Source organism: Sminthopsis crassicaudata, chromosome 1, assembly GCF_048593235.1.
Source record: "Sminthopsis crassicaudata isolate SCR6 chromosome 1, ASM4859323v1, whole genome shotgun sequence".
Classification (NCBI taxonomy): Eukaryota; Metazoa; Chordata; class Mammalia; order Dasyuromorphia; family Dasyuridae; genus Sminthopsis; species Sminthopsis crassicaudata.
In genome coordinates this window covers 10,093,662-10,165,750 of record NC_133617.1, presented here as the reverse complement: position 1 = coordinate 10,165,750, position 72,089 = coordinate 10,093,662, and the positions used below count along the sequence as shown (strand labels likewise).

Sequence of the window (72,089 nt, the reverse complement as noted above, 5' to 3'; positions counted from 1 at the left end):
ATTTGAAATATCTAGTAGCTACCTATAAGGACCTATAATTCTGGACAGCGCCTGGTGCTGAACATGTAAATCTGGCAGTTATCTATGAAAGTGACAGTTAAATCTATAGTAGTTAGGCTACTGAAAGAGAATAGAGATTAGTGGTCCTCAAACTTTTTAAATAGGGGGCCAGTTCACTGTTCCTCAGATTGTTGGAGGGCAGGACTATAGTAAAAACAAAAACTTATACTCTTTCTCCGCCCCTCAGCCCATTTGCCATAACCCGGTGGGCCGCATCTGGCCCAAGGGCCATAGTTTGAGGACCCCTGATATAGATGGCAGGTGGGGAGGATGTGAAAGTAGAGGAAGAGGTCTCTGTGAATTGTATGGTGAAGGTGGAAATAAGGCTGGATAATATGTAGGGCAATATTGTCATGACACACAAGTGTTCTTTCCTTATTAGAAATTGGCATTTTCCAATCTAATCACAATTTCTTATCTTAGAGCTTCTTATCCCTGTAATTCATCCCTCCTATACCTGTTCTTTGGAACTCATCAGAGCTTGTTCTCTCCACCTCTCATTACTTCCTCAGGTTCTGACTTAGGGGCCTTCTGCTCCATCCTAACCCTGTAGCCATTTATTTTGTCTTGTCTGATTTCTGCTCTTGAATCTCTTACCTGCTTAGCTCATCACTGCTGTTGTTCTGCCATACTTCAGTTCTAGATTATTCCATCATCCAATTCCTTTACTCTAGTGAATGAAAGTAGAAGAAATTTTACCATCATGTTGATTGGGTGCATTACAAAGTCATATTATTCAATCTTTACTATGAAGTCTTCATCTTCAGCAAGACAAACCCTTTTATTCCTTTCTAACTGGTTTCCTGTCTCCCTACAGTAGCTATTCCAAATTTCTCTCTTAAAGTTTTTGCCTGCCCCCACTCCCTCCTTTGCCTCTCTCAGCTGAGATCTCTGTCTCTTACTTTACTTAAAAAAAAAATTACACACATACTCATACACCTAATACAAGCTATGAAAGCCATTCATTTTGCTTCCTCTTTCATTCTTTGTCTCAAAATCCCCTGGCATCAGGTCCCAACTCTCCACTTTTCCCCCAGTCTCTGACAGTGAGAGAACCAGCAAACTCTAGTGGCTACATGTTATCTCTGAGGTTAATTATTAGGTCACCCCCTTTTTTTGGCTTTTTTTTTTAAGAATTTAATTTTTTTCTAAATACATATAAAAACAATTTTAGCATTTAAAAATTCTTTTGAATTCCAAATTGTTTCTTTCTTTCCCTCCCCCTTTCCTGGAGAAGGCAAGCAATTTGCTATAAGTATGGTATATATGCAGTCATGCAGAACATTTCTATATTGGTTAACATTGTAAAAGAAAACAGACAAAACAACCAGGAAACATAAAGTTTAAATAATATGCTTTGATTTGTATTCGGAATCCATTAATTTTTTCTGGGAATTGGATGATATTTTTCATCAGTCCTAAGGGATTGTCTTTGTTGTTGAGAATAGCGAAGTCATTGACAATTGATCAACTTACAGTATTGCTGTGATTGTGTATGATGTTCCCTTGGTTCTGCTCACTTCACTTTGCATCCTGTTATAATTTGTGTAAGTCTTCCTAGGTTTTTCTGAAAGCATCTCCCTCATTTCTTACAGCACCTCATGTTATAAAAATATATATATATATATATTTATATATTTATATTATCCCCTTACAATCATACGACAGCTTGTTCAACCATTCTGTAATTAATGGACATCCCCTCTTTTTCTGTTTTTTGCCATCACTTTTTTTCTTTCATCTTTTTGGGATATAGACTTAGTGCTCAAAGGATATGCAGTTTTTTAGACTTTTGGGTATAGTACCAAATTGCTCTGCAGAAAGTTTGGATCAGTTTATAACTCCACCAACACTGTAATACTGTCCCAGTTTTTCCACATCCCCTTGACTACTTGTCATTATCATTTTCAGGCATATTAGTCACCCTAAGATGTGTGAACCTCAGAGCTGTTTTTATTTGCATTTCTCTAATCAGATTTAGAACAATTTCATATGACTGTAGGTAGCTTTGATTCCTTCTGAAAATCCCATCTTCATATCCTTTCAACATTTGATTTCTGATCTTATAAATTTAATGCAGGTTTCTATATATTTGAAAAATGAGGCCTCTATCAGAGAAACTAGCTATAAAGTTATTCCTGAGTTTCCTGCTTTCTTTCAACTCTTGATTATATGGATTTTGTTTGTGTAGAAGCTTTAATATAATCAAAATTATCCATTTTGCATCTGGTAATGTTCTGCTTTATTTGGTTATAATTTCTACCTTTATTCATGGATTTGACAGGAAAAGTATTCCATATTTCCTTAATTTTCTTTTATCACCCTTTATGTTTAAATCATGTACCCATTTTGACCTTGTCTTGGTATGTGATGTGAAATGTTGGTGAAATTGATGCTTCTTTCTTTTTCTAAAATAGGATTATTTGAGTATTCTATTTTCTCTTCGGTTAATCTGGGCAATTTATATTCATTTTGCTAGATTGTCAGACTTATTGGTGCGTAATTGAGCAAATAACACCTAATAATTGCTTTAATTTCCTCTTTATTGGTGGTAAATTCACCCTTTTCATTTTTGATACTGGCAATTTGATTCTCTTTTTAAAAGTCAAATTAGCCAGTGATTTATTGTATGTTCCCATAAAATCAGTTTCTAGTGTTATTAGTTCATTGATTTTCTTACTTTCAGTTTTACAATTTTTTTTATTTTTTATTTTTTTATTTTCGCGATTTAGTTTGGTGTCAAATTGGAGATTTTTAAATTTTGTTCTTTTTCTAGGATTTTAGTTACATGCTCTACTTACTGTTTCATTTTTTTCTCTGTTTTGTTGTTACAAGCATTTAGAATTTAATGAAATTATTCATTGTTTTTATGATTTGTTCGTTGATCCACTCATTCTTTAGGAGTAGATTATTTAGTTTCTAATTAATTTTAGTTTATGTTTTGATGTTCCTGTATTGAATGTAATTTTTATTGCATTATGTTTTGAAAAGGATGCATTTAATATTGTGCTTTTCTTCAGTTGTGTCATGAAAATTTTTTTTAAATTGGGAATTTGTGTTAGGCTAGGCTCTGTACTTCTTGAGGAATTTTCTGTCTTGCGTCATTCTGGTCCCTGTAATTTGGGATGCTATCACCTGCTTTTTCTAAAGTATTAAGTATTATGTTCTTCAAGGATTTCAGACTTAGTTCACAGCAGGGAGCTAAAAAACTAAGTAGGCCCTAATGACTGTGATTTGGGGAATAATCTGATAATTTTCTTTCTTTTTTTGAGTTTTGTAGGTTTCTGATATTGGTTGGGCTCTGGGTGATATGTCCCCATTTCCTATCAACTAGCTGAGAGACTCTGCATTTTTTTGACAAAACTGTAGGATACTCATGGTCCTCATTTCATGCCCTTTGCTATTCATCAAGAGGCCCTTACCAAATCCATGAGTTAAAAATGGGATTTTGCTTCAAAGTGAAACTGACATGGGACAGGCCACCCTTTTTTGAAAACCCTGACTTGACTACTTGCTGTGATCTGGATCCATGAAAAATGTTCCTTCACTTGCCTGATTATTACTTGGTCTAGTGTTCTTCCTTTGTCATTGTTGGAGTAGATATAGTAGAGAATTACGCTGTATTGGTCCTCCCAATCAGACAAGTTTTCCTGTCTCCCCTGAAGTGCTTTTCTTCTATAGCCCTGTGTCTTAGAGCTTCCTTCAGAACTTGGCTCAGATCTAAGCTTCTTCGAAATTCCTTTCCTATTCATTTCCGACCCAATTTCCCCGATCTCTTTCCCAGCTGCTTAGTGCCTTCCATTCTAAGATCAAAATCCATCTATACGTTTTCTGTACATAGTTTTTTCAGTGTTGTCTTCTTCACTAAAACATTTGCTTCTTTTTCTTCATAAATTTATATGCAACTGTTGCTTTGGGGGATCACTTACTAGATAGTAAATTTGTGTGACCTTTTCTTTCTGAATATTTTTAGATGTTTCTTTTTTACACTAAATTCTTGGTTGTGTTTTTAAATCTATTCTGCCACCCCCTTTATTGTTTATTTAAGTTTTAGGTTATGTTTATTTTCATTTTCCTTTAATTTATTCCTTTTATATTGATTTTTACCCCTTTCCTCTTAAGATAGTTTCTCTCCCCCTATGATTAGTTTTATACATGCTGTTTTCATTCCCATACTTTTGTAGGCTCTGATGTCCTGGTGGACTGATATTCTTTGTTTTTATGGGATTGCTTGTCAGAGTTGAAAAATTCTAATTATTAGAATATTTATTTTTTGTATTGACTTGAATGTGGCTATCTACCTTTTAACTTTTGTCTCTAATAATTCCCTTTAAATTTCAGAGAATAAGTGATTTCCTTTGTATAGGGAAGCTTCAAGGTATAATGAAAAACACTTGAATTGAGCTCAAATGACCTTGGTTTGAGTTCTAATTTTAGTAACAGTGTGACACTGGTATAATCCATGAATTTCTCTGATCATTAGTTTCCTTATTTGGAAAATGTAATAGTTGATCTAATACTATCATAACTCACAGTGTTTTGAAGATCATGTAAAAATTTACTAAACAGGTACAATATGATGTTATATGTTCTATATTTTAATGTTTCTTTTTTATTGGTGGAGGACTTAGAATACATATTTTAAGTGTAATGTGGGATGAAAAAAGCTATTTACATATTTTTAATTTCTTTTAGGTTGGGAGAATTGGCCTGAAATCAAACAATCATTTCCAAAGCTGGGCATTTCTCTGGAAGAATACCAAGGAAGACTCACAAGTTATGGTCCCCATGGCTCCAATCTGGAAGAAACCTTAGAAGGTGGGTCCAGGGTAGAGAGGCAACAGAGTAATGAGGACAAACCTTTTGAATGTAATGACTGTGGGAAGACCTTCCGCCTGAGCACAGCTCTTGCTATGCATCAGAGAGTTCATACTGGAGAAAAACCTTATGAATGTAATGAGTGTGGGAAGGCTTTCAGGCAGAGAGCACATCTTACTCAACATCAGAAAATTCATTCTGGAGAGAAACCGCATGAATGTCAAGAATGCGGGAAGGCGTTTCGCCTGAGTGCAGCTCTTGCTATGCACCAGAGAGTTCATACTGGAGAGAAACCGTATGAATGTACAGAATGTGGGAAGGCCTTTAGGCAGAGAGCACATCTTACTCAACATCAGAAAATTCACACGGGAGAGAAACCTCATCAGTGTAAAGAATGTGGGAAGGCCTTTCGCCTTAGCACTGCTCTTACTATGCACCAGAGAGTTCATACTGGAGAGAAACCTTATCAGTGTAAGGAGTGTGGCAAGGCTTTTCCCTTCAGCACAGCTCTCATTATGCACCAGAGAGTTCATACTGGGGAGAAACCCTATCATTGTAATGAATGTGGGAAGGACTTCCGCATGAGCACAGCTCTTACCATGCATTTGAGAATTCATACTGGAGAGAAGCCATATGAATGTGATGAGTGTGGGAAGGCCTTTTCCAGAAGTACAGACCTCACTCACCATCGGAGAGTTCACACAGGAGAGAAACCTTACCAGTGTGACGAATGTGGGAAGTCCTTCAGATGGTGGACACATCTTACTCGACATCAGAGACTTCATACTGGAGAAAAGCCTTATCAATGTGAAGCATGTGGGAAGGCTTTTAGTCGTAGGACGCACCTTACTCGGCATCAGAAAGTTCATAGTGGGTAGAAATCTTAGGGTTATGAGGCTTTCTGTCAGAGTACACACCTAAACAGAGTTTATTCTAGGGAGAAACCTTATATAATTATTGTGGGAGACCATTAACAGAATCACATACCTCACTCAATGATAGAAAATTCATACTGGAGATAAGATACATTTCTCATGTGGGAAGATCTGCTAGAACACAACTCTTAGTATCAGAATTCATATTGGAGAGATGCCTTACTAATGTAATTTTTGGGAAAGCCTTCTACCAGACCTCACTTCATATTGTACATTAAAAATTGTATTGGATAGAAATTTTATCACTATAATAAATTTGCATAGGCTTTCTATCAGAGCTTAATTTTTAACTAATCATCAGAGTTCATATTCTTCTGAATGTAGGAATTCCATCTGTCAGATTAAGACATTTATATGACTTCAGATGATTCATACTGTATAGAGACTTTACGCAGAAAGGGCCTGCCAGAACACTGTTCTGAATATAATATTCATTTAATAACTGAAATCATCAAAAAAGTCTGGCTTTTTAAAGAAGAGTCCTTTAAAGATTAATTAGGCTTTTTTTGGGACAGGTTTACTACAGTCATCCTTTCAAATGATGCAGGATACAATTTATTGAGATTTCAATTAAGTCTTTTGACAGTTTCTCATGTTCTTGCACAAAAAAATGCAGAGTTCTGGACTAGATGATGGTGCTGTTAGATGATTTCAGAACTAGTTGGGTCACCAGACCCCCAAATACAGTTGTTAGGTCAGTAGCAGTCTGGAGGGAACTCTAGGGGTGTGCTGTAGGGATTTATCTTTGGCTTTATGTTGTTTAACTATTTTTTTTTGGTGGTTGATTTAGCATACAATGGCATGCTTATTACATCTGCAGGTAATGAAAGACCAGGAGGGACAATTGATACAGTATGTGGTAGGGTCATATTTAAAGTTCTTGGCAGGCTATAATGAAAGACCAAATGTCTTCCATTAAAAATCACTATTTGCCTCAGTAGAACTGGAGTACTGTAGGCACTTGCTTTACTGAGGTGCCTTCTTTATTCTGGATTCAAGTATTCATTTATACAGGATTCAGGCTTGGGAGAGTTTGCCTTATAATTGAGAGGAATGTATATTTCTTTTTCTTAAGCTTTTAAGTCCTGATCCTGATATCCCAAAGGGAATATTACTTAAAAGTAAAATTTATGCTTATGTGTAAGTCTTCCAGGAATAACAAGGGAATAGTCCCAATTTACTTTGAAGTGGAGTATTACTGGAGGAAAGTTATTGAGTTGATGAAAGTCTTTTTGCCCATGTCATGGGAGGATTAGTTGAAGGAATTGGGTATGTTTAGCTTGGAGAAAACTGAAGGTACAGACATTGTAACTCTCTTAAGCTATGCAAGTTGAAAAGAAGTCAATTTAGGCTCGATGTCAGGAAGACTCTTCTGGCAAGTAGAACTCTCTGAATAATGCCCTCTGAATTATGCTGGCATTTCTCCCCTCCTTGAAGGTTAAATGGATGGTAGAGGTTGGACAACTACTTGTTAGAGATCATTAAAATGGGAATTCCTTCTATGCCTGCTGAGATTTTTTCGATTATTCAAAAAATTCTATGAAAGAAACACTGAACAATGAATGAAGTCTCTCAAAGCACAGCTTTTACTCTACGTCAGAGAATTCATGCTGGAGAGAAATCATAACAGAATGAATGTGGAACGACCACTTGAAAGTGACAAAACATTTAACCTCATAGTTATGTTATTGAGAAACCTTGTGAATGAAATAAGAGTGGAATTTCCATTAAGTAAAACTTATCAAATATCAGAAAATGCATTCAAGAGAGACTTCATAATGTCGGAATGCTTTTTAATGAAATACTCATAAAATTCATCCTGAAGATAAGCTTGGAAATGTAATCAGTGTGAGAATGTCTCCTGCCAGAAGACAGGACTTTTCTCAAATTAGACAACGCTGGAGAATCTTCGTGAATGCAGTCTTGAAAAGATTGTGTACATCAGAAAAATTTTTATTAGTAAGCAATTAACTAAACCATTTAGATTTCAAACTAAAATCATATTTTTTAATTGATTTTAAAAATCAAAAACAAAATCCCTAGTTTCTCATAGTGTTGTTCCAAACCTTTCCCTGTTCAAGTTCCCTTAGAATTTTCCTCAACCAGTTTCCATGATTATGTTAGAAGACTCAGTGTTCTCTGAGGAAAATTGTGGCAATCTCAAAAGTACTTTCCCCCTTCCCCCAACCCCAATTTTAGTCTTATAAACTACTCAAAATCATCATCACCTGCTCTCTTGCATTTTAGTCAGAGGGAGAGATGATGAAATTTTACATTTGGTGCTAGAAAGAACCTCAGGAGATCCTCTAGCACAACCCTCATTTTACAAATGAAATCAGTTTAGAGATGTATAAGTCACTTGCCAGAGGTCACACAGTAAGTGCCTGAGACATGCTTCAGCTCCATATCCTCTGATTCAAGAGCCTTTCCATGGCAACACTAATAATCTTGGCTAAGGTCAAAGTCATAGTCTATTTCTGTCCTTGATTCTATCCCTTTACTGCAGAACTTTTTCCAACAATAATTTTCCTTCTTCAGTCTTTGATGGCTCCTTATCAGCTTCTTACAGGCACATCTCTAATTCAGCTTTTCTTATTAATGTAGTTAAACCCTGATAAGTTAACAGTTGTTTGGATGGGAGGAAGCAGCAATTTATTTAAGTTTTGCCAATACAGGAGTGTTTGGAGTATAGGGGGAATTTCTATTGCCAACTGGAATATAGCACTATTTTATGTGAAATCTTGTAGAATGACATAGAGAAGATAATCTCATTTAATGGGGTCAGCTCCCTCACTCCTAATTTTCTGTTATCCAGAACTATCAATAGAAGGTTTTATCATGCTTGGGGTTACACCTGGGTTATAGCTTTGGGAGAGCAGGTAACCAGAAGTTTGACAGGGAGCTTCTAAAGTTTTTCTTTTTGATTGATTTTGATTTTTTTCTTCTTGCTGCCTATTGAGGATATAAAAGCCTGCCATCTCTGCCCCTACTTTCTCAGCTAGTGAATAAGGTTAGTGCCACTGGACACCCCACTGTTCTCCAAAGTCTATCCTTTTTCTGAATCGAATAGAGAAATAGAAGCATTTCTCAATTTTTCTTCTTTCTCTCCAGACATTTCTCTTGTTTTTCAGCAAAGACCAGAGGCTTAACTTTGTTTTCATGTCTTAAGCATTGTGTTTACTATGTGCCAGGCACAGTTCACGTTTGTTCTTTTTCACATGGGAATTGAATTAATATCCCTCTCTCTAGACCAATAGTTTGTCTGTCTTTATTTTATGGGGTTCAGTCTTGCTGGTGTGATGAATGTAGCTTAATGATCCCAATAATCCTTGTACTCCAACTGATTGTGGGGTATAGCAGTTAACAGCTGGTGGGAATTGGGAGTTTCTTTTCTAGCAGGCTTGGTAATGCTTTCCAGTACTTTATTTTTTATTCTAGTATATTTATTTTTAATACATATTGCTCTATGAATCATTTTGGGATATACAAATCAGAGCAAAAGGGAAAAAACAATGGCTTCTCAGTACTTTAAAGAAAAACAGCTGACTTCTCATGACTACTCTTTGTGCTACCATCCCTTTTTTTTTTCTATCCATTACCTTTCAAACTTTCTAAACTGAATGTCTTCAGATATTACATTCTCTATTCCTTAGATCCTGATTTTTGTCTCAACCATTCTACTAAAATTGCTCTAGTGATCTAATCACTAAATATAATAGCATTTTTTTCCTTCTTACCTCTGAAGTATTTTGCTGAACCATGATTTCAAAGGTGCTGTGCTTGCTTCTACATCTTTCACAGTTTCTACCTTCTTGGCTTTTTCCTGACTGTTTAAGGTAGATGAGGTAGTTGGTGAAGTGGATAGAGAGCTAGGCCTGGACTAAAGAAGTCCAGAAGTAAAAGCCAGCTTTGGACACGTAGCTGTGTGACCGTGGTCAAGTCATTTAACTTCTCAGCTTCAAGTTTTCTCATCTATAAAATGAGGAGAATAATAGCACCTACCTCCCAGGGTTGTGAGGATCAACTGAGATACTTTTTGTGAAACAAAACCTTAAAGTGCTATATAAATACTAGCTGCTATTGTTATTTTTATTAACGTTTGTAATTTTGCCGCCTTATTTTATATTTGCCCATTGAGAATCTCATCCATTTATAGTAACTTAAGGTGTTACTTGCAACAGTAATGGCAATACTTGGATAAGATGTCAGGTTATTTTTAAAGTATTGATTGGTTTTTCTGTTGTTTTTCTCTTCTTGGATCTTAGAAGGGAATTGGATGAGAAATCTAACGACTTTTATAGTTATAATAAGCTTGCTGCCTTCAGCCAAACATATATATGCATTTGTGTATACAAATTTGTATATACATCTATGTTAAATGTGTGCATTTATACTTTATTGATGCCTTTTTAAAAATATTATTTTCCCCATATACCCTCTAGTATATTAAACCTTTCCTTATAACAAATAGAAGTTACATAAAACTGATTTTTTTCTGATGGCAAAGTCAGTATTCAAAACCAACTTCCCTCCTACTTTCCTTCAGTAGGAAGGAAAGTGTTTTGTTCCAGGCCAAAGATTTGTCACTCTCTAGCTTAATTTTTAGGGACATTCAGCTTAATTATTCCTCAGATGTACTTTATCTCAGGGAATATAGCAGATGATAGAATGATAAAATTCAAATTGGTGCCTCAGAATAGACTCTTTGGATGTTAGCAGGTGGGTTCATTAGGAGGCCAAAAAGCCATAAGGGCATGAACTGAGAAAGGGATACATTAGTGAAGCTTTGCTGACCAGGATACAGAAGGACTAGATACTGTGAAACCTGGACCTGGTATATGCTTGATTATATGGATGTGTATGCTAGAGATGCACTCATAATTGGAATACACCAAGGTGGGACATCCTGGACCACTGATGTTTTGGAGAGGGTGAGGGAAAACTCATGTCCGTGAATGTTGTGGGAATGGAAGAAGAGTGATGTGCTTTATTGAATATGAAGTCTTTTTCTAGGAGAAAGGGAATTTTATGTGTATTTTAATGTTAGAAGCTTGTTCCCCAGAGCACCTAGTTCCAGCTAAATGGGCTAATAAAAATATATTTAAATTTTGGTTTCCTTCCCCAATAAAGAGATGAATAAATTTCTCAAAAGGAATTATAAATTATTAATGGCCATATGGAAGGCTAATCCAAATCAAATCACTAATAACAAGCTGTACATCAAAACAATTCTGAAGTTTCACTTCACACTCAGCAAATTGGTAAAGCTGACAAGAAAGGAATAGCCATTGTTGAAGGAGTTGGGGAAAGAGGAGATACTAATGTATTTTTTTTTTTTTTTTGTGGATATCAATCGGTACAATGAATCTATAAAGCAATGTAGAATTATTGATTTGTTAGGTCAGGAAGGCCCTGTCTATATCAAAATAAAGTAGCAATTTTTGTGATAGCTGAAAGCAAAGTGGCTGCTCCTTGTTTATGGAATGGCTGAATTGTGATATATGAATGGAATGGAATATTTCTGTGCTGTTAGAAATGAATATGGAGAAATATTGGAAAGTTTAAGTGAACTGATGCAAAGTGAAATAAACAAGAGCCAGAAATACACCCTCCACAATGATTACAATATAAATGTTAAGATCAGAAAATACTCGAGAAGAACATTGCAAAGTAAGAACAAGCTTGGCCCAAAGAAGAATGAGAAAGCACCTCATATACTCCTTCAGCAGAGATGGGAGTCATGTGGATATCCTAGAGATATATTTTTTTGATGTGTCAATTGGTTTTGCTGAGACATTTTCCTATTTTTAAAAAGAGATTTTTTGTTATAAGGGATGGTCTTGAGAAGGGTTATGGGGAGGGATAAGGGGGGAAATCTTAATGCAAAAACTATATCAATAAAAGTATTTAAAATAAAAGGATGTGTGTTGGATAAATGCTTAAAACAAAATCTTGGTACTTAAACCCAAGACTATCTTGAGGAATAAGTCCTAAGGTCTCACCTATCATTTTGAGGCAGATAGCTTGATATCTACCTTGCTTTGAAGCTGCTGGCCAGCAAAGCTAATTGCCTGTAAGATATAATTCCATTTCTGTCAATGGTCTAACATGTATATATTTTAGCTCTTATTGATATTTTAAACCTTGTTCTTTCTTGGTCTTGAATAGTTCACTTTCTGATTTCATGACTGGCATCAGACCCTTCCAATCTGTCAACAACCTCATTTTGTCACTAGATTTGGGAAAATTTTGCATACCAAAGTTTGAAAATTACTCTAGCCAATAGTGAACCACTGGAGATTTGTGAAAAATAGAGCAATGATTTGATCTCTGAATCTTCCTTATTAGTTCCAGATCAACATCACCAATTCTCTATAACACATTTTATATCATTGTTTCCATATAACTGGTATATCTATATGATTCAATCACTGTATACATTTTATCTCCCCTTCTCCCAAATCCCAATTCAATCTATCATGTTACTTTCAGTCTAATCTTATACAATCCAACCAAGAATTGCTAGCTGCCGACTCTGTCTCAAGATTGTTTAAGTCCTAAGAATATAAGAGAAGTAACAGGTGTCTTTTCCAGAATCTTTGTATACTGGGGGAAGAGCAGGGGAGGGAGATACAATATATACAAAGTAAATTGGAAAGGGAGAAATTACTGAACACTGGGAGAAGGAAGAGTGGAGATATTTAGTAAATTGGGTATTGGTACCTAAGCTGATTCTTTAAGTGGGGGGAAAAAAAAGCTAGGGATACTCTATAAACTGGAGGTGAAAATTGAATGCATTTCAGAGGTAGAGAATGCCCTTTGAAAGGGCATGGTGATGTTGGAATTTCAAGTTTGGTTGAAGGCCAGTTTGCATGCAAAATGGAACATGAAGCAAAGTAATATGAAGTGAGGTGAGTCTGCAAAGTTTTCCTGATTTCTTCCCCTGTCTCCTGTTTTCAGTCCTCTCATTATGTGGGACTTTCTTATGTTTATATTACATAAATCAGTACAACACAGAAGGAACATAATAGAATATAAACTTGAGAGAAGGTGCTTAAAATTTCTTTTTGTCTTCTCTGGGTTTACTAGTGCTTGGCATAGAGCAAAAAGTTAATATGTTGATTGACATTATTAGTGGGAATGACAAGTGGGTTACAAATATGTTGTCAGCATGCCTATTATATATATGTATATATATATTTTTTTTCTCAAAGAGAAATCACATTAAGCTTCCACATTCCTTTCTCTTATCTTAAAACAAAAATTGGTTTTAGTTTCTAAAAAAAAAAATACAACTAAAAAAATCCACTTATTAATATAGGAAGAACATTGAAGATTGGACAAAGGATAATGAAGAATATCTCAAAAAAAAAAAAAAATCCAAGAGGAATGGAAATTAGTCTTTCAGCCTGGCTCCATCACAAAATTGCCCTTAGCAATATTTCCAAACCAAATTATTCTATGCTTTCTTACCTCTTGGAATTAAAAGTTATAAATCAGTTATAATATTTTTAAAAAATTCAAAAGAAACAAAAATACTTTTGGTACAATGCTCTTGCCCTTCATTTCCCCCAATAATTTCTAATGTTTACATATTATTTGGGATTTCAGCTGGTTCAGAATGGACCAAAAGCCAACAAGGGAAGGAGTGATGATGCTGTTCTTAGTGTGTGACTGGTCAGCCTCCTCAGATGGTAATAAGCATTCCTCACCAGGTATTTCTTGTGACCCACAGTATTGAAGTTATTCCCTTGTTTTTTTCCCCTAGTCTGATGACAATTATTGTTGCCAAAAGAATGGTCACTATCACTGCCAGCAGCACAGCTAAAACCAAGGCTTTGGTGGAAAGTGACATGACATGATAAGATGACTTATGGCTATGATTGCCAAAACATTTCAGCAATTTTCATGGATTGAATAATAATTTTAAATTTCCTTGACACCTTCAGGAGATGAAATGAGCAGAGGTATTCTCACTATTAGATAACATGGGTGTTACCCGCATGGGAAAGTGGCATGGCAGAGTCAATGACTGCTTTGATTATCCAATATTCTTTATAAATTGTTGCTAGAAATTTCTTCAGAATCTTTTTTTTGGGGAGAGTTTATCATCCTCCTATTGGGGATGGAGGAAGGAATGTGATATGCCTTCATGAAGGCATGATCTGCCATTTCCTCCAATTCATTATACTCTTTCAAAGGTTTTCCCGGAGGCTTAAAAGACATTAATTTTTTCCACCATCTCTTAAAATCCCTGCCTATTTTTAGGCATGATTTTAAAAAAAGAAATATACACATATATGATTACATGCATTTGTAATCTCCCTGTTGAATAGTGTCATCCACAATCAGAAAGTAATATTTTCATCACCACTATTCATAGTTCAACAAAACTAATTTCTTCATAGATCATACCTGAAAATATAGGTATTGAATGTGTCTGCATTATGAGTTCATTGCATCTCTAATAAGAGGTGAGTTGTGTCCTTTATCTTTGAACTTTTTGGTTGTATGACCTGTAATTCCATTGATTAGAATTTTCAGGTTTTTCAAAGTTGTTTTCCCTATACTGTTATGCAAATTGTATTCCTATTTCTACTCACATTGCTTTGCATCATTTCATTGAAATCTTCACAATTTTCTGCAAAACAATCCATTTTTGGGTTCATTTCTTATGACACAATATTCCATTATATTCAAAAATTATAATTTGTCTAGACATTCCCCAACAGGAAGGTAGCCCTTCGTTTCCAATTTGGGGCTAGAATGAAAAGATCTGTTATAAATATTTTAGTACATGCCTTCTATTCTTCCTTGATTTTTTGGGGGGAAACCTAGGCTTAATAGTGCCATTACTGGGTCAAAGGTTATGCACAGTTTAGTAACTTTGGGGGTGTCAGTCCATTTGATTTCTAGAAGGGATGGACCAGTTCTTCCAATAGTATGTTCTCTGGTCTCTTCTCCCTTCCTCTATTGTGAAGCCTGGGCTAGCTTGGTTCGAAGTGAACTTGCTCAGAATTACTTTAATTTACACTTCTCTTGTAATTAATGATTTAGATGAATTTTTCTGTATGGTTATTGATAGTCTCTTTGAAAATTACCTATCCTTTGATCATTTATCTTTTGGTGAATGAATGTCTTGTAGTTTTATAAATTTAATATTTAAGTTTCTTATCTGAGATATGAGAATTTTATCAGAGACAGATTTCCCCCACTTATTTCTCTCCTAATTTCAATCACATATTTGTTTTGAAATTTTAAAAAATTTCATATAATAAAAATTGTGTTTTCTATATTGTGTGATTCTTTGTTTAGTTTGTAAACTCATCCGTACGATAAGTAATTTCTTTCTTCTCCAATTTGCTTTTAGTGTCACGTTTTATGTCTCATGTATCCATTTGGAGCCTGTAGTGAGAAGTAGTGATCCAAATCTAATTTCTGCTAGTCGGTTCAGCTTTTTCAGCAGGTCGTTTTTTCCCTTTCAAACAGCGAGTCCTTCTTCTCCACACCCATCCCCTGAACTGAAGTCTTTGGTTTATCAAACACTTCTCTATTTGATTTTGTATTGAAGAGCTCCTACTAGCTGCTTTAAGCAGGGGCCCCACCTGGTTATTCACTACGACTTCATTATTTACTCTCCAGAAGTTCTTTTTGCAAGAACATTTAATCAAGTCAGACTCACACATCATCCGAGTTTTCTGCTCCTTGGGTTCCTCCCTTCCACGGACTGGAGGAGAGTGGGAAAGTTTCTCCCAGATCTTCTATTTAAGGAGAAGGACCAGGTGAGGACTTCATCATTCATCTCACCCCAGGGCAGTTCCTGCCCTCCAAGGGGTTTGCAGTCAGTTACTGGAGGAAGATGACAAACAGAAGCTGGCGAAAAGGTGAAAGATACCTGATGTAGAGACATCAGAGAGCTCTCCAGCAGTGTACCCCGTGGGGAATGGAGACATCTGTGCTAAGCCCCCTCCTCACATGTAGCTTTTAGAGTTCATGGCTCTGATCTCGTCAGAAGGGCAGAGGGTAGTGATGACGTATGAGGACCAAGCCGGAAGTGGCTCTGCAGTGGGGAGGACTAAGAACCCGAGCCAAAGAGAAGAGGGGCCGGAAACCCCGCATCCCAGCAGCCTCCTCCGTCCTGCCGCCCCGGGGCCAGCCTCGTTCTCCCGACAGCTCCCGAAGAGGTCTTCAGACCTCTGTCTTCATCATCACCCCACCTCCATTGTTCCTTTCTGCTTTAGTTGTTTTCGTCTCCGTTAGAATACAAGCTCCTCGAGAGTAGGAGGTCTCGTATTTGTATTCCTGCCTTTAGCACAGTTCCTAGCACACGAGAAGTGCTTAATCAGTGCTACAGCCTTGGCTCCACTCTAATCTAGGGCATCTAACGACTGAAAGCCCCGCAAGGGAGACTAGGGAAAAAGCCTGGGAGGAACCGCCTCCTCGTTTCTGATTGGATCACAGTTCTGGCCCCGCCCCATTATATCGGCCAATGTAGTAAGACAGTCTTGAAAACGTGGAGGGCGGGAGAAGAGTAATTGTGCGCATGCTCCACAGAACCCAGTCTGTCCAACTAGCCTAGAGGAGTCACAGAAACCTCTTTCGGACGATCCGAACTCTTTTTCCCGAGGCTGGGAGGGAGTCGGGAAATCAAGGTCTCCCAAAGTTCCCATGTTGCTGACGCCACTTTCTGGGGGCAACAAATGGGTGGAGTGGGGCCACAGCAGAGCATGCGCATCAATCACCGCGGCCTGCGAACTACCTTTCCCAGACTTTGCTGGCAAAGAGAAAAGCGGGAACGCCGGGCACCTCCAGGAAGCGGAAGTACGTCACCCGGGAGCTCGTCCGTTCCGCGCTTGGGGCCCTGGTCTCGCAGGAAGTCCCTCCTGCTTAGAACGGAAGCACCTGAGGAGGGGCGGGGCCAGGCCCAGCCGCCATGCTTCCTTCGGGCTTTTGAAGGCTGGTGGCGGGGCTGAGCCCTCGGTCATCCTCTCTTCATACTAAAGAGATAACTTTTAAACTCTTTGTAAATCTATGTAAATGCTAATAGTTTGAAGAATGTTTATCATTGGGCGAGGTCATTTTGCGACATTCTATCTGCATCTGCCGATTTCTGGCGTTCTAGAACAGTGGTGCATCTGAAGGTATCACGACATTTATCAGTCATTATTTTCTCCCTGGTACAAAGCCTTCAGGTCCACTGAAAGTTAAAAACAAAACAAAACAAAACAAAAAACAAACCCAAATCCCCAAATTTTGGGGTGGATGTTTTACAATCTGATGAAGATGCCCAGCTCTTACAGCCTCCTTCAGACAATGGTTTTACAGAACCTTGAGCAAGTTTCATCATAAAAAAATTACTTTTTTCCCTAGTTACTCGGGCCTTAGTTTTTGTTTTGTGTTCAGCAAGTAATTTTAAAAATTATAAGTTAGCAGCTGCTTTAATCATTTATTTATTTATTTTTTATAACTAGTTTTCTTGATGTTCTTTCAACATCAAGAAGCTTTTTCACCACTTTATGTAAAGGAATAAAGCTTCCAGGTCTCCGAAGCCCTTCTTTTCTTTAAATGTATTAGGCCAAGGACAACAATGCAACAATCATTTGTCAGTAGTTGGTATTGTTTTGCGTTTTCAGATGCCCTTTCCTTTAAACTCTGTACCCTGGATTCTAGTGTAGTGACATTGACTTCCTAGTTCTAAGAACAAGAACTTCCATCTTTCAACTCTGGGCATTTTTTCTGGCTCTCCTTTATGCTTACAGCGCTCTCCCTCAATTTTCCCTGCTGATTTCTCTGGCTTTCTCTAAGTTTCCACCAAAATCCCATCTTTTACAGGAAATCTTTCCCAAGCCCTCTTAGTTCTAACGCTTTGCTTTTGTTAATTATTTTCTATTTATTCTGCAGGTAGCTGCTTTGTATATTTTTGTTTGCATTTTATCACAGGGACTTTTGTCTCCCATATTCAGCAGAGTGACTGGCACTTATTAGGTGCTTAATAAATGCTTATTGACTGACTTAATTCCATTAAACATGTCGAATAGTCTTTGACAAATTTGATTTTCCCACACCAACAAACTTATCCTGCAATATCCTTAACAGTCAATGCAGTGTGCTCTTTAAGAGCTACAACTTTTGTTTAGTTCCTTGAAATCCTAGTCATTCTTAAAGACCCCACAAAATTTGAAACACAGCAAAAGAGAATAATGAACGATATAGATAACACCAAATCCAACACTCAGCTGAGTGTACAGAGACATTGCTGAAAAATACAGATCTGTCTGGGTAAGGACAGCTTTCTCCTGTGCCTTGGAACCTGCCCACTGAGATGCCTTTGATCCCTCTATGTCAATAAATCCTCAGCACTATTCCCAATGCTTGTTAGTTATTGGTTGGCCTGCAGAGAGGAAGAATTATTCTTCTCTTGGCCAAATACCAAGGAAAGGCCTTTGGTTTATTTACTTGGAAAGTGGAATATTTTGCCTCTGAGGGTATATACTTTCTCTATATGAAATTCTGAAGGCACCAATTTAGATGTGTTAAGATGTGAAAAGTTCTTTTGCTCTTAGCAGGGCCTGGGGTGGATAAATAAATGCATTTATTAGGTGCTTGTTATAAACCGGAAATTGTTCAGCCTTAGAGGTTCTTACATAAAACAGTCTTTTTGTCCAAGATACTTATATTCCAATAGAGGAAAACAATATATATTTGAGAATGATGTCCAGGGAAGGGAATTTTGATCTGGGTTTTCACAAAAGTGGTGATTTGACCCAAAGTTGACCCTCTTGATTCAGACCCTTTTATCCAGAATTAAAGATAGAAGGGTAAGCTGGGCACAGAGAGGAAGAGTGAGGTGGTGATGGGTCAAGGTAGATAGATGGAGAGAGGGCTTGGATAGACTGCTGGATGGGACCTGAAAATAAGACCTGGCCCCAGGACATGTATTTGCTTTGACTTAACTGATTTGGAAACCAGGAATTCCCCCTTCCCTAGTCTCTTGCTTGCTATGACATAGTTAGAATTAAGTTTCCTGGGTTCCTACCCTCATTCTCATTCCATATTGGACATTTCAGAGACTGCCCAGATTTGTGTCATATGGGGCCACTTAACCATACCTAAGAATGTCTGAGGGCCACGGAGTGACTTAGTAAACTATACATTAAAATTATCTGTTTTGTTGCATTTTTGTTTACCACATGAGAAAAAACAAATTGAAAGTTGAAACTTATCTGTGTCGACACTGTGGCCTAGCTAGCCTTGGAATCCATGCAAATGAACCAGAGTAAAAAAGGACCTGATTTAGAAAAGAAAAGGCATAAAAATAATTATAAAAGTCATGTATGGAGGAGAATACAAGCCAAACAAAGATAATCTGGGTTGTAAGAATGAGTGTGATACTTTGACATAATGGACTTCATTTTGGGTTAGGCTACCATTTTGTGATGGAGTTATTTGGATGTTTGTTTTTCAGTATTAAGATAGATACTTCTGAACTGTTCCTCAGACCTCTGCCTTCCCTCATGGGACTCCACTGAGAGCCTCCCCATGTGGGTCAGAGGCCCCTAAGAGTCAAGAATAGGGACCCTTGGTGTGGGGTTGCACTGCTACCTGCCAAGGAGTTCACTTAATGTGAATTTATGTAAAACAAGAGTTCATTATATAATTTGGTGAATAACATGTGTGCTCATAAACAACTGATAAACATATGAGGTCCTCCTGGAAGATATCATCAGTGGGAAATTTGGTAAACAACCTTGTTATTAGCTTATGTCACTGATTCCCCCAGTGCACACTCATAGCTACACCTATAAAAACTCCTTGGAGATTCCCCCCCCCCCCCCACAATTGGTGTGCTCTTGGTTGTGACTAGAACTGGCTCTTGCATTTCCTCAGTCTCCCTTGTACCTCTGTAATTGGGGTATCTCCTAGATTTACTTAAGGGTAGGTTCCTCCTCAGTGGGAGGCAGATAACCTTGGGACAAGCAGAGAAAGTCCCTTGGTAGCTTGAGGACTGTTAGTGAAATGTGCTTCCCCTAGGAGATATCTGTCATGGGACATCATGATTAATCATGATTAATAAAGTCTTGATTGCTAACATTGAAAATCATCAGTCTCTCTAGTGTGGACTTGGCAGTAGGTAGCACACATATTGCTTTGCATGCATTGTGTGTTATAATCAATAAGCATTTAGTAAATGACTACAGTGTGTTTTAAGTGCCATGGATACAAAAAGAGGCTAAAGGCAGTCTTTGTCTTTAATGAGCTTGAATTCTAATTGGGGGAAACAATATGCAAGCAAATATATGCAAAGCAGGATAAATGGGGAATAATTAAGAGAGGCTTTAGAAAGGCCTTCTGTAAATGAGGAGATTTTAGTTAGGATTTAAAAGCAGTCTAGGGCGGTCAGTAGTTGGAGAAGAAGGAGAGCCTTTCAGGCATGGAGAACAGCCAGAGAAAATGTCTGGAATTAGGAGATGGTCTTGTTTGTGGGGTAAGCCAGAGGCTGGAGTCACTGGATTGAAGGGTATGTGTTGGAGAGTAAGATGAAGAAGCAAGGTTATGAAGGGCTTTGAAGGCCAACCAGAGCATTTTGTATTTGCTACTGGAGGCCATGGGGAATCGCTGGAGTTATTGACTAACTGATGTGATAGGACCTTTGCTCATGAATGTGGGAAGTCCTTCCTCTACATCATATCTCTTATTAGATATCAGAAAATTCATACTAGAATGAAGCCTTATGGATGTCAGAAGGCCTGCCAGATGAAACATCTTAACTGACTTCAGAAAGATCATATTGGAGAAACTTTGTGAATGTTCCTATTCTCACGAGCATAGACCTGGCTCAGTACCAGAGAGTTCATGCTGGAAAGAAGCCACGCCAAATGTGAGAAATCTTTCAGTTAGTGGACACATCTTATTCAACAGCAGAGATCACACAGGGCAGAAAAATTATGAATATATAAAACAGTAGGGCTTATCCTTGGCAACTCTTGCCTAGAATCTAAACATCCATCCATGTTCTGGGTTTGGTTTGCAAACTCCAACTTACAGATGTGGGTTCCCAGATACAGGCCATCACCCCACAGTTAAAATTCAAATTTTGTCAGAAACTTCTTAAGTAAAAACTCTACTTACCACTCCAGCTCTTCAGTCCCCAGTGGTGTGTAAATAGAAACAACAAATGAACAAAAAGGAAATAACAATACTTTTACATCTTAAACATAATCATAATAAAGTAAAATTTGTATCATCCTAGCTATTCATTTTAAAGGTAATACATAAATAAATTTCCTTCCCATACAAGGATCTCACTTTCCCATCTACACATGTAGTATCTGCAAAAGAGAATGGGAACACACAGGAATATGTTAAGATCACACACGAATTGGGAAACCCACATATTTGGGGTAAATCACAGGTCTTCACGGCAAACTCTGATGTCATTATTTCAGGCCAATCACTCTGCACTTCAGGAAACCATTTCTATGCTAACTGTTCGTGGTTTTCATCAGTTTCCATAATTATATTTAGATTGGAATAGCATTCCCCTTTATTAAAAACCAGTCATTGAGCTCAGTCATATTAACCAAAAGAAACTTGTTTAAAAAAAAGAGCAAACAAAGAAAATCCAACAAGTATTACTGCTGAATGCTACTTCCATTCTTCATAGAAAAGCTTCCCATTTATGAGTTTAAAGACGGAATGGATTAAATAGTACTGGAAATTTTAAAGAATGATAACATTCTTTTTTATTTTTAGATTAAAATTTTTTTCTTTATTAAAGCTTTTTATTTTCCAAATCATATACATGGATAATTTTTCAACATTAACCCTTGCATGACCTTGTTTTCCAATTTTTCCCTTTTCCCCATCCCCTCCCCCAGATGGCAAGTAGTCTCATATATGTTAAACAACATTCTTTTTTTAAATAATAGTTTTTTTATTTTCAAAATACATGCAAAGATAGTTTTCAACATTCACCTTACAAAACCTTATGTTCCAAATATTTCTTTTTTTAAAATTTTTTTAAATTAATTTTTATAATTATAACATTTTCTTTGACAATACATATTCATAGGTAATTTTTTTTTTTACAACATTATCCATTGTACTCCCTTCTGTTCCAAATTTTTCCCCTCCTTCCCTCCACCCCCTCCCCTAAATGGCAGGCATTCCCATACATATTAAATATCTTATAGTATATCCTAGGTACAATATATATGTGCAGAACCAAATTTTGTTGTTGTTGTTGCTGCAAAGGAAGAATTGTATTCGGAAGCTAAAAATAATCTGGGAAGAAAAACAAAACAAAACAAAACAGAACAGTGCTCACAGTTTATACTCATTTCCCAGTGTTCCTTTTCTGGATGTAGCTGATTCTGTCCATCATTGATCAATTGGAATTGGATTAGCTCTTCTCTATGTTGAAGATATCCACTTCCATCAGAATGTATCCTCATACAGTATCATTGTTGAAGTGTATAATGATCTTCTGGTTCTGCTCGTTTCATTTAGCATCAGTTGATGTAATTCTCCAAGTTCTCTGTATTCCTCCTGTTGGTTATTTCTTACAGAGCAATAATATTCCATAACATTCATATACCATAATTTACCCAACCATTCTCCAATGTATGGACATCCATTCATCTTCCAGCTTCTAGCCACTACAAAAAGGGCTGCCACAAACATTTTGGCACATACAGGTCCCTTTCCCTTCTTTAGTATTTCCTTGGGATATAAGCCCAGAAGTAGCACTGCTCGGTCAAAGGGTATGCATATTTTGATAACTTTTTGGGCATAATTCCAGGTTCCTCTCCAGAATGGTTGGATTCTTTCACAACTCCACCAATAATGTATTAGTGTCCCAGTTTTCCCACATCCCCTCCAACGCTCATCATTATTTGTTCCTGTCATCTTAGCCAATCTGACAGGTGTGTAATGATATCTCAGAGTTGTCTTAATTTGCATTTCTCTGATCAATAGTGATTTGGAATACTCTTTCAAATGAGTGTAAATAGTTTCAATTTCATCATCTGAAAATTGTCTGTTCATATCCTTTGACCATTTATCAATTGGAGAATGGCTTAATTTCTTATAAATTAAAGTCAATTCTCTGTATATTTTGGAGATGAGGCCTTTATCAGAACCTTTAACTGTAAAAATGTTTTCCCAATTTGCTACTTCCCTTCTAATCTTGTTTGCATTAGTTTTGTTTGTGCAGAAACTTTTTAATTTGGTGTAATCAAAATGTTCTATTTTGTGATCAATAATGGTCTCAAGTTCTCCCTTGGACACTCCTTCCTCCTCCACAAGAGGTAGACTATCCCATGTGCCTCCAATTTATTTATGATTTTGTTCTTTATGCCTAAATCTTGGACCCATTTTGATCTTATCTTAGTATATGGTGTTAAATGTGGGTCCATGCCTAGTTTCTGCCATACTAATTTCCAGTTTTCCCAGCAGTTTTTGTCAAATAATGAATTCTTATCCCAAAAGTTGGGATGTTTGGGTTTGTCAAACACTAGATTGCTATTTTTATTCACCATCTTTCCCTGTGAACCTAACCTATTCCACTGATCAACTAGTCTATTTCTTAACCAATACCAAATGGTTTTGGTTACTGTTGCTTTATAATATAGTTCTAGATCAGGTACAGCTAGATCACCTTCATTTAATTTTTTTTTTCATTACTTCCCTTGAAATTCTCGACCTTTTGTTGTTCCATATGAATTCTGTTGTTATTTTTTCTAGGTCATTGAAATAGTTTCTTGGGAGTCTGATTGGTATAGCACTAAATAAATAGATTAGTTTAGGGAATATTGTCATCTTGATTATATTTGCTCGGCCTCTCCAAGAACACTTAATGTCTTTCCAATTATTTAAATCTGACCTTATTTCTGTGGCAAGTGTTTTGTAGTTTTGCTCATATAATTCCTGACTTTCCTTTGGTAGATATATTCCCAAATATTTTATACTATCGACCATTATTTTGAATGGAATTTCTCTTTGTATCTCTTGCTGTTGGATTGTGTTGGTAATGTATAAAAATGCTGAGAATTTATGTGGATTTATTTTGTATCCTGCAACTTTGCTAAAATTCTGAATTATTTCTAATAGCTTTTTAGCAGAGTCTTTGGGGTTCTCTAAGTATACCATCATGTCATCTGCAAAAAATGATAGTTTGATTTCCTCATTTCCTACTTTTAATTCCTTGAATCTCTTTCTCGGCTCTTATTGCCGAGGCTAGCGTTTCTAGTACTATATTGAATAGTAATGGTGATAGTGGGCAACCTTGTTTCACTCCTGATCTTACAGGGAAAGGTTCTGGTTTATCGCCATTACATATGATGTTTACTGATGTTTTTAAATATATGCTCGTTATTATTTTAAGGAATAGTCCATTTATTCCTTTTGTTTTGTTTTGTTTTGTTTTTTTGTTTTTTTAAGTATCTTCTTTTTTTTATTAATAATTTTTTATTATATATATATTTTTTATAATATTATCCCTTGTATTCATTTTTCCAAATTATCCCCCCCTCCCTCTACTCCCTCCCCCCGATGACAGGCAATCCCATACATTTTACATGTGTTACAATATAGTCTAGATACAATACATGTGTGTGAATATCATTTTCTTGTTGCACAATAAACATTAGATTCCGAAGGTACATGCAACCTGGGCAGACAGATATTAGTGCTAACAATTTACATTCACTTCCCAGTGTTTCTTCTCTGGGTGTAGCTACCTCTGTCCATCATTGATCAACTGGAAGTGAGTTGGCTTTTCTTTATGTTGAAGATTTCCACTTCCATCAGAATACATCCTCATACAGTATTGTTGTTGAAGTGTACAGTGATCTTCTGGTTCTGCTCATTTCACTCAGCATCAGTTGATGTAAGTCTCTCCAGGCCTCTCTGTATTCCTCCTGCTGGTCATTTCTTACAGAGCAATAATATTCCATAACCTTCATATACCATAATTTACCCAACCATTCTCCAACTGATGGACATCCATTCATCTTCCAGTTTCTAGCTACAACAAAAAGAGCTGCCACAAACATTTTGGCACATATATGTCTCTTTCTGCTCTTTAGTATTTCTTTGGGATATAAGCCCAGTAGTAGCGCTGCTGGGTCAAAGGGTATGCAGTTTGATAACTTTTGGGGCATAATTCCAGATTGCTCTCCAGAATGGCTGGATTCTTTCGCAACTCCACCAGCAATGTATTAGTGTCCCAGTTTCCCCACATCCCCTCCAACATTCATCATTATTTGTTCCTGTCATCTTAGCCAATCTGACAGGTGTGTAGTGGTATCTCAGAGTTGTCTTAATTTGCATTTCTCTGATCAGTAGTGATTTGGAACACTCTTTCATGTGAGTGGATATAGTTTCAATTTCTTCATCTGAGAATTGTCTGTTCATATCCTTTGATCATTTATCAATTGGAGAATGGTTCGTTTTCTTATAAGTTAGGGTCAGTTCTCTATATATTTTGGAAATGAGACCTTTGTCAGAACCTTTGTTTTTAAAAATATTTTCCCAATTTGTTACTTCCCTTCTAATCTTGTTTGCATTAGTATTGTTTGTACAGAAACTTTTTAGTTTGATGTAATCAAAATCTTCTATTTTGTGATCAATAATGGTCTCTAGTTCTCCCTTGGACACAAATTCCTTCCTCCTCCACAAGTCCAAGAGGTAAACCATCCCATGTTCCTCCAATTTATTTATGATTTCGTTCTTTATGCCTAAATCTTGGACCCATTTTGATTTAATCTTAGTATGTGGTGTTAAATGTGGGTCCATGCCTAGTTTCTGCCATACTAATTTCCAGTTTTCCCAGCAGTTTTTGTCAAATAATGAATTCTTATCCCAAAATTTGGGATCTTTGGGTTTGTCAACACTAGATTGCTATTTTTATTCACTATCTTGCCCTGTGAACCTAACCTGTTCCACTGATCAATTAGTCTATTTCTTAGCCAATACCAAATGGTTTTGGTGACTGTTGCTTTATAATACAGTTCTAGATCAGGTACAGCTAGATCACCTTCACTTAATTTTTTTTTCATTACTTCCCTTGAAATTCTCGACCTTTTGTTGTTCCATATGAATTCTGTTGTTATTTTTTCTAGGTTATTAAAATAGTTTCTTGGAAGTCTGATTGGTATAGCACTAAATAAATAGATTAGTTTAGGGAGTATTGTCATCTTAATTATATTTGCTCGACCTATCCAAGAGCACTGAATGTCTTTCCAATTATTTAAATCTGACCTTATTTCTGTGGCAAGTGTTTTGTAATTTTGCTCATATAATTCCTGACTCTCCTTTGGTAGATATATTCCCAAATATTTTATACTATCAACCGTTATTTTGAATGGAATTTCTCTTTGTATCTCTTGCTGTTGGATTGTGTTGGTAATGTATAAAAATGCTGAGAATTTATGTGGATTTATTTTGTATCCTGCAACTTTGCTAAAATTCTGAATTATTTCTAATAGCTTTTTAGCAGAGTCTTTGGGGTTCTCTAAGTATACCATCATGTTATCTGTGAAAAGTGATAATTTGATTTCCTCATTTCTTACTCTAATTCCTTGAATCTCTTTCTCGGCTCTTATTGCCGAGGCTTGAGTTTCTAGTACTATATTGAAAAGTAATGGTGATAGTGGACAACCTTGTTTCACTCCTTATCTTATAGGGAAAGGTTCTAGTTTATCGCCATTACATATGATGTTTACTGAAGGTTTTAAATATATGCTCCTTATTATTTTAAGGAATAGTCCATTTATTCCTATACTCTCAAGCGTTTTTAGTAGGAATGGATGTTGGATTTTATCAAATGCTTTTTCTGCATCTATTGAGATGATCATATGGTTTTTATTAATTTGATTATTAATATGGTCAATTATACTAATAGTTTTCCTAATATTAAACCAGCCCTGCATTCCTGGTATAAATCCTACTTGATCATAGTGTATTATCCTGGGGATGATTTTCTGAAGTCTTTTTGCTAATATCTTATTTAAGATTTTAGCATCAATATTCATTAAGGAAATTGGTTTATAGTTTTCTTTCTCAGTTTTCGATCGACCTGGTTTAGGTATCAGTACCATGTCTGTGTTATAAAAGGAATTTGGTAGGACTCCTTCAATCCCTATTTTTTCAAATAGTTTATATAGCATTGGGGCTAATTGTTCTTTAAATGTTTGGTAGAATTCACATGTGAATCCATCTGGTCCTGGGGATTTTTTCTTAGGGAGTTGGTTAATAGCTTGTTCTATTTCTTTTTCTGAGATGGGACTATTTAGACTACTTACTTCTTCCTCTGTTAATCTGGGCAAGCTATATTTTTGAAGTATTCTTCCATTTCATTTAAGTTATCGAATTGATTGGCATAAAGTAGAGCAAAGTAGCTCCTAACTATTGTTCTAATTTCCTCTTCATTAGTGGTGAGTTCTCCCATTTCATCTTCAAGACTAACAATTTGCTTTTTATCTTTCCTTTTTTAAATCAGGTTTACTAAGGGTTTGTCTATTTTGTTGGTTTTTTCATAGAACCAACTCTTAGTTTTATTAATTAATTCAATACTTTTTTTACTTTCAATTTTATTAATCTCACCTTTTATCTTTTGAATTTCAAGTTTTGTGTTTGGGGGTTTTTAATTTGTTCCTTTTCTAGCAATTTTAGTTGTAAGCCCAATTCATTGGCCCTCTCTTTCTCTATTTTATGCAAGTAGGCTTGTAGAGATATAAAGCTTCCCCTTATTACTGCTTTGGCTGTATCCCACACATTTTGGTATGATGTCTCATTATTGTCATTTTCTTGGGTGAAGTTATTATGTCTATGATTTGCTGTTTTACCCAATCATTCTTTAGTATAAGATTATTTAGTTTCCAAATATTTTTTGGTCTATTTTCACCTGGCTTTTTATTAAATGTAATTTTAATTGCATTGTGGTCTGAAAAGGATGCATTTACTATTTCTGCCTTACTGCATTTGATTTTGAGGTTTTTATGTCCTAGTATATGGTCAATTTTTGTATAGGTTCCATGAACTGCTGAGAAGAAAGTATACTCCTTTCTGTCTACATTTAGCTTTTGCCAAAGATCTATCATATCAAAGATTTCTAATATTCTATTTACCTCTTTGACTTCTTTCTTATTTATTTTGTGGTTTGATTTATCTAATTCTGAGTGTGCAAGGTTGAGATCTCCCACTATTATAGTTTTGCTGTCTATTTCTTCTTGCAGCTCTCTTAATTTCTCTTTTAAGAATTTAGATGCTGCACCATTTGGTGTGCATATGTTTAATATTGATACTGCTTCATTATTGATGCTACCCTTTAGCAGGATTTAATGCCCTTCCTTATCTCTTTTAATTAGATCAATTTTTGTTTTTGTTTGATCTGAGATGAGGATAGCTAGCCCTGCTTTTTTGGCTTTGCCTGAAGCATAGTAGATTCTGCTCCACCCTTTTACTTTTAGTTTGAATGTATCACCCTGTTTCAGGTGTGTTTCCTGTAAACAATATATAGTAGGATTCTGACTTTTGATCCAATCTGCTAACTGCTTCCTCTTTATGAGGGAGTTTACCCCATTCACATTTATGGTTAGAATGACTAATTCTATATTGCTTGCCATCCTGTTAACCCCTGCTTATGCTTTTCTCCTTTCTTTCCCTCTTACCCCTCTACCCAGTATTAAACTTGTGAACACCACTTGCTTTTCACAGCTCTCCCTTTTTAGTATCCCTCCCCCACCTTAAAGTTACTTCCCTTATTTTACCCCTTTTCCTCACAATTTCTGTATACCCTTCCCCTTAGCTTACTCCTTTCCTCTCACTTTTCAATGAAGTGGAAGAAGTTTCACCATAAATCGAATATGTCTATTGATACACACTATGTTCATCTCCCTCCTTTCTTTCTCTCAGATATAATAGGTTACCTTTGCCTCTTCATGAGATGTAGTACCATCACTTTACACTTTTTTATGATATAATTTCCTTTCCACCTCTAGTTTCCAGGACAAATTATACATATGTTCTTTACATATTTTTTTTTTTTTTTGGAGGATCTAAATTCAGGACATTTATTTATTTATTTTATTATTTTTTATTTATTTAATTTTTATTTTATTTTATAATTATAACTTTTTTTTTGACAGTACATATGCATGGGTAATTTTTTTTACAACATTATCCCTTGCACTTACTTCTATTCAGATTTTTTCCCTTCCTCCCCCAACCCCCTCCCCCAGATGGCAGGCAGTCTTATACATGTTAAATATATTACAGTATATTCTAGATACAATATATGTGTGTAGAACCGAATTTCTTGTTGCACAGGAAGAATTGGATTCAGAAGGTAAAAATAATAGTTTACACTCATTTCCCAGTGTTCCTTTTCTGGATATAGCTGATTCTGTCCATCATTAATCAATTGGAATTGGATTAGCTCTTCTTTATGTTGAAGATTTCCATTACCATCAGAATACATCCTCATACAGTATTGTTGTTGAAGTGTACAGTGATCTTCTGGTTCTGCTCATTTCACTCAGCATCAGTTGATTTAAGTCTCTCCAAGCCTCTCTGTATTCCTCCTGCTGGTCATTTCTTACAGAGCAATAATATTCCATAACCTTCATATACCATAATTTACCCAACCATTCTCCAACTGATGGACATCCATTCATCTTCCAGTTTCTAGCTACAACAAAAAGAGCTGCCACAAACATTTTGGCAATATATGTCTCTTTCTGCTCTTTAGTATTTCTTTGGGATATAAGCCCAGTAGCAGTACTGCTGGGTCAAAGGGTATGCACAGTTTGATAACTTTTTGGGCATAGTTCCAGATTGCTCTCCAGAATGGCTGGATTCTTTCACAACTCCGCCAACAATGTATCAGTGTCCCAGTTTTCCCACATCCCTTCCAACATTCATCGTTATTTGTTCCTGTCATCTTAGCCAATCTGACAGGTGTGTAGTGGTATCTCAGAGTTGTCTTAATTTGCATTTCTCTGATCAGTAGTGATTTGGAACACTCTTTCATATGAGTGGATATAGTTTCAATTTCTTCATCTGAGAATTGTCTGTTCATATCCTTTGACCATTTATCAATTGGAGAATGGTTCGTTTTCTTATAAGTTAGGGTCAGTTCTCTATATATTTTGGAAATGAGACCTTTGTCAGAACCTTTGCTTTTAAAAATATTTTCCCAATTTGTTACTTCCCTTCTAATCTTGTTTGTATTAGTATTGTTTGTACAGAAACTTTTTAGTTTGATGTAATCAAAATCTTCTATTTTGTGATCAATAATGATCTCTAGTTCTCCTCTGGTCATAAATTCCTTCCTCCTCCACAAGTCTGAGAGGTAGACTATCCTCTGTTCCTCTAATCTATTTATTATCTCACTCTTTATGCCTAAATCATGGACCCATTTTGATCTTATCTTGGTATATGGTGTTAAGTGTGGATCCATATCTAATTTCTGCCATATTAATTTCCAGTTTTCCCAACAGTTTTTTCCAAATAATGAATTTTTATCCCTAATGTTGGTATCTTTGGGTTTGTCAAAGATTAGATTGCTATAGATGTACCCTTTTTTGTCCTTTGTATCTAATCTGTTCCACTGATCTACCGGTCTATTTCTTAGCCAATACCAAATGGTTTTGGTGACTGCTGCTATATAATATAGCTTTAGATCAGGTACACTTAGACCACCTTCCTCTGAGTTTTTTTTCATTAGTTCCCTTGCAATTCTCGACCTTTTATTCTTCCATATGAATTTTGTTATTTTTTCTAGGTCACTGAAATGGTTTCTTGGGAGTCTGATTGGTATAGCACTAAATAAATAGATTAGTTTGGGGAGTATTGTCATCTTTATTATATTTGCTCGGCCTATCCAAGAGCCCTGAATGTCTTTCAAATTATTTAAATCTGACTTGTATTTTTGTGGCAAGTGTTTTGTAATTTTTCTCATATAATTCCTGACTTTTCTTTGGTAGATGGATTCCCAAATACTTTACTCTCAACATTTGTTTGGAATGGAATTTCTCTTTGTATCTCTTGCTGTTGCATTTTGTTAGTGATATATAAAAATGCTGAGGATTTATTTTGTATCCTGCCACTTTGCTGAAATTTTGAATTATTTCTAATAGCTTTTTAGCAGAGTCTTTGGGGTTCTCTAAGTATACCATCAGTCATCTGCAAAAAGTGATAGTTTGATTTCCTCATTTCCTACTCTTAATTCCTTGAATCTCTTTCTCGGCTCTTATTGCCGAGGCTAGCGTTTCTAGTACTATATTGAATAGTAATGGTCATAGTGGGCAACCTTGTTTCACTCCTGATCTTACTGGGAAAGGTTGCAGTTTATTTATATTGCATATTATGCTTACTGACGGTCTTAAATATATGCTCCTGATTATTCTAAGGAATAGTCCATTTATTCCTATACTCTCAAGCGTTTTTAGTAGGAATGGATGTTGGATTTTGTCAAATGCTTTTTCTGCATCTATTGAGATGATCATATGGTTCTTATTAATTTGATTAAAATGGTCAATTATATTAATAGTTTTCCTAATATTAAACCAGCCCTGCATTCCTGGAATAAATCCTACTTGATCATAGTGTATTATCCTGGAGATGATTTTCTGAAGTCTTTTTGCTAATATCTTATTTAAGATTTTAGCATTAATATTCATTAAGGAAATTGGTCTATAATTTTCTTTCTCAGTTTTCGATCGACCTGGTTTAGGTATCAGTACCATGTCTGTGTCATAAAAGGAGTTTGGTAGGACTCCTTCATCCCCTATTTTTTTCAAATAATTTATATAACATTGGGGCTAATTGTTCTTTAAATGTTTGGTAGAATTCACATGCGAATCCATCTGGTCCTGGGGATTTTTTCCTGGGGAGTTGATTAATAGCTTGTTCTATTTCTTTTTCTGAAATGGGACTATTTAAGCAATTTATCTCCTCCTCTGTTAATCTAGGGAGCCTATATTTTTGGAGGAAGTCATCCATTTCACTTAAGTTATCAAATTTATTGGCATAAAGTTGGGCAAAGTAACTCATTATTTCTCTAATTTCCTCTTCATTGGTGGAAAGATCCCCCTTTTCATTTGTAAGACTAACAATTTGATTTTCCTCTTTCTTTTTTCTGATCAAATTTACCAAAGGTTTATCTATTTTATTGGCTTTTTCACAAAACCAACTCTTAGTTTTATTTATTAATTCAATAGTTTTTTTACTTTCAATATTATTGATTTCTCCTTTTAATTTTTGTATTTCAAGTTTAATTTTTGGTTGGGGGTTTTTAATTTGGTCTTTTTCTAGCTTTTTAAGTTGCAGGCCCAATTCGTTAATTTTCTCTTTCTCTATTTTCTTCAAATCAGCCTCTAAAGATATAAAATTTCTCCTTATTACTGCTTTAGCTGCATCCCACAGATTTTGGTATGATGTCTCATCATTGTCATTATCTTAGGTGAAATTGTTAATTGTTTCTATAATTTGCTGTTTCACCCAGTCATTCTTTAAGATGAGATTGTTCATTTTCCAATTACTTTTTGGTCTATTTACCCCAAACTTTTTACTGAATGTAGCTTTTATTGCATTGTGGTCTGAGAAGAAGGCATTTATTATTTCTGCCTTCCTACATTTAATTTTGAGATCTTTATGTCCTAATATATGGTCTATTTTTGTATAGGATCCATGAACTGCTGAGAAGAAAGTATATTCCTTTCTATTGCTATTCAGTTTTCTCCAAAGGTCTATCATACCTAGTTTTTCTAATGTTCTATTTACTTTTTAAATTTCTTTCTTATTTGTTTTGTGGTTTGATTTGTCTAAATCTGAGAGCGCAAGGTTGAGATCTCCCACTATTATAGTTTTACTGTCTATTTCTTCTTGCAATTCTCTTAACTTTTCCTTTAGAAAGTTAGATGCTATACCACTTGGTGCATATATATTTAGTATTGATATGGCTTCATTATTTATGCTACCTTTCAGCAGGATATAGTTTCCTTCCTTATCTTTTTTAACTAGATCAACTTCTGCTTTTGCTTGATCTGAGATAAGGATAGCTACCCCTGCTTTTTTTGGCTTTACCTGAAGCATAATAGGCTCTGTTCCAACCTTTTACCTTTACTCTGTATGTATCTCCCTGCTTTAAGTGTGTTTCCTGCAGACAACATATTGTAGGGTTCTGATTTTTGATCCAATCTGCTATCCGTCTCCGTTTGATGGGAACGTTCATCCCATTCACATTTACAGTTAAAATTACTAATTCTGTATTTCCTGCCATCATATTATCCCCAGATTATGCTTTTTCCCTTGACCCCCCTGATCCCCCTCCCCGATATTTAATTTACAGACCCCCCCCTTAGTATCCCTCCCCCCTCCCTCCCAGTCCCTTCACTTATTCTCCTTTTCCTTTTCCCTTTTCCTCTCCCCCCTTTTAATGAGGTGAGAGAAAATTCTCTGAAAAACAAATATGTCAATTATTTACTCTTTGAGCCTCTTCTGATGAGAGTAAGATTCACACAATGATTCTCCCCCTCACTAAATTCCCTCAGATATGGTGTATTTTCTATGCCTCTTCCTGGGATGTAGTTTCCCTCTTTTTATCATTCCTTCCCCTTTTTCTGAAATGACCTCCTTTCCTTTACTACATCCCCCTTTTTTTTTCTTTTATATCAGTAAAATCAAATTATCCATGAGTACTTTTTATATACCCACAACAGAGTTACAGTTCTCAAGGGTTCTGTGTACCTTTTTCTGTTTCTCTTCAGTCTTGTGGATGTAGATCAAATTTTTTGTTTAAATCTGGTTTTTTTCTTAGAAACATATAGAATTCCTCTATTTCATTGAATGACCATCTTCTTCCATGGAAAAAGCAGTGACTAGCGGCTTCCCTGAGGTTTGAGACTGAACAGTAAAGGCAACACAAAGCCCAGCCTATGCGTCCCGGTGGGTCGTGGATGTCTGCAGCAGGTGACGTGAAAAGCCCCTGCGCTCAAACTGGAAGTGTCTGCCAGAAACCTTGGTCCCTAGTTCAAAGGTTCCGCTTCTCTGGGACTTACGGAGCTGAGTTCCACACCCTCCAGCTGAGCCAGGCAGTGTGTGTTGCTTTGGGCCGTATCCGCCCACTTCTCAATCTCTTAACTAGTCTCAGGTGGGAGCTAGGGGCCACACCCCCCAGTGCCAAGATCTGATGAGTCACCCCCAGGATCCGGGAAGATCTAATCTATCTTTGAATTTTTAAAGTATTTTAGATTTCTCTTCTGAACTGCTGTATTATAAGCAGAGAAGAGCTAACAGCCTGTGCCAGATTCCTTTATCTCAGTGGCTTCTCTGATCCCAGAGCCCTTCCCAGCGCGATCAGCGCAGTATGCTAGCACCCAGCCATCTGTGCTGGCCTCTCTTCTTCCTCCCCTGGGAACTGACCTTTTCTGTTGAAACTCCAGATTCTCTTTAGCTGGTAAGTCGTGTTTCCAGTCCTTGTGGTATCTATCAGTCCAACGCTATTTCTGAGGCTGATTTATCTAATTGGTTGTGAGGGAGTAAGGACATTCACAGAGTCATGTGTTTCTTCTCCGCCATCTTATGGCTTGATTTCTTATAAATTAAAGTCAATTCTCTGTATAGTTTGGAGATGAGGCCTTTATCAGAACCTTTAACTATAAAAATGTTTTCCCAATTTGTTACTTCCCTTCTAATCTTGTTTGCATTAGTTTTGTTTGTGCAGAAACTTTTTAATTTGGTGTAATCAAAATGTTCTATTTTGTGATCAATAATGCTCTCTAGTTCTCCTTTGGACACAATATTTACATATTTTTATAACAGAAGTATAGTTCTCAAGATTTCTTTTTACCTTTTTAGAAATCTCTTGAGTTCTATATTTGAAGATCAAACATTTTTTGTAGGTCTGGTTTTTTCATCAAGAAGAGATGGAATTGATTTACTTCATTAAATGTCCATCTTCTTCCCTGGAAAACGATGTTCATTTTTGCTGGGTAAGTTATTCTTGGCTGCATACCAAGTTCCTTAGCCTTTCGGAATATCATGTTCCAGGCCCTTCGTTCTTTTAATGTGGATGCTGCTAGATCCTGGGTTATCCTTATTGTGGCTCCTCCATATCTGAATTGCTTTTTTCTAGCAGCTTCCAGTATTTTATCCTTTGTCTGATGGTCCTTGAACTTGGCCACTATATTTCTTGGCATTTTGATTTTAGGGTCCCTTTCAGTAGGTGATCGATGAATTTTTTCAATGTCTATTTTACCCTCTGTTTCCAAAACGTCTGGGCAGTTCTCTTTGATAATTTCCTTGAAAATAGTGTGCAAGCTCTTTTTTTCCTCACATTTTTCAGGGAGTCCGATTATTCTCAAATTGTCTCTCCTGGATCTGTTTTCCAGGTCTGTTGTCTTTCTAATAAGGTACTTGACGTTCTTTTCAATTGTTTTATTTCTCTGGTTTTGCTTGACTACTTCTTGGTTTCTCCTTGAGTCATTCATTTCTACTTGTTTGAGTCTAATTTTCAATGATGTATTTTCTTCACTCACTTTTTTTATATCTTTTTGTAATTGTCTAATTGAGTTTTTATCTTCTATGGAATTTTTTTCCATTTTATTTTTTAGAGAGCTGCTTTCTTTTTCCAGCTCACGAATCCTGTTTTCCTTGGAGTTGTTTACCTTTTCCAGATCACTAATCTTGTTTCTCAATGATTTGATTTCTTTATCTACTCTGTCTTTGAATGCATGAGTTGACTTCTCCAGGCTCTCTTGCCAAGCTTCCCTTTCCTTTTCCCATTTCTCTTCCAGCTCTCTTGTGAGAGCCTTTTTGACTTCCTCTATGAGATTCTTCTGTATTGAGAAGCTGCTCATATCCCCCTTAGGGGATTCCTCTGGGGACAGTCTGTTTTTAGTCTCCTCAGTGTTTGAAGTCTGCTCTCTCTCCATGCGGAAGCTGTCAATGGTTAGAGCCCTTTTGAATTTTTTGTTCATTTTGTCAGATTGGGAATCGAAGAAAACAAATTGACAAGAGAAACAACTGGTCTGTTTTTGGGGGGATGGGGCTGGATGGTATTAATGGGCTTCCTCTACAGACGGGCAGCGAGGGGGGGGAGGGCAGCGAGGCACTAACAGGACAGTGATGGCTGCGCTGAGTCTGTGCTCTGAGGCTCTGAGAACGCACTGAGTCAGTCCAGGTGGGGGTTGGGGGTAGCCGGTTCCAAGAGACACTAGCTTTCCTGGGTTTTAATCTTCACCTCCAGTGTTTATACCCTCTCCTCCGCTGATCCTGGCTTGCTGCCAAGACGGAGTATCCACAGTGGGGCAAAAGCCTTTTTGCAGAAACGGCAGAGATCGTACCCCTCCCCCTCCAGTCTGAGCTGTGTGAGCTGCCTGTCTCGCTCAGGCTTGCCTGCCCTCAGTCTTCGCCCAGTCTGATTGACTCTCCCCTGAGCAAACACAGACCTTCTCTGGCGAATTTCAAGGATGTCTTCTGTGGGTGATTATTTGTGGGTTTCTTTTCCAGTCAAGCATTAACTCTGAGGCTTGTCATGAAGTAAGTTCTGAGAGAAAACACGGTGCTCAAGCAGCTGTCTGCCTCCACGCCGCCATCTTGGCCGGAAGTCCCCAAATATTTCTTTTCTTCCTTCCACCTCCTATCCCTAGATGGAAGTGATACAATATAGGTTAAACATGTACAGTTCTTCTAAATATATTTTCACATTTATCATGCTGCATAAGAAAAATAAGATCAAAAAGAATAAAAATGAGAAAGGGAAAAAAGCAAGCAAACAATAACAAAAAAGACAAAAATACCATGTTATAATCCACATTCAATCCCTATCATCCTCTTTCTGGATGCTGATGGCTTTATCACAGATCTGTTAGAATTGGTCTGAATCCCATCATTGTTGAAAAAAGCCACATTCATCACAGTCAATCATTTCATAATCTCAGTGTTGCAATGTACAATGCTTCACTTCACTTAGCATCAGTTCATGTCAGTCTCTCCTGGTCTTTCTGAAAACATCCTACTGATTATTTCTTATAGAACAATAATATTCCATTACATTCACATACCATAAGTTTTTTTAATTATAGCTTTTTATTTACAAGATATATGCATGGATAATTTTGCATTGACAGTTGCCAAACCTTTGTTCCAATTTTTTCCCTCCTTCTCCTATACCCTCCCCCATATGGCAGGTTGACCAATACATGTTAAATACATATACCATAAGTTTTTTAGCCATTCTCCAAGTGATGGGCATTCACTCAGTTTCTTGTTCTTTGCTGCTACAAACAATTGCAGATGTGGGTCTTTTTCCTTTTTCTATGTCTTTGGGATTCAAATCCAGTAGAGAAACTGTTAGATCAAAGGGTATGCCCAATTTGATAACCCTTTGAACATAGTTAAAAATTGCTCTCCAGAAAGGTGGATCAGTTCACAACTCTACCAACAATGTATTAATTATCCCAGTTTCCCCACATCCCCTCCAACATTTATCACCATTTTCCTGTCATCTTAGCCAATCTGACAGGTATGCAGTGGTACCTCAGAGTTGTCTTAATTTGCATTTCTCTAATGAGTAGGGATTTAGAGGATTTTTTTCATGACTAGAAATGGCTTTATTCTCTTTGAAAACTGTCTGTTCATATCCTTTGACCATTTATCAATTGGAGAAAGGCTTGTATTCTTATAGATGAGTCAATTCTGTGATATCTGCTTTACATTCTGAAATTTTTAACCTTATGAGCATCTTTGGGATGTCTAATAACATGCTTATCATATTGGTTCATATTGTTAAGCTTTCTCCAAGGCAGAAATTATTCTTCTTCCTCTTCAGGTCCTCTTTTTTGATCTAAAGCAAGTGACTCTCTTCTCAGGGAACAAGGATTGTTAATTTCATCTGAAGGGCAGGTTTAGAATCCAAGGAACACTATAGTATGGAGCACCTGATAAAAGCTTAAAGAGAATGTATGAGAAAAGAAAAATAACACAAATGGTTATGACCAACAGAGGTAAACTTTGGACCCATCAGGCCTTAGAAGGAAAGAAGAAGAAGAGATAGTCAAACAAAGTGGTTCTATCAATGGGTCTGGATAGTCATTGCTTTTGTTAATAGTTTATTTTAAGTTGTTTTTTTTTTGTAATCTACTCAAAGTTGTTAACATAGTTGTGGCACAAGGAATTGATTATAGAACAAATTTCTTGTTCCATTGTGAGGATATCCAGGACTTGATTCTGGAGGGCAACTTTAGAAAAAAAAAAATCAACCTCTTGTATGAGTTAGATAGCAAGTAAAAATTTCCAAACTTGACAGCCAAAAGAGATTCTAAGGACAATTCTGGGGATCTCAGCAATTCCTAGGAAGGGTATATCACTTCCCATATTAGGAGTTTCCATCAAGTAATAATCAGTACCAGCAAGAGTTTTTTGTGGACACAGCCTCAAATCCCTAGTAGATGTGGTGGTCATCAAACTCTAGCCCCAGGATTAAATACAACCAGCCCTTTTTGTTTTTCTTTTTGTAGTTTGTTCACATAGAAAATAAAGTTTACTCGATTTAAAAATGAAAGAAAAATTTTAGCCAGAGAGCTGAACAAAAACAGATGGCTAGAAGTTATAGTTGACAGTTCCTGTACCAAGGAAGGTTTGGTGAATGATTCTTATGGGCTTTGAGTATAGAAACTATTTCAAGGATATGAGGTCCAATGTACAATTCATTTCCAGGCTGCATCACCACAGATACAATAGACCTGGAGTAGTGATTGTGAGCTCTGTGAGGATGATCACAGAAAACTCATTTGGCTGATGAAATGTGGAGTGTAATTCAATCCCAGAGGTTAGATTGAAGAACAAAGCCTGGGATCAGTGGCAGAGATGGAATAAGGGAAGAATGGCTGCTGATCTCATGTAGCCACAAGCCTATTAGGATACAAAGGGAAGAGGGAGTCACCATGGAATTCTACATTTTGTTTTCATACAACTACAAATCTCTGCACCATTGTTAGTGGGAAAGCTGGGATCAATTCATATAGGATCTGCAATAATTTGCAATATAGAGTCAGGATCTTCAGCAACTAGCTTCAAACAAGGGAGGTCATATCAGTGATAGAGTTGGAGGCTTAGTCGATTTGACTAAGGAGGTTGCAGTAATGTTAGAAAACAAGATTGGCCATACACTTTGGAGTCCTTCAAACATTTAGCAGTATGTACTGTGCCAGGTACAGTCTGAGAATTGGGGAGAGGCATCCCAAAAGTCCATCAAGAAGGGAGTCAAGGATACTACATATCTATTAGATTGGCTAATAAGACAGAAAAGGAAAATGACAAATGTTGGAAGGGATGTAGAAAATATGATGCATTCATACACCATTGTGAATTGATTTAACCATTCTGTTAAGCAATTTGGAACTATGCCCAAAAGTATGTAAAACCATGCATACCCTTTGACCTAGCAATACAACTCCTAGGTCTGTTTCCTAAAAGAAATCAAAAACAAAAAGCAAAAGGACCTATGTGAACAAAAACTGTTTATAACTGTTCTTTTCTGAGGGCAAAGAATAGGAATCTAAGGAGATGCTCATCATTTGGGGAATAGCTGAATAAATTGTAGTATGTGGTTAGGATGAAATACTATTGTGCTATAAGAAATGGTGAGCAGGATGCTTTCAGAAAAACCTGGAAAGACTTCCCTGAGCTGATGCAAAGTGAAATGTTCTGTGTACAAAGTCACAGCAATATTGTAAAAATGATCAGCTGTGAGTGACATATCTATTCTCGGCAATGTAATGATCCAGGACAATTCTGAAAGACTTATGATGAAAAATGCTATCCATACCCAGAAAAAGGACAAAATGCAGATTGAAGCATATTCTTTTTTACTTTATTTTTCATGAGGGCTGTTTTCTTTCACAGCAAAACCTATATTGAATTACTTGCCTTCTTAATGAGGGGGGTTAAAAAGGGAGAGAGAGAGAGAGAGAGAGAGAGAGAGAGAGAGAGAGAGAGAGAGAGAGAGAGAGAGAGAGAGAGAGAGAGAGAGTGTGAGTGTGTGTGAGTGTGAGTGTTTGGAACTCAAAGTTTTAAAAAATGAATGTTAAAAATTGTTTTTACATGTAACTGGGGGAATAAAATGCTAAATTAAAAAAAGTGGAGAAAAGGGTGATCAACAGAGTCACTGACATTAGAGAGTTTAAGAAGGATGAGGATTGAGAGAAAGCCATTCAATGTCAAGATTAAGATATTACTGATCACTTTGGCAAGAGCAGTTTCAGCTGAATGATGAGATTGGAAGCCAGGTTAAATAGAATTTAAGGGGGTGAGAGGAGAAGAAGTGGAAGCACCTATTATAGACATCCTTCCCAATAGTTTAGCTTCTGAGGGATGATGGAGGAACAAGGAAGGATCTGAAATGAAAATCATTGGGGATGGATAAACTGAAGGCAGAGCTAGAGAATCTCAGTAGAATATGAACTACTACATTACCTCAATCTAATGGAATTACATAGGTTGGGAGCTATAGAAACGGCAAAATTATGCAGGAAGAGAATACAAAGAAAAACACACACACACACACACACACACACACACACACACACACACACACACACACACACACACACACACACACAAAATAACCAGCCAGAAGCTATCTGCTTTTCTAGGAAGCTTTTTCTGTAATGTTGGGAAATGGTCTGTCTAGTTATTGTCAACAGCCTGGGGGAAGCAATTCCCAGCTTTGATAGTCCCTTGAATAAACTCCCAAGAGGAGATCTGGTTTGTGCTGTGAAGCATGTATCCTGTTATTAACACCTGTAAGTTTGACAGGGATAGAAGCAGTATCTGATAGAGTCCTTTCTACTGAGGCGCCATGGTTTTTCCAATTAGCCCAAGTTCCAGGTTTCAATCAGTGAGGGAGACCTTTGCTGGTGGAGCCCCAGGGGAGGGCAGCTTTCATCAGAATCAGTTATTGAGGAAGAAACCAAAGGGAACTGTTTCTGTTTCATAGTGTGACAAATGATGTGATTCCTGAGTAGTATGTGTGTTATAAAGAAGGGCAACAGCATGTCTAGCCAGGATAGAGAAAAGACATCATCTACTTTGGCCAGTTTATGTTTTTCAGAGGTCCATTTGCTCTTTCTAATTTTCCATTGAGCTTTAAGGGTGATAATGATAGGGGAAGATCTGAAGCATGGGAAATCTTTAGGAGCCGTTGAATAAGTCTTGCTATCCCATGAAAGGGGTTCCCTAGTCACTGTATACCTGATGTGGAATTCCCCAAGCAGGAAATATGCTATTGAAAAGGATCTTGGTCACTAATATAATTGTAGCTTTTGAGACAGGAAAGATCTCCACCCAGCCAGAAAACACACAGTAAAAACCAGAATGCATTCATTCTCTTTAGATGCTGGCAGCTGCAAAAAATCTAATTATAGATACTTTAAGTAAAGCCCCCAATTGAACTAAAAGGAACTGTTCAAATGTATGATTGATTTGGCCAAGTGTGTAAGCTCTGGAGAATTTAATATCTCATGGCCTTGATTTTACCTTTTTAAAAACATAGACTGATTTTTTCTTCCCTGTTTTTTTTTTATTTCTTTGACTTTCCTAAAACAAAAAAAGAAAGAAACAAAAAATCAAAAACAAAAACTATGCTCAGTGAAATCAACAATGAGAATGTTCCTTTTTCTTCTTGGTCAGTAGTTAAAAGACTTTATTTTGACGGATTTGAAATAGACTGATTGCTTTTTTCTTTTTAAGCCACTACTAATAAATAATAAAACTGAATAGTTAGGAGTTCTGCTGTGAGAGATTAACATTATTGGTGAAGTATAACTGGCTGTTAAAAAAAATAGAATGAGTTTATAAGCTTGGTCCTCTGATTTCGTCAATCAGTACACAAAAGCATTACTTAAAGGGGAAAGGGCAAGTTATTGGCAGCTGCACCTGTCCAGGGAGGATCAAGGCTTGGGGATTCCAGTTATAGAAAACAAGGGCTGATGTTGAAGCCCTGAAATCCTTAATTAAGAGAAAAGGTCCTTAGTTGTTTTCCTGGTATTAAGGCTGAGTGCAGCCACACCAAAGCTGTCTTGAAAGCTGCTGCTTGCTTTGATAACAGCTTTGAAAGGGAAGGGTGGTCAGTCTGAAAGGCATGAAAAGCCATAAATGATCATAGCTATAAAATGACCAAGAGGGTGCCACAACCTGGAGCCTCCTTGGGGGTCTCTTTCATGAGCTTGGACACCAAGGCAGTGATTAGATTTCCAGAAGTATCTCATAAAGGCTGAAGTAGATTGGAGTGTGTGACACTTCAGAATGGAATTCCTATTTCCCAAACCTTTTATATAGGGAATAGATTAGTTACACATAAAGAGTTTCCAGAGACCCAACCACCTAGTTCTAGTCTCTGATTAAAAGCCTTCAGGCTCTCATAGACTGGTTGTAGAGCCTTAGAAGTTTGGTTCTAAAAATTGAGAATATGAAAACATTTGAGAAATTTGCCAGAATCAAGCCTCAAAACATTTGGGTGTTAGCTATAAATAAGTGGAACATAGGCAGATAGAAGACTTCCCCATCTGATCCATATTAGAGGAGCAGCTATCTTTAGTCTTCAGCAAGAAACTTCTCAGATGGAATAAGCCTGAATTATCTCAATGTTGAAAAGAACCAAGTCCATCACAGTTGATCATCACATAATCTTGTTGTTGCTGTGTATAATGATCTCCTGGTTCTGTTCATTTCACTCAGCATCAGTTCATGTAAGTATCTCCAGGCCTCTCTGAAATCATCCTGCTGGTCATTTCTTATAGAACAATAATATTCCATAACATTCATATACCACAATTTATTCAGCCATTCTCCAACTGATGAACATCCATTCAGTTTCCAGTTTCTAGCCTCTACAAAAAAGGGCTGCCACAAACATTTTTGCACATGTGGGTCTCTCCCTCCTTTAAGATCTCTTTGGGATATAAGCCCAGTAGAAAGGCTTCTGGGTACATGGTATGCACAATTTGATAACTTTTTGAGCATAGTTCCAAACTGCTCTCCAGAATGGTTGGATTGGTTCACAGTTCCACTAACAAAGTATCAGTGTCCCAGTTTTCCCACATCCTCTCCTTCGTTTGTCATTATCTTTTCCTGTCATCTTAGCCAATCTGAGAGAGGTCTTAATTTGCATTTCTCTGATCAATAGTGATTGAGAGCACCTTTTCATATGACTAGAAATAGTTTCAATTTCTTCATCTGGAAATTGTCTGCTTATATCCTTTGACCATTTACTAAATGGAGAATGGCTTGAATCCTTTTAAGTTTGAGTCAATTCTCTATATATTTTAGAAATGAAGCCTTTTAATGTAAAAATGCTTCCCTTCTAATCTTGTCTGCATTAGTTTTGTTTGTACAAGAACTTTTTAACTTAATATAATCAAGATTATCTATTTTGTGATCAATAATGATCTCTAGTTCTTCTTTGGTCACAAATTCCTTCCTCCTCCACAGATTTGAGAGGTAAACTATCTTATGTTCTTCTAATTGGTTTATAATCTCATTCTTTATGGCTAGATCATGAACCCATTTTGACTTTATCTTGGTAGGTAGTGTTAGATGTGGATCAATGCCTACTTTGTGCCATACTAGTTTTCAATTTTCCCAGCAGTTTTTGTGAGATAGTGAGTTCTTATCCCAAAAGCTGGGGTCTTTGGGTTTGTCAAATACTAGATTACTATAGTCATTGACTATTTTATCCTGTGAACCTAACCTATTCCACTGATCAACTACTCTATTTCTTAGCCAATACCAAATGGTTTTGATGACTTCTGCTTTATAATACAGTTTTAGGTCTGGCACAGCTAGGCCACCTTTTTTTTTTGTTTTGTTTTGTTTTTTTCATTAATTCCCTTGAAATTCATAATCTTTTGTTCATACAGATTAAGACCCCAGATAGGGGTTGGTCAACCCCTAGTTTCTGTCAGTAATGTTTTGGTTGGTTTTCTGGAGGTCTCTGGGGCACCCTTCTTTTCAGTAATTACCAGGAAAACTGCCAGGGATAAAGTCCAAATTCTTTATTGTCTCCTTGCCTGGGGCCTGGGCTAGCTTGGTCTCAGTGGAGAAAATGCAGGAGGACAGGCCAGCCACCACGGTGGTATGAAAAGGAGTGAATCTCTCTCCTTGTCTCTAAGACAAGGTCTTGAGCTCCTGCCTCCAATCCTTTGTCTTCTCTGAGTCTGTCTCTGAGCCTCTCAGTCCCCCAGGAGAGCCACCAGGAGCCTGATCAAAGATGGAATGTCCCTGGCTGAGTTTGTCCCAGCTTTATCTGCTCTATTTTAATTACATCATCGTAGGTCTGAGTCTTGTGGAATAGATATCAATCTTGTAGAACTATATTCAATACTAAGTACATGTACCTAACTAGAGAACTATTAATCACCATGCTAAACTAGATAACCATTGTATTATCAATTCCACTGACTTAGCACCTTGTAAGAATCCTGATTATGGGCCAGAGTTCTGACCCATACTTATTCCAGAAGCTGAGGTCTTTGAAGTTATCAAACACCAGAGTACTATAGTCATTGGCTACTGTGTCTGGTGAACCTAACCCGTTCCACTGATCCACTAGTCTATTTATTGCCAGTACCAAATGGTTTTGATGACCAGTGCTTTATAATAGTTTTAGGTCCGGTTAGGCACTTTTAACAGCTTGGGATAAGGATGGATTCCCTATCCAACAGGACATGACTAAGAATAGAACTATTAAGCAGTGTCAAATCTGATATGAAACTACATTGGATTTAAAGAAATGGTTTTGGGCAAAGTATGGAACTTTTGATGATCTTGGTTTTTTTTGAAGAGAGCCATGTCCATCAGAATTGATCATCATATAGTCTTCTTGTTGCTGTGTATAATGATCTCTTGGTCATGCTCATTTCACTCAGCATCAGTCTCTCCAGGCCTCTCTGAAATCCTCCTGCTGGTCATTTCTTACAGAACAATAATATTCTGTAACAATCATATACCACAATTTATTCAGCCATTCTCCAATTGATGGACATCCATTCATCTTCCAGTTTCTTTTTTTTTTATTATTAATTTTTATAATTATAATATTTTCTTTGACAGTACATATGCATAGGTAATTTTTTTTTAACAACATTATCCCTTGTACTCCCTTCTGTTCCAAGTTTTTCCCCTCCTTCCCTCCACCCCCTCCCTTAGATGGCAGGCATTCCCATACATATTAAATATCTTATAGTATATCCTAGGTACAATATGTATGTGCAGAACTAAATGTTGTTGTTGTTGTTGTTGCAAAGGAAGGATTGTATTCAGAAGGTAAAAATAATCTTGGAAGAAAAACAAAACAAAACAAAAACCAATGCTCACAGTTTACAATCATTTCCCAGTGTTCCTTTTCTGGATGTAACTGATTCTGTCCATAGTTTCCAGTTTCTAGCCACTACAAAGAGGCTGCCACAAACATTCTTGCATATACAGGTCAATTTCCCTTCTTTAAGACCTCTTTGGGATATAAGCCCAATAGAAATACTGCTGGATGATGAGCCTGTTCTTAAAGAGTACAGAATCTTACTGATTAATTTCCCCAAATCAGCTTAGAATAAATGAACTGTCAATATGACTAAATTCTTCATCAGTCTCAATTTTTCTTTCTATGATTCTATTTTGGCAAAAAAAGTCTTGGAAGAATGGAACTTTAACAGCTATTCTATCCACTAGGAACTAGTTCTAAATTCAAAGTGCACTTTAAATGGATGAAAGTGATTGGCAAATTAAACTAAAGTAATTTTATATTGTTACCAAATTACATTTTTATGAGATTCTAAAAACATTAACATAATTAGGGAACAGAAGAATTCTCTTAGGCTGAGAGTAGGACCCCAGTCACAAAATGGTCATAAGTTCTATACTTAATCTATAGGCAGAGATCCTGACTTAAAAATCTCCTAGAGAAAAACTTAGAAGTTCAGGCCTGATTTAGTGTCCGTTTTGTAAGTGATAAAACTAAGATTAGGAATAGCGGGTTCCTTACTTTAGATAGAAAGGGACCTTGTGAAACTTGGAAAATTTGTAAGAGAATGGGAAATAAATGTTTGTTATGTCTGTGTTATGCTATTAATGCTTTATATTCCCCAAAGTTAACAGCTAACTTGTCTCTGCCTTTTCTTTTGGCATGATCAACCAAAAGAAATAGGCTATACAAAAGTTACCTTTCAAAATAGTCTTAAAAGAGAAAAAAATCTCTCTTACCTCTCTGCTTCCAACGTTGGCCAAATTGGAGCTTGGGTGAAAAAGAAATACAAAAATTATTTGAAAACTAAGGTACAAAAAAAGATTAGAAACCAAATTTGTGAAAAAGAAATAATTAAATTTCTTTCATTTCTAAATTATTTGCATGTTTTACAAAGTATTTAGATGATTTTATGGAGCATTAGCAAACTTTGTAAAGTTTTTAATAAAAACAACAAAAATTTCACAGATCAATTATTCCTTAAAAGAAGCTCTTAAAATGCCTAGCTATTAATTTAAATCTTTAGTTTGAATTTTAAGAACATGGAATTGATTGGGTCAATAAGTCAAAATATTGTCAAAAGTGACAATAAGTTACTTTTTCTAGGTTTGAATAATGTATGGTCTTGAAACCTGAAAACCCATATATCAATATTATCATTTCCCCTAATTCTGGAGTAAATGAATCATTTCAAAATTATCTACTTTGTACAAAATAAAAATTATCTGAGAAATCTTGTTTACTAAATTCTAGTTCATCAGAGATAATTAAGGAGCAGGTATAGTAGAGAACTGGAAAGCTAATTTATTACATTAACATGCAAAGTAGATACAAGTGCAGGATTTGGAGCTGAAAAGACCTGAGTCGATCTGCCTCAGATATTCACTATCTTCATGATCCTACACAAATCACTGTCTGTTTGCCTTAGTTTCCTCATCTATAAAATGGAGATAATAATAATACCTACTTTGCAAGGTGATTTTGAGCTTCCAATGAGAGATTTGTAGATTGATTTGTCAATCTTAAAGCAAGATATCAATGCTAGTTGTTATTACTAACTACACAAAGCTTAGTATCACATTTTAAACATTAAAGCTGACATTCTTCCCTCCCCCCATTACTTTCCCCCTATTCAACAAGAATATGAACTTGGAATAGTTTTCAGGTAGAATGAATAAAACGATGTAAAAATTATTTTTTTAAAAATATGAAAAATGCAGAACTATGTTATTAAAATCAAGATTTTTACACTCTTCTGAAACATTTTATAAAGAATAGCCTTGTATCCATTTCTAAAATGAAAATAGGTAACTGTTAATTCAGTATTTATTACAAGTTTGTATTTTTGGAATAAATGCAATAATGAATAACACCTTTAAGAAAACTTCTTGTTGACTATTAGCTCTCTCCACCAAGTTGCATCTGGTATGTGGTGTGTGTGTGTGAAAGAGAGAGACACCCTTAGTTCTAATTTCCTAATTAGTCTCAGGTTAGAATTCACAAGCTCTCATTATTCACACACACATGCAAACATCTGGTTGGGTGTGTGTTTATGTGTAAAATGTCAGTATGAGAAGTGGTTCTAAACTCAGAGATCAAATTTCACACCATAAATCCCTTCTTTCCCCTCAACACTAAAGCAATTGAAAAGTCCCTCATGCTTTAGGGATGAATGAAAGAGAGGTCTGGGTTATTTGTATACAAATTTGACAAATTTTAATTTCTACAGTCCTGGGATGTTCCCCCATCAGCTAAACCCCACTCAGATATTTCTTAATTTGGAAATCTTTAATAAAAATATTTTGCCTGGAGCACATTAGTCTTTGTTTTATTTCCAATGCCATATATTTATTCAGATAAGGAAGGGAAAATCCTGGTCCATCTTTCTCTGCATTCTCAATTGGCCAAATTTAGCAAGTTTGACATAAAATTAAATCCTTTGATGATTTGGAAATGTTCACCTTAAAAACCCTTACGCTTTCTATAGAACTCTGCCCAGATGACCAGACCATACAATATAAGGAAGAATATATACAGTATAGAAACACAGCAGGGAAAAAGGAGACCAAAAACTCTTTCTTTTCTTAGAAATACAGAATGGGAGTTTTAAAGTCTAAATTCCATTTTTTGGGGGGGATGGGCAGAGGTTTCATAGGATTGTTGCTGTTACCTCCCATTTAATCAACAAATGATTGTAAACAAAGAACTTCAACAGAAAATTAAACCCAGCCTCACACAGGGAAACCAAAGGCCTATGCTAGTACTTATCCATGGCTGGAAGGAGGGTAACAAGATCCCTGGTAGAAGTGACCTCAAAGGTCAGCAGGCCCCTAATTTTAGAGCTGAGTTCCAACTGGATCAGGTGATTTAGGGATTGGGGCCTTTCTATGGCAACAACCCTTTGCCAAGACTGAATTCTATTCTTGTGCCCTTAATTCCATCCCTCCTTTCTCCAGCCCTTGGTCCAACAAAAGTTCCTGAGCAGCTGATTACAAGTGATGGCTCTGATTCTTCAATTCTTTCTCTTTGATTTTTCAGGTTGTTTTTCATATGCTTCTGGCTTTTTTCAATCTTTTAAATTTTGTTTTAATATTTCTTGCATTTTCATGTTTACAGTTAAAGGTTCTGATAAAGGCCTCATCTCCAAAATATACAGAGAATTGACTTTAATTTATAAGAAATCAAGCCATTCTTCAATTGATAAATGGTCAAAGGATGTGAACAGACAATTTTCAGATGATGAAATTAAAACTATTTCCACTCATATGAAAGAGTGTTCCAAATCACTATTGATCAGAGAAATGCAAATTAAGACAACTCTGAGATATCATTACACACCTGTCAGATTGGTTAAGATGACAGGAACTAATAATGATGAGTGTTGGAGGGGCTGTGGGAAAACTGGGACACTGATGCATTGTTGGTGGGTTGTGAAAGAATCCAACCATTATGGAGAGCAATCTGGAATTATGCCCAAAAAGTTATCAAAGTGTGCATACCCTTTGACCCAGCAGGGCTACCACTGGTCTTATATCCCAAGGAAATACTAAAGAAGGGAAAGGGACCTGTATGTGCCAAAATGTTTGTGGCAGCCCTTTTCGTAGTGGCTAGAAACTGGAAAATGAATGGATGCCCATCAATTGGAGAATGGTTGGGTAAATTATGGTATATGAATGTTATGGAATATTATTGTTCTGTAAGAAATGACCAACAGGAGGAATACAGAGAGGCTTGGAGAAACTTACATCAACTGATGCTGAGTGAAACGAGTAGAACCACTTCAACACTTCAACAATGATACTGTACGAGGATGTATGCTGATGGAAGTGGATATCTTCAGCATAGAGAAGAGCTAATCCAATTCCAATTGATCAATGATGGACAGAATCAACTACACCCAGAAAAGGAACACTGGGAAATGAGTATAAACTGAGAGCATTGGTTTTTGTTTTGTTTTGTTTCTCTTCCCAGATTAATTTTACCTTGCGAATACAATCCTTCCTTTGCAACAACAACAACAACAAAAAAATTCAGTTCTGCACATATATATTGTACCTAGGATATACTATAAGATATTTAATATGTATGGGAATGCCTGCCATCTAGGGGAGGGGGTGGAGGGAAGGAGGGGAAAAATTTGGAACAGAAGGGAGTACAAGGGATAAATTTGTAAAAAAAAAAAATTACCTATGCATATGTACTGTCAAAGAAAATGTTATAATTATAAAAATTAATAAAAAATAGTATATAATTTAAAAATAAAATAAAATAAACTGAATCGTGAGCCCAAATGGTGTCTTATAACTGAATGCAGAGGGCTACAAAATACTACAGATGAAATTGGAAATGCTGGCTACTTTAGGAAGCAAGATACACATAAATGGAAGATTAAGATAGGCTTCTCCTCACCTGAGACATCTTAAAGGAGGAAAGGATTCTGGAACATTGAGGTAAGGAGGTGCAGTCAGGGTAAAGGCATGGAGGTGGGAAATGATATGGAGGAAGAATCATGTGGTTTCCTTGGTACTTTTCCCAATGTTCCCACTTGCCAATTAATTTAATACTTGGTTCAGATGGGCTTCGTGTCTTGGGACACAAGCTCAGAACTACTTTTACCTCTCCCCCAAACTCAGTTCAGTTCTCCCTGTCCACTTTGTGATCCACCCCCTTCTGTTTCCCTCAGAGATAAGGGTTCCCATTCCCATCCTGGTCATCTAACGGGGCAGGCACTATCCATGTCCAGGGAAGGTTTCCCTTCCATATGGTAGAAAATGGAATACTCCCCTCCCCAAACTTCAGCAGATCAGCAAGTATCAGAGCAGACATTGAAGCAGGGCAAAAGGCCAAGTAGGAATTACCTGGGAGGAAGAAAGTGATCCTTTTGGGGGAAGGAGTTTCCTTGTTGGTTTGGGATATAAGGTCAGGTGGAGAACAGCAACTCAGAAAGAGCCTCCTATGTTCTAAATCAAAAGAAAAGGGGAGATGTTAGGATTAGCAGGTGAGAACTCAGGTTGTCTGGACAGTGACAAGGTGAGAACTCAGGCTGACTTGACAGTTCTCTGGCTCAGACCTTTGGTTCCGGCCTTTAAAGGGAGTTTACACCTTAGGAATTCTAGGAGGAACAAGCTCATTGGTTGAAATGGTTCTTCCCAGAAGCCCTTGCATTATCCCACGCCCATTAACTTCTATCAATCCAGCTTTTCCCCTGGGACCCCAGAGAGCCCCTGTGGTCAATCTCTCCTCATCTAAGCCCCAGTCTTGTAGAGGACCATGGCCTCAGGCAAGGTCACCGGCCTCAGCCGCTCCTCTGGGGTCCTCTGGGAACGGGGGCACGATGCGGGTCAGGGGGAGACTTTGCCCTTTTGAGCTAAAATCTTTCCCGGGGACGGAGCCAACGCCCATCCAGGAATAGCGGCTCTGCAAGCAGAGAGGCAGAGAGGAGCCGGCTTTACCTAGTTTAAAAAACCCACCTGGGAGACCAGAATTTCTGGCCCAAACAGAAACAGCTGCTTGGCTCTAAGCCCACCGGGACCCGAACAACCACGGCGGTTTCTTTTTATCCAGAACCGAGGGTCTTCCCCTCCCAGACTGAGGATTTTTTTGACTTGCTCCACACCTGGCACTGGGCCCAGAGCGAGGCTGGGGCTCTGCTCGGCTGCGGGTCACGACCCCAGCTCCCCAAAGTCAGGCCCTCTTGGAGAACCAAGGACAAGTTGGAACCGCAGCCGCTGCGTGTGAGCAGGAGCTGCCCCCGGGGGGACCGGGGCAGAACCGGCGGCGACACACGGCTCCCCGCCCCGCCCGCCCTGCCGGGCCCTTCCTTTCCTTTCCATACCCTTCTCTGGCTTGCCCAAAGGAATGTAATTAACTAATAAATTAATTAAATTATTATTATTAATGCTGAAGCCACCCAGTCTTTTTCTAAGCCTATGGAACGTGCAGGTCACTGCGGAGCGTGCGCACGAGTCACTCCTGGAGTCCCAACCTCACTTCCCGAAAGGCCGTGTAGCCGCAGGGGGCAGAACTTGGCATCCCACCTGGTTCCCTTCATGGGCTTTCCCAGAAGCGGAACTTGAGGCCCTAGTGCTCTCCCCTGCCTGGAATCCTGCGCTGGACCCAGAGCGTCACTCCAGAGGGGGCGCTCCCGAAGACGCTGCTTGTGGCGAGGAAGGACTGTAAGGGGCGCTCTAGCATCGTGGGAACCGCCTCGGTCCGCGTTCCCGTCACTCTAAACGCCTAACCTTGGAGCCCCCCCTCCCCGAATTCCTTCCCCCTGGACCCCCCCCCTTTGGTTCCGCCCTGCGGCCCACCTTCCTGGACTAGAGCTCAGGCCCAGAGCCGCTCCCTCCAAAGCCCGAGTGACCCCTCCTGTCGGCCCCCTCCGGGCTGGATGCCGGGGAGTCACGGGGAGGAGAACCTCCACGTCCCCTTCCTGCCGCTTCATCGGCTCCGAGGAGGAGAAGTGGCCGCCAGCGTCCGTCCCCCAACTCTCCCTTGGTGAGTGGGGCTCCCCCTTTAGAGGACCGGGGCCGGGGCCCTTTTGTGACCACTCACCTTGGGACCTGGCGCCCAGCTCCGCCAGTCAGCAAACTCCCTGCAGCCGGACGCTGTGCTCAGTATCCGGAGGAGGGTCCCTGTGGGGAGGCACGGGAAGGAGTCTGGATTCCGTCCGTTGTGGAACATTCATTTAAACTCCCATCTCCGTTCCTGCCATCTTCTTCATTGTCCCTGCGCCAGACCGCGTCCCTGTGCCAGACCTTATCCCTCCGCCACACCTTATCCCTCCGCCAGACCGCATCCCTCCGCCAGACCGCATCCCTCCGTCAGACCGCATCCCTCCGTCAGACCGCATCCCTCTGTCAGACCGCATCCCTCCGCCAGACCGCATCCCTCCGCCCGCTAGTCCGTCATCCCTCCGCCAGTCTGCCATCCGCTCACTAGTCCGTCATCCCTCCGCCAGTTTGCATCCCTCCGCCAGACCGCATCCCACCGCCAGACTGCATCCCACCGCCATCCCACATCCCTCCGCCATACCGCATCTCTCCGCCCGCTAGTCCGTCATCCTTCCGCCAGTCTGCCATCCGCTCACTAGTCCGTCATCCCTCCGCCAGTTCGCATCTCTCCGTCAGACCGCATCTCTCCGCCCGCTAGTCCGTCATCCTTCCGCCAGTCCGCCATCTGCCCGCTAGTCCGTCATCTTTCCGCCAGTCCGCCATCCGCTTGCTAGTCCGTCATCCCTCCGCCAGTCCGCCATCCACTCACTAGTCCGTCATCCCTCCGCCAGTCCGCCATCCGCTTGCTAGTCCGTCATCCCTCCGCCAGTCCGCCATCCGCTTGCTAGTCCGTCATCCCTCCGCCAGTCCGTGCGACTCCCTCACTCCGCCAGATGGCGTCCCTACACTAGTCGGCGTCCCTACACTAGTCGCCATCCCTCCCCCAGACCCCGTCCTTTCGCGGGACAGCTTCTCCGGGACACCTTCTGCGGGCCACATTTCCCATCATCCTTATTCATGCCCTCCATCTGCTAATTATTCCTCTCCCTTCCGTCTCCCCTGTGCGCTGTGCATTTCTCTTCACTCGCACGCTCTCTCTGGTTTGCACGGTTGTCGGGGTGTCTCCCATTGGATCGCAGCCTCTAAGGCGAGGATTGCATTTCCTTCCCTTTGTTTCCTCAAGGATTAGCCAGAGTCTGGCGCTGATGGACTGACTTCACTTTCGCGTGGTCAAAAAAGCTACGGGACGCGTGAGGAGACCCGCATTCCGGATGACCAGAGCCGCCTTTTCTGCCTGTGCGGGAATCTCGTCATCTGCATTTTGCCGGGAGGGCCTTAAGGTCAGTGATTTTAAAAAATTCATAATTATTTCATTACAGTTATAATTTTATGTATTTTTCCTTACGTGTTTATAACATTTTGAGAAAAGGGTCCGGGCTTCGGCCGCTTTCCCGAGTCGGAGCGTCCAGGACCCAAAACTGTTGGGTTCTCTTAAGCCTTGGTAGAGGGCACGGCAGTGTCCGGCACCTGGAAGGAGGCGCCTTGCTCTCCTTGGCGCCCGAGGAAGATGCTGGGAATGGTGGTGGGGGGTGTGCAGAGGCGGGCAGGATACGCCTGGTCCTCCCCGGGAGGGGGCGGCCCACGCCAAGGGCAGCTTCAGGCTGGAGCCTGTTTCTGGGAGAAGTCCCAGGGAGTTTTGGTCCCCTAGCTGTTAACGGGGATAATGATCCCGGCCCCCCCCCCCCCCCCCCCCTTGTTCTGCAAAGTTCTGGTCGGGGAAGGACTTTGTACTCCCGCAGTACGCTCTCCGTTCCCGGCTTCTCTTTGTGGCTTCTTCCGCATGGTTTCCTTGACTTCATTCCAACCAGAAAGCCGGAGGGACCGGCCTCCTCCTTCGTCGCTGCCCTTGGAATCTCTCTCCAAGGCCCGGCCCAGGCTCTTCCTCTGCCCGCGCATGTGGCTTGAGCCTGTTCAGCGCTTTCTCTGAAATGACGGTTTCCTCCTTTTCATCTGGGTCAGTAGTTTTTGGCCCGTTCTCCGCCCGGGGATGGCGGGGTCTTGCGGACAGCTTCCGGCGCTTTGTCTTCTCGCCCCGTGCTCAGCCACGGGCCTGACCCTCTGCCAGACCAGCCTCCACAAATGCTTACCGATGGGTGCTTGAACAAACAGGGCATGGCGGCCATCCGACTCAAACTCGGGTGCGCGGAACTATGGCCTGGGGCACGTTGGAGTTTGGTCCTCGAGAAGCACTTGCAGCAGTTCCGGGGCAGCCACCCCGTTCTCCTCTAGGACGTCCTGGAACAGGCCCAAATGGGTCTGATGTGGCAGGAGTGGAGACCCCAGAGCCCTTCTCGGCAGGGTCAGTGCAGGGACGTGATGCGGGACCACCAGAGGAACCGGCCGCGGGTAAGCGCAGACCCCCCTTTGCCTCCCGTCTGTCTCTCGGAAGTAATTATTAAAACTAATAATCTAACCCTAGTAGAGTTCTCTGAAGACATGAAAGGTTTCTATCCCGTTAGCAGGATATGTGGCAAATGAATTAATTTTTTCCCTGAGTACAACCCCAGTCGGTGGCCCACTTCTCCCTGGTTCCAAAGACTAGGAAGAGAGCGTCTCGTGGTCACGCCCTTTGGGACTCCCGGGGACTGATGGCTTAATGTTTATTGCATTATTTTAAATCTGAGATGGTTCCCTGAACCCACCTTTTTCCTATTTCCAACAAACAGGACTTGTCATTTCCAAACCACATATGATTTACCAATTGGAACAAGGAATAAGACTTTGGCTGCCAAAGGGAGATGTCTGAAGAGGCACCTGTCCACGTAAATGAGTGGAAACCAGAGGAGGAAAAGGTACGGCATACAACATCATGACTGGTCTTTAATAGGAATCACTTATAAAATGTGGATCCAAGAAACTGCCCTTGTATCCCTTCCCAGGAAGGTGGGGAAGAGCTGATTTTCTCTGGCAAGAGATCCTTCCCCTTCATCCTTACCTTGTTTTCCTGTTTGTTATAGATTCATAATTCATAATTTATACTAACAGAAGTCCTTGTCAAATTTCTCTTTGCATTATTCCATAAAGGCTTTCCACATTGGGTTTTTTTTTTTACATTTATGGAGCTAGCTCAAAAAAATTTATATACTAAATAGTGCAATTGAGTCAGAGTATAATTATTTTGTTGCTTTTACTGCATGTTGCCAGACTGCTTGCTATTCAATTTCTAGCATTCTGCCATAAATGAATGAGCGTACCTGTTTCTTCAACTCTGGCAGCATTGAGTTTTGTTGTTTTAATGATCTCTGCAGTATGTTGCCGTTGATCCTCAGCGTTATTCCAATTCGTGCCTCTGATTAGTTAATTGATTAGTAAGGTTTGAGTGGTTTTTCAATTGCCTTTTAAATTTGTGTTCCTTTTTCCATTTGGATTTTTCTCTTCATATTCTTGGACCATTTATCTATTATAGCCAGGCAGTTTCTCTGACAAATTTTTCATCTTTCCTTGTGAGTTTAGTAATACTATGTACCTTACCTCTGATGTGAGTATGGGCCTTATCAATTATTCTTTCTTAACCTTAGGTAACTAAAACTTGAAAATTATAGATGAGTTGCAGCCAGTATTGGTGGAGGAAAGCAGTTTTCACACTTAATGAAATCAAAGACCTTTGATATAGTGACTTTATATATTTAATACATGAAATTCTTCTTATATGTGAGAATATTTGTATATAAGATATGAATCTTTGTGTCAGGGAGAAGTTTGGGGACATTAAGAGGATGTTTCATTTCCCAAAAGCATTTCAGCCTTTTTTCCTTTTCAGTTATTAGCCCAACTTATTATCCTTTTGTAACGTCCAGCCTTCTAAAATATAAATAAATATATAAGATCCCCAAAACTGTAGTTTTAAAAAAAATTATTATAGCTTTTTATTTATAAAACATATGCATGGATAATTGTTCACCATTGACCCTTGCAAAACCTTCTGTTCCAACTTTTCTTCTCCTTCCTCCCACTCTCTCCCTTATTGGCAGGTAGTCCAATGCATGTTAAATATGTATATGTATATGTAAAAGTATATGTTAAATCCAATATATGTATACATAATTATACAAAAACTGTAGCTCTAAGCTTTAAAATTGCACTGTTGGATGAGTTCTGTAGCTTGCCCATCTAACTGTATGTTAGGATGTGGACAAAAGGCATTTTTTATCTACCTGTTCTTCCTGCATGGATAGATAGGCCAGACTCTTTTAAATGATTAAGGATCTCATCCAGGAGTTCCTCCAGTGTTCTAGGACTTGATGACATGAACACATGTGGAAAAGTGAGTGTCTGGAATATTCCACTGTTTATGGAACCCACCAGCTTGTTCTTTGTTTCCACAAGAGTGACAAACCCATTTAATAAGCATTAGTTTACCTCTTATGCCTGCCCTATTCTGATACTTAATTTCAGAATTGGAAGGGACCTCAGCAAACATCTATGCCAATTCATACGAGAGCGGAAACCTCACCATAATATGCCTGACAAGTAGCCACTTCTCTAATAATGATATTTTCTGAATAAATACATATTTATTAGTTTTCTAACTTAAAAAAGACTTAACAATATCTTATTATTTCCTTCAAGGAATCTTGCACAGTTTAAACCATTATTGTTATCTATTTTATTTTTACTTCACATTTATTTCTAAATATACCTCTTCCCACTCCCCTACTAAACAAGCTTTTCCTTATAAGATTAAAAAAAAAAAAAAAGAAAGAAAGAAACCAATTCAAAACTAACAAATTCTCACCTCTTTATTTAATATATGTATATATCGTTCCACACTGGGAATCTCCCACTTCTGCAATGAAGGGAGAGAGGTACGTGTTCTCAGCTTTTCTTTAGGACCATCCTTTGTCCTTATAATTACATATTGTGTTGTATTTTTGTTGTCATCATATATTTTGTTTGCTCTTCTTATTTTCCTCTAACAGTTCGCATGTGTCTTTCCTTGCTTTGCTGAATTCTTCATATTTGTCATTTTTTAAAGTGAAGTAATATTGTGTTATAGGAATGTATCTTAGACATTCCCCAATAGAAACTACTAATTCTTTTTCATCAGAAAAACGCTAGTATGAATATTTTGATGAATGTGGGAGTTTCTTTTCTGTCTTAGACTTTCTTGTAGTGTTGGTATAGAAGCTTATTTATAAAGTGTAAAAGCTCATTCTAGTACACAAAACGAATGTGTCATATTTTGTATATTTTATTATTTGATAATCTTTATTGATTGAGGAGATAGAAGATATGATTAAGTGTAATGCAGGAGGAAATGGAATATTTATATTTTTATCTCTTTCAGGTTGGGACAGTAGATGGGAAATCAAGCAGACAGTCCCAAAGCTGGACATTTCTTTGGAGGAATTATGCCAGGAAAGCCTTATAAGGGATGGTACCTTTGACTCCTAGTTGAGTCAAAACTGGAATTGTGGCACCCAGCTAGTGAGGAATTAATAATGAATGTAACGAATGTGGCAAGACTTTCAGCCAGGAGACGTATCTTACTCAGTACAGGCAAATTCATATGGGAGAGAAACTTTATGACTGTAATGACTGTGAAAAGGCCTTCTGCTGGAAGAGAGACCTCATTTGACATCAGATTATCCATACTGTGAAAGATCTTAAGAATGTAATGAATATAGGAAGACTTTTTGCCTGACTACAACTCTTAATCTGCATCGAAGAATTCATATTGGAGAGAAACCTTATGAATGTAGTGAAAGCGGGAAGTTCTTTAGCCAGAGGACAAATTTTACAGAACATCAGAGCCTTCATTCTATAGAGAAACCTCATTAGGGTAATGAATGTTGTAAGGCCTTCTGCCTGATCAAGGAACTTATTCAATATTAAAAGATTCATACTGGAGAAAAACCTTCTGAGTGTAATGAGTGTGGAGAGCTTTCCTCACTTGACATTAGAGGATTCTTACTAGAGATAAGCGTCATACATGTGATCAATGTGGCAAGGTCTTCCGCCATAGTAGGGTTCTGATTGGGCCTCAATCTGGAGAGAAGCCTTGTGAATGTAAGCAATGTGGGAAGTCTTTTACTTGGGAAAACATATCTACCTCGACATCAAAGAGTTCACACTGGAGAGCAACCTTTTCAGTATGACAAATGTGGGAAGCTCTTCCAGAACAAAGGACTTACTTAGACCAGAGAAAAACCTTATGAATGGAACGAATGGAAAAGCCTTCTGCCAGAGCTCAGACTTTACTCAGCATCAGCGAGTTCGTATTGGAGAGAAGCCCCACGTGTGTAATGAATGTGGGAAGGCCTTTAACAGATGTTACACTTTACTCACTTTACTTAATATCAGCAAATTCACTCACCTTAACAATGCACACAGTGAAGGGAAACCTTTCTGATAAAGAAACTTATTTGATCCTGGAAAATTTATACCAGAGAGAAACCTTATGAATGCACACAGAATGTGGGAAGGCCTTATTTGAGAAAACAAACAAATAAACAAAAAACTTAATGTAACACCAATGGATTTATAGTGGAGAAAAACCTTCTATATATAGGTAGAATGTGGAAAATCTTTCCTCTGAAAGCCATATCTTCTTGTACATCACAGAGTTCCTGCTGGAGAGAAAACCTCATCAGTGTAGTGAATGTGGAAAGGCTTTCTGCTTGAACTCTTAAACTGTACATCAAAGAGTTCACAAGAGAGAAAAACCTTATGAACGTAATTAATGAGGGAAATCCTTCATTCGGAGGACCCATCTTACTAACTTCAGAGAGTTCACAATGAAGAGGAGCCTTATGAATAATAAATGTGGAATCAGAGCCCACATGGTCAAACACCAGAAATATAGTTTTACAAATAATGAATAGGGTGGGGAAAGCTTTCCCTTAGGAGTATAGTTTTTATGTTTACACTAAAATGTGTAAAGTTGATGTAAAATGAGTATAGTTTTTATGTTTACACTAAAATGTGTAATTGGAGAGAAATCTTTTGAATGTGTAATGAATGTAAAAATTTGACATCTTCTAATATTAATAAAGTCTTCCTAAGATCATGAATTTCAGGAAGGTTTTAAACATGGCACACACTTAGCTAAAATTAGTAAAACACAGTAAAATGAAAACTCAGAGGCAAATCCCAAATTTTCCATAGTGCTTTTGTTTACTCAAGTCCTCAAGCACCTCTCTTCCCCACTTTCCATGATTATTTCAGGTGGCAAGTTATTCTCTTAACAATCTTGACAAATCCCCAAGTGCTTCAAAAATTTTGGTGAATCCTGAAAGTGCTTCCTCAATTTCTCTATAAATTCAGAATCACCATCTGTTCTCTTTCCCCTTTTTATCATATAGGAAGATGCTTTAACACTAAATCTAGGTAGAAGGGATCTCAGGAGTCACTATCTCTTTATGGTTGAGGACATGGGTCCAAAATCTTATGTCTACTTTTTAAAAAACAACAAAAAAAATTCGTGGAGTTATAGAATAGCAGTTGAAATTCTTGTGTGTGTTTGTGTGTGTTGCAAGGCAATCAGGGTTAAGTGACTTGCCTGTGGTCACACAACTAGGAAGTGTCAAGTGTCTGAAGCTGAATTTGAACTTGTCCTCCTAACTCCATGGTTGGTGATCTATTTACTGGGCCACATAACTGCCCCAATTTTTTTTAAAGGCAGCATAGGTGTCATTTATTCAAAAGAACATTTTAAAACCAAATAGTCAAAAGCTTCACAGAGTCTTGAAAGCCATTATCACAACTTTCTAAAAAGTCTCTGGACAAGAGGTGTCATTGTCTCAGTTACTGAAAGTATCATAGCCCTGAGCCAGCATCCCAGTGAGCAGACATGGCTGGTCCTCTTTCCCTCTAGTATGGCAGAAATCAGAGAGTGGAACTTGAGGGCAAAGGAGGTCTGAAGCCCAGATATTCCTTGATAGTTATGCCAGTTAACCAATAATTTGATGATTCTTTGAGGTAGATGGTTTTTACATCAACTTTTCCAAAGTTACACAATTGTTAGGATTCTTACAATAAGTGATGAGTCAGGGTTCAGCCCCAGCTCCTCTGACAGTCTGGCCTTTCCCCGGTACCATCCAATCCCTTCTTTTTGGTAAGGCTTCATTCTCTGCCTGTGCCTTTATTAAATTTCTCGCTTATCCTAGCAATAATTTCCTGCCTCATGCGCCTTCAGTCTTTCTCCACTAGCTCCTTACCAGCTGCGTATAGACATGTTTTTGTCTTGTTACAGGATGTCTTAGCTCTGCTTTCCTTGGCTAACAATTGATTATTTCTAGCTCCTATTTCTAGAATGAGAGGAAGCAGTAGAATAGCTCATTGCTCCCCCATGTATCTCCTGGCAGTACAGGAATATTTGGGATGGGTGTGGCAGGAGCAACAGAGTTTGACTTCTCTTGTCAGTCTCGAGGTTTTATCTGGGATTCCTTCTGGCAAGCTGCTGGCAGGAGGTAGTGTAGTGCCGAGGGGAAGGCAGGGGATTGGGTTACCACTTTGGGTTAGCAGGTGCTTAGAAGCATGTGACAGTTGGACTAAAAGCAGGAGGTGGGGCTGCTGTAGTTTGCCAGTTGCTCTCACTTCTTTTCCCTTCTGCAGAAAGCTGATGATTTCCCTTTTTCCTTGTTTACTTGAAAAATCAATGAGCACACATAGATACTGCTCCCCTCTTCTGACTTGAGTAGAGATGTTTCTCAGTTTCCTTATTTTCTTTTCCTCTGCTTCACACCTGTCCAGACTTGTCCTCTCTCCTGCTCCCATTATGAATCCTCTGTCAGTTCTGGAACCATGATCAAATAAATCAACTCTGCCATTGTTCTGGCTTAGAGGTCAGTCTGCTCCATTCTGGCCCCATTTACTCCGTCTGTAACCAAAGGGCACCACGGTGGCTACTCCTCCACTATGTTTTATTTCAATATTCTCATTGGAATGTGAGCCTGTTAAGGGAAGGGTTTCTTTTGTTTTCTATATATATCCCCAGTGCTTAATAGAGTGGTTTGGCATACAGTTGATGTTTAATAAATGCTTTTTCATTCATTCCTTTATTTCCTTGTGGTAAAAATTCCCCAAGGTCTGACATCTGGCTCTCGATTATTCCATACTTTCTGTTGAGACTTCCCCTGGTTAAGGTGACTTAAGTTATTAATGAAAAACTTGCACAAGGAGCCAGGATTGAGGAAGAAATCAAGACAAATGGCTTGGGCAACAGCTGGATGATGTCTTAGTTGTAACCCGAAACTTTCCAACTTCAGACATGTGCACATGTGTGTGCACACACATATTATTGATGCCTTTTTTTTTGCTTGCCCTAGTCATTTCTCAAAATACTACAGCAAAAATGCTATGCTAAAAATGAACGCTTCTGACAGTATATTCCACGTCCTTCACCTACAAGCCTCTACCTGTCATCTAATGTGAAGAAAATGGGTGTGTTTTGTTATTTTCTCCAAGTTTTGCCATTTAAAAATCTATCAAAAGTATTTTATCTCAGGAAATACAGATGACATTGTTAGGCTTTGAAATGAAGCTTCAGACCGGACTCAGTCATTATTTACAGGAAATGTTCTATCTCTCAGGAGTCCAACTGGCTACAAAATTGGGAGCAGTTAGGATGATCTTTGCCTGAACAGAGAAAACTACACACAAGTATAGTACTAGTGACTAGCAAGTAGAATGGGCAAATCCCAGATGATGCAAGCGTATGCCAGGGATATTCTAGGGATGAGAAATGGCGGATACAGGACATCCTGGATCATTGAGCTACATTTGGAAGGGGGTGAGGGGGAGCCATACTTGTGGACACAGAATGGTAGGGAATACTCTATATTCTAGAGGAAGAAATTTTATGTTTGTCTTATATTGCAAGCTTATTCCTCATTGCTGCTAGCTGGAACTAAGTGGACCTTTCATGTTCTTAGATAAACCTAGGATTTATCTATATTATTCCTTAACTTCTAGTATCTATGATAAAGGAGGAACAAATCTTAGAGGTTCACCTATCACTTTCTAGCTTTTTACTTCATAGGTGTGGGAAATTCCTATTGAAACTCTTGCTGATGCATTGGCTGTGCTTCTGTAAGACATAATCTTAGAGAATTGCCCAGGATACTGAATGTATAACTGTCTTGCCCATATTTGCTAATCAATATGCAAGAGGCAAGACTTGAATCCATGTCTTCCAGGGCTAGTTCTCTGTCCCCTGACCAAAAAGAATACATTTTTAAAAGATATCAGTTAAAAGTTGAATTCTCATATGTCTTTGGGTTCATTCCCAGAGATTAAAAGTGAATTATTGCTAGCAGTATAGACTGTTAGTGTGTTCATTTATCCAATAGTAATGCAATAGGATTTTATGGATGAAAAACAACCACTTAAAACCGAACGGTAATGGTCTGAATTCGAGCTGAAAAAATGAAGCAAATTGTAGAATATATAAGAAAATTACACTATATTGCCTAAAAGTAACAACTAAAACAGGGATTTATACATACACATAATGTTTAAGGGAAATCTATTTTGCCTCAAATGAATTGTAAAGAACAGGAGTCTCAATCATCACTTCTGATATGACAAAGAATGTTCATGATCTAGCACATAAAGAATTCAGCAAAAAGTAGAAATAAATTCTTAAATCCTTTTTATTTAGACTCATAATTTCCTCAATTCAGGGAATTCCTTAGAGTATAAACTCCCTCCCCTAATGCAAAATTGGGAATTCCTCTGTAGTTGGGTATCTTAGTTGCCTTGGGGCAGAGTTTAACATTGGTTCAGTCACTCAGTGTGGTTTGACTAGGACTTGAATGCAGATCTTCATTTTAATTTGTCTTAGAACACATCAGACCATTACACAATTAAAAATTGTAACTAAGTTAAAATATGAACAAAAATATAGACTTAAATGAGGCCTAATAAGTAACGAACGGGGTCAAAGACCAAACCAAAGAACAATTCAAAAATTTCTATGAGAATGAGGTGGGCTTGTGGTGAGCACAATATCCTAAGATTATTGCAGGCAGCTTAAGCCAGCTTTTCCTTATAAGTTATTGGCACTACCTTCAAAGTTTAGTTCTCTCCAGGGACTAAGGCCTTGGCTATCAATGGAACTTATTGGTCATCTATGCACAAAACCATCCAGGACATGAGGGGCTGTCGATCTTCGTGGGATCCTGACTAGCTCAAAATTGTATCCATGATAAATAATCTTGCCCTGCTTTGAAAGTTCTTCCTTCCTGTGGCTAAGTAAACCTTTTGTTAACTGTTAATGACCTTCCGATGTCTCATGTTGTCCCACTTTTGGACCAGAACCACCACATCAGTCTGTTGTAAACTCTGGCTTATTTCAGATCACATTCCAAAATTTGTGTCATGTGGCTAAAGCTTCCCACCAGTCAGGTCTAGCTGGTCAGTGGTGCCTTTTGTTCCCCCCACCCTGACCCCCACGTTGTCAGATTGTTTCCCCCAACAACCTCCTGATATCGACTAGAATTTCCCATTATCTCTTAGATTCACTTTCATTTCCACTTGAAGTAGTTCCCTCCAACAGTTCTCTGTAAGTATCTAGATAGTAGAACTCTATTCTTTCACAAAATTTCACCTTTAGAAAGGAGGTCAGCTTGTACTTTATACTCATATAGAAGCACCTGGTGGTACAATAGAGAAAATTCTGGGTGTCCGGATGGCCTGGGCTCAAATTGGGCTCAAATTGGAGCAAGTCAAGAATTCTGCCTCAGTTTCCTCAACTGTAAAATGGGAATAATAAAATGGGGGTCCCAATAACACCTACCTCGAAGAGATAGTTGTGAAGACAAAATTAAATTTTTGAAAAAAAAGGGGAGGAGCTTAGCACAGTATCCGGAACATAAGAAGTGTTGTATAAATGCTTATTCCTTCTTTTCCCTTTCCCTACTTACTACATCCATAATTGTTCATGGCATTAACAGATAATGGATTCTGAAAGTTACTGCAAAATGTCCTGCCCTCCTCATATGCTTGAAGCAAGGTCATTAGTCTTCATTTTTGTTGGTAGTAGTCAGAGCTGCCTGCCTTTTGGAATCCTAAATTTCCCGCAAGTCTCATTTCAATTGCATGAGATCTCTTCATTTTATTGTTTTTTGAATTGATTGTTTTCAATTATCAAGTATTTAGGAGATTTCCTATTCTCGTTTCCACCTTTGTCCCAAGTGGGAAAAAATGGAAAGCCCTTGTTACAGATATGCAAAGTCAAGCAAACCAGATTCCCATAATGACCAGAAATGTGTGCTTCACAGTGCCATTTAGTTCATCACCTTTATTAGGTGGGCAGGGGGTTTTTAAGTCCTACAGCTATTACTGCTCTCTCTCCAACCTGTTCCTTTCCACCATTACTTTGAATTTACTTTGTATATCTGGAATCAGAAAGACCTAAGTTCAAGTTCTGGTTCACTTACTAATTATGTGACTACGGACAAGTCACTTAGCATCTATTTGCCTCAGTTTCCCCTTCTGTAAAATCAGTGCAATTGAAATGCTAATTTATGTAGCACATATCCCCTTCCTCTTTCAGATGCTAGGGGAGGTTCATACTGCTCCTGCTGGACAGGGAGGTAAAGTTCTGTGGGATGTGACTTCCTTTTAATTATTATGGTTTTCAACTTCTTTCTCTCTGCCTCCCAAGCGCACGTCCATTTTCATCTCTTCAGCTGACATGCACTCATTGAACGATATGGGGATGAGACTATAGATGTGGCCCAATCAAAAGAGTTGCTGTTGTTTGTCTCTGACTTTGGAGAATGAGCATAATGTCACTTAGGCCTGCCATTGAAAGGATTTTAACATGTATGCTTTGGATCTTTCAGTGAGAAAACTCCCTTTATATAGATCATCAAATTATTTTTCATTCACCCAACAAACATTGAAGACCTACTAGGTTCAAGGCACCGGGGATGCAGCTAAAAAAGGGAACCAGTTCCTGCCCTCAAGAAGCTTTCATTCATTTGGAGGGAGACATTTTACAAACACAAAAGTAAAGACCAGAGAGAAATTACCATGTAATTTTTAAAGAAAGAGCAATAGAAAGGGGGAATCTGGGTAGATTTATTTTATTTCCCTTCATGCAATCTCCAGTCTTCCAGGCGTCCCTATTTCTATGAAGGGAACCACTATATTTTGTTAAGGACCATACCTTAACACTTGAAGGAGTTGCAAAGCAGCCTTTACTTATGCAGATGTCCTTTGTGGATCGGGAATGAAATAAATTGGAGGGAAGAGGAAAGAGGTCAGAGAACAGTAACTCCTCTCAGTCTCCTTGTATCATCATCTGTAAAGTACAGGCTAGCTCCTTGGAGGGCCTCAGGATCAGCCAGAGTCAGGATAAATCAAAGTCCTTGGTCTTTAGGGGGAGAAGTGAAGGAGGCAGGCAAGGTGCCACGTGGCTCATCAAAGATGCATCCTGGATTCTGGAGTCCCGAGTCTCCAGCCTCTCTCCTCCTCGTCCCTGCCTTCTCTCCCTCAGCCCTCCAATCCTTGCTTAGGATTACCTCACCATCAAGCATTCAGCAAGCCCCAATCATGAGGAGAGCCATCATCTAAATATGTTTATACAGCCATTATCTCACATGGAATAGGTAATTAGCCTTAATTACTCTCTTGTTTCAGCCCTCTACAATCATCAGCCTCTCCCATGAAGAGATCCATTCTACAGGTCTCAGTTAGACCTCCAGCAGCCACTGGCAGGTGGCTCCCGTGTCACAATTTTTCTAGTCATAACCTTGGAGACCATCTCTATCACTTACCCTATAGAAGTGCTGCCTGCTGAAATGATTTACTAACGGGATTTCCTATTTCTAGTCCTTTCCCTTTTCATTCTACCTAACATATCTGTCAAATAGCTTCCTAAGGCACAGATCCCTCCTCAAAAGCCTTCAAGTCCATTCTAGATCTACTTCCCAAACTCCCCTTCATCTTCATTATGCTCCAGCCATACTGGATAATTTTACTAACTTTGCTGTTCCATATCTTGCCTCATGCATTTGGCCAGAACCTTCCTCTTCCACTTCCAATTAAAATTAAAAAAAATTAAAATTCATAGCTATCTCCCAGAGCTCTTTTCATGTGAGACTCATCTCAGGTTCCATATTCTCTATAAAATTTCTCTTCCTTCCCTCCTTCCTTTCTTTCTTCTTTCCTTCCTTCTTTTTCTCCCTCCTTCCCTTTCCTTTTTCCTTTCCTTAGGCAATTGGGGTTAAGTGACTTGCCCAGGGTCACACAGCCAGGAGGTGTTAAGTGTCTGAGACCAAATTTGAACTCAGGTCTTCCTGAATTCAGGGCTGGTGCTCTATCCACTGCATCATCTAGCTGCCCCAACAAGCCTTTCTTAAAAGAATAAATAGCGTTATTTATTTATTAGTCACTAAAAAACTATTAAATTGTGGGCAGATAGGTGGCATAGTGGATAGAGTGCCAGGCTGGAATTAGGAAGAACTGAGTTCATATCAGCCTTGGACACTTACTCTGTGATCTTGGGTAAATCACTGAATCCTATTTGCCTCATTTTTCTCCTCTGTAAAATGGACTGGAGAAGGGAATGAGAAACCACTCCAGTATTTTTTGCCAAGAAAATCCCAAATGGGGTCATGAAGAACCAGACGTGACTGAAAATGGAGGATAACCACACAGCCAGGCACTGATCCTCGGGGATTTCTTCTAATGACCTCGTACCCACACTAGTCCTTCACCTGAGTCCCTTAGTCCCATTACCTCCCTTCTCTCTTCTTTAATCTCATTTCTTCAACATTTTTTCTTCATCGAAGAGAGTGTATGGAATATGGTTTTCGATCAGTGTATTTATTTTGAGAGATAATTGAGGTAAAGTCATACAGCTAGTAAGTGTTAGAATGTCTGAGGTCAGATTTGAATTCGGTCCTCCTGACTCCAGAGCTAGTGTTTAATCCATTATAGCGCCCTCTAGCTGCTTGCACAACACGCATTTATTAAATGGATACTGTAGTTATCCCTTCCACATTTCAGGGCTTGGGACCCAGCACTCCATGTAAAATTTATTGGCCTTCCCTTTATACCGTAGAAATCTGAATTTTTTTTCTTTTCCTTTTGTGGGGCATTTATAATACCTTATTATAAAATTTGAGTTAAATATTTGGTCATAGGCTATCCTATGTAGATCCAGGTGATATTTCTAGCCTTTTTGTGCCGTCTGCAGCTCCTGAAAAACTCCTCCCAAATTCCCATTTAATTTCTTCTGTTGACCTTCAATGGGTCAAAACCATGATGGGGAAAGTCATGATAGGGAAGGAATAACTGAATGCTCCAGGAACCCGGCTAAGCACTGGAGACACATAAGGCAAAACACAATCTTTCCAAATCTTTCAAGTACTAGACATGAAAAATTGTCAATGTCAGGTGTTATCGTTACTCCTGCTTTTATTGTCTGCTGTACTGACCTTGGCTGATCTCTTCCGTTCTTACAAAAACAAAACAACGGCAAACGCTGTTTGCCCTCGCTGCCCCTTCCAACTGTCTTCCCTTTCATTGCCAATCTCTTTGAAAAGGGTGACTATAAAACGTGTTTAAAATGAATGTACAGATATAACCAGGAAAAAAAAAGAACTATTTTAAAAGGAAAGGGTGACTATATATATGCCTTTATTTCCTTACCTCTTGTTTCCTCCTCAACCCTTTGCATTCTGGCTTTGTCCTCTGGCACTTGACTCAAACTGTTGTCCCTGAGTTCTTTCTTCACTGCTGAAGGTGGCGATTTTTCTTCAGTTCTCATTTCATTTGACCCCTCAGCAGCCAGGTTCTTCAAGGATATGAAGACCTGTTACGGAGGAGGTCAGAGGGTAAAGGAGCAAGGTGTGGCAGCTGCCCAAAGCTGTTAAGGGCTTTGGATTGAAGTTCAATGGGCTTTCAGGAGGTGTTGGGCTGCCTCTCACTAGAGATTTTTAGGGGGAAGCTGGGTAACAGAGGAACCAATCGGCAAGCACTGATTAAGCCCCTACTGGTAGCCGGGGAAGAGTGACTGGAGCATTGGACCTGTTCAGTCAATTAGCTTTGTGTATGTGTATGTTTGGGGGTTCTTGACAAGGCCAGATACTTTGAGACCCCTTCTCTGGCTTTGCTCCCTGCTTCAGCTCTCTTGCCAGTTCTGTGTGAGGGCGGGGTGGCGTGCCCAAATAAGTCTGGTTTTTTAGGAGTTGGTGACAGTTGAGGGCAGTGAGGGTGGCTATTCCCTTCTCAAAGCTGCCATACAGGGGTGTGATGCTGGAGAAGCTCGGGGACCTGGAGAAGAACAGCTGGGATTGGGGCTCAGAAGCAAAGCCATCTTTGCTTCCTTCCTCAGGAATACCATGGGCTCCTCTTTGACCTGAAGAGGAGGAGCCATTCTCATTCTTTTTGTGGCCACATGACGGAATAGTCCTCCCTATGGTCAGGTGACCCTTTGGATTTGGAAAGTGGAAAGTGGACACATGATCGTGTTGTCTCAGTGTTGCCCCCACTCTTTATTCCCTAAGGCCAGAGATCTTCCCCTAAAGTCCCAGCGGCCTGAAGCTGTGGAAGGTGCCCATCTTCTCAAATGGACCTGAGGCATATGAACCAATGGAACCCCTCAACTGTTTCAATCCTAGGACCAGAGCACAAAACATCTTCTTATGGAGTCCTTCCTGTAACCCTTGGGGCCTCCCAGAATGCCCACTTTTCCTCAGAGACAGAAGGAGTAGGGCTGAATTCTGGGATTTCTGACGTTTCTCTGACGCCAGTACCTTTTCATTTCCAATGTACAGGACTGGTGGTTTCCAAACACACAGTTTCCCTGTTTGCCTGAGGGAAAATACCGGGATGGCAGAGGGAGATGTCCAGGCCAAGGAGTGAAAACCAGAAGGATTAGGCTTTCTAAGCCCCCTTCTTTCTTCAAATTACCTCTGCTTTTGTATGCCTTCCCGGAGCTCCCTTTATTCTTAAATTCATTCCACAAGCATTTATTAAGTACTAATTATGTGCCAGACACTGTGTCGGGCACTGGGAATACAATTATAAAAATAAGACATTGTCTCTCTTGGAGGACTTTTACATTTTTTTTAGGGACAGGAAGTAACATACAAGTAAACACACATACACACACACACAATTACTTAATTAAAAAAAGAGCAAGGTTTGCGGAAAGGGCCTTAGCAACCAGGGGATCTGGGCTCTGAAGGAAGCTCTGGATCCCAGGAGGCAGCATTACATTCTAGACAGGGAAGACAGTCTGTGCAGGGATGATGATGCAGAAAAGAAAAATGAGAAGAAAAATCAGACAGGTTAGGAGAGAGCAATGTTGAGAAAAGCCAGGAGGAAGGAGTATCCGGGAGAAATGCTAGAAGACATGGAGGTCGGTAGTGGTAAAGGCTGCAGAGAGGGCGTGAGGGTTGTGGATGCAGAAAAGGCCAGTGGATTTGGAGTTGCTGTGAAGTGACACTCTGGACCTCGGTCTCCATCATTCATACTTATTTTTTTTAAGTGATAAAACATTAGGGTAATTTATTATTATTATTTGGTATTGTTGTTCAATTCAATTCAATTTTACATTTTTTTGACATTTTAAACTTCTTTTTTATTATAGATTTTTATTTACACAACATATGCATGGGTAATTTTTCATCACTGACCCTTGCGAAACCCTCCATTCCAACTTTTCCCCTCCCCTAGATGGCAGGCAGTCCAATACATGTTAAATACATCATTCATACTTGGACAGTTAGCGATTGTTCTCCTCTGACCCAACCATTGGACACATGGGTCATTTCTAGCCTTTTGCTGCTGCAAAGAAAGTGATGGTGAACGTTTCAGTCCACAGATCTCTTTATCTCCTCAACGTAGCATTCATGGGGTATGGACCCATGCTAAAGAGTATGAACAGCGTCGGGGCCTTTGCGTTATTCTGATTGCATCACAGTGAGCCCGCTTCTCCACAGTTCCACCAGCACTGGATTTTCCCACTCCATATTAGGGCCATCCCTTCCACATTGTAGAGGCCCCCACGATCTGGAAAATCAAGAACATTTTTTGGTTCTGCTTTGTACTGGGGAAGAAATTTGAATGACTTTTTATTAGAAAATAAAATATTTTGATATTAAACAATGCTACACATATCTTTTTTGCATTTTTGAGTTTCTAAACTTTTTCTGTGTCACCTCTGTCCTCTGGGGCTTCCATAAAACTCCATTTAATTTCTTATGCTGACCCACAACATATCATAATAGAGATGAGGAAAGTTGTGACGCGGAAGGGATAACTCTTCTTTGTTTAATCGGTATATGTCAAGGCGGTTCTCATTTACATTCATTTGTGTACTTGGGAGCTTGAACATTTTTTTCCAGTGGCTCATAACAATTTGTTTCTTCTAAGAAATGGGCTCTTTTATCCATTTATGCCAATTCATTTTACATTTTGAATGTCAAAATCCCTTTAATATTATATAATCCAATTCATCATTTTTTCTATAGTGATTTATGGCTTGCTGAATGGATGAGTTTCCTTTGTCTCCACAAATATGATAGATGTGTCATTTTGCCTTGTAATAATTTTAACATGTTTTTCTTTGATCTGCTTGGAAGCATCAGACGGGGATCTAATCCCAGTTATCACCATACAGCTGGCCAATTTTCACAACAAATATGACTGAATAATGATTCCCTTGCACAATATTTTTACCATTTAGGATTTGTTAAATGATACTCTGCTGGAAACTTTTTATTTATTTTTTTTGAATGGCTCTTCTGCCCCCCCCTCCATATTTATTTTTCCAGCTTTTGTTTAGGTCTATATAGCTTTCATGATAGGGGGATTGTAGGGGGAGCTGAGATCCCTCAGGGTTGGGATTTTTTTCTTCTTTTTCCCCATGTGGGGCTCCTTAATGTTCTCATCTGCTCGTGGACTTTTCCACATAAATTTTGTTGTCATTTTATTCCTATAAAAATGCCTATTGGTATTTGGATTGGTGTTATATTAAATTTATAAATTAATTTTCGTGGTATTCATCTTTCTGACAGTTTGTTCTAGCTTTTGTTAGTGGTTTCTAGAATCGCTGATGAATTTTTGGCTTATCTTACTCCCTGCTGTCTTGATGAAGCTACTTGTCATCTCAATACATTTTTTTTTCTGGTTCAATCTCTTTCTAAATATATACCATCATATATTCTGCAAATAGAGCTATTTTAATGTCTCTGTCTATGCTCGCTCCCTTAACGTCTCTTTCTTGTCTTTACTGCAATAGATTGAATTTCTGAAGCTATTTCAAATGGTTTTGAATGAAAAAGTGTATCTTATGCACTTACTTTGTTGTGCTAAGTATTGGGGTTACAAAGCAGAACAAGCTCCTGCTCTCCCGGAGCTCTCATTCTAATAGGAGGAGACTGTACATAGTTATAAAGTAGAAGAAAAAGCCCAGTGACCATTGGATACACCATCAGGTCAAACAGCAAGGCCAGATATGGTTAGGGTACATCAATCAGCAGGTCAGATGGCAGTGTCTAGGGGTCTGGAGGGTGAATGGGGAGGCCCAAAGAACCATAGGAAGCAGCGGCAGCCAACATGGGGAGACCTGCCTGATGGTCCTCCCTTCTCACCAGCAGGATGGTCATCAATGACATACCATCGATGCTCATACCAGCCTTATGAGCAGCCATGTCGTGTGGCCATCTCATGGGCCTTGGCTATCCGGTGGACTTGGGTGGGACAAAGGAACCTCAAACTGTTCCTTGATTGGTGGTTGAGAGACAGATGAAGGGAGCTATTGTTTCCCCTCAATTTTATTGGAAAAGGCTCAAAAATATCTCCATTAAATGTATACCTGCCTTTTGCTTTCATAAAGATGTATTTGTTCTCATTAAGAAAAAAATCCATCCATTACTGAGAGGACTTGGGTTCAAATTCCACTTGTTCCTTCCTGCCTGTATGAATGGGGTGAATTATATGATGTTGCTGGGCCTCAGCCTCCTCATCAATAAAATGGGGAGGTTAAGCTAGACGGTCTCAATGGTCTCTTCTACTTCCATTTCTAGGCAACTAGAGCTGATTCTAAATTCTCTTCAGTGAAGAAGAAATGATTGTGTAAATACAAGAAGGACAAGCTCATGGATCCCAGAATGCCTCCTTTTGTTTGTTGTTTGGTTTTTGAAACATCCCCTTAGTTATCAAAGGTCTATTTTGTTACTCTGATTTAATCACATGACATAAGATTTCCTAGTGCTCTACTTTATTTGGTTGTGG

General features: G+C 38.6%; 1 protein-coding gene and 2 long non-coding RNA genes across 8 annotated transcripts in view; 2 read left to right on the top strand and 1 right to left on the bottom strand.

Moving 5' to 3' along the window:
- The window catches only part of LOC141557263 (uncharacterized), an 18,135-nt gene extending 5,037 nt beyond the window's left edge, over positions 1-13,098 (top strand). Inside the window, exon 5 of the mRNA XM_074292678.1 lies at positions 4,756-13,098. Within this exon, the coding sequence (XP_074148779.1) occupies positions 4,756-5,756 (1,001 nt within the window). The 3' untranslated portion in view covers positions 5,757-13,098. The remainder of the gene's footprint in view (positions 1-4,755) is intronic.
- A 22,155-nt stretch (positions 13,099-35,253) lies between these two features.
- LOC141557217 (uncharacterized) lies at positions 35,254-52,136 on the bottom strand. Its single transcript, XR_012486733.1, has 4 exons — positions 51,892-52,136; positions 50,196-50,297; positions 46,077-46,107; positions 35,254-36,465 (listed from the first exon to the last, which is right to left on the bottom strand). It is a non-coding gene; the product is annotated as an uncharacterized LOC141557217 (long non-coding RNA).
- Positions 51,332-58,884, top strand: LOC141557222 (uncharacterized). Of its 6 annotated transcripts, none has more exons than XR_012486744.1 (5): positions 51,332-51,834; positions 53,014-53,170; positions 53,597-54,236; positions 54,557-54,682; positions 57,178-58,884. It is a non-coding gene; the product is annotated as an uncharacterized LOC141557222 (long non-coding RNA). The 6 variants fall into 6 exon arrangements; XR_012486747.1 differs by lacking the exon at positions 51,332-51,834 and adding an exon at positions 52,200-52,487; XR_012486743.1 differs by lacking the exon at positions 51,332-51,834 and adding an exon at positions 52,200-52,525.
- The last annotated feature ends 13,205 nt before the right edge of the window (positions 58,885-72,089 follow it).